The 69,055-nt window shown below is 54.1% G+C and overlaps 2 protein-coding genes and 2 long non-coding RNA genes across 5 annotated transcripts in view; 2 read left to right on the top strand and 2 right to left on the bottom strand.

The window, feature by feature from the left end:
• DLX3 (distal-less homeobox 3) overlaps positions 1 to 585 on the top strand; it is a 4,319-nt gene extending 3,734 nt beyond the window's left edge. Inside the window, exon 3 of the mRNA XM_080565573.1 lies at positions 1 to 585. This exon is cut by the window's left edge and continues 838 nt beyond it. The gene's annotated coding sequence lies outside the window, so the exon portion shown is untranslated.
• Positions 586 to 5,430: 4,845 nt separating this feature from the next.
• Positions 5,431 to 12,732, bottom strand: DLX4 (distal-less homeobox 4). Of its 2 annotated transcripts, none has more exons than XM_080565386.1 (3): positions 8,403 to 12,727; positions 7,029 to 7,222; positions 5,431 to 6,139 (listed from the first exon to the last, which is right to left on the bottom strand). In XM_080565386.1, the coding sequence occupies exons 1-3, from the start codon at positions 8,692 to 8,694 to the stop codon at positions 5,888 to 5,890; spliced, it is 738 nt and encodes a 245-aa protein (XP_080421512.1). In that variant the 5' UTR covers positions 8,695 to 12,727; the 3' UTR covers positions 5,431 to 5,887. The 2 variants fall into 2 exon arrangements, 1 of the variants encoding a protein (XP_080421512.1); XR_013941587.1 differs by having other exon boundaries at positions 6,004 to 6,139; positions 6,615 to 7,222; positions 8,403 to 12,732.
• Positions 12,733 to 13,682: 950 nt separating this feature from the next.
• LOC308181787 lies at positions 13,683 to 19,631 on the top strand. The gene is made up of 2 exons (XR_013941589.1): positions 13,683 to 15,336; positions 16,065 to 19,631. It is a non-coding gene; the product is annotated as an uncharacterized lncRNA (long non-coding RNA).
• A 12,977-nt stretch (positions 19,632 to 32,608) lies between these two features.
• On the bottom strand, positions 32,609 to 56,198 carry LOC308181796. The gene is made up of 2 exons (XR_013941592.1): positions 47,927 to 56,198; positions 32,609 to 41,455 (listed from the first exon to the last, which is right to left on the bottom strand). It is a non-coding gene; the product is annotated as an uncharacterized lncRNA (long non-coding RNA).
• Positions 56,199 to 69,055: the final 12,857 nt, after the last annotated feature.

Below are 69,055 nucleotides of genomic sequence, written 5' to 3'. Positions count from 1 at the left end.
CGGGACGCGTTTCGCCTTCGCAGCACCCAAAATCCAGCGCCGAGCGGGGACCGGCACCGGTCTGCGGGACCGTGGGTGTCCCATGGGTGCCAGCCGGCACCCCCAGCCCGGCTGGGGCTGCGGAGCCACGGCAGCTTCACGGGGATCACCCGGGACAATGCTCAGACAACGAGGTGGTTATTTAAAAATTAAAAAAAATAAAAATAAAAATGGGGGGGGGGGGGAATATTTTAATATTTAAACTGTTCAGGAATGGCTTAAGTTATTTTTTAAAGAGAAAATTGTGCTAGTGTCTGTTTTCTAACAGTGCCTCCATCTGTCATTTAAGCTAACGGCGAAGCAGAATGCCTATTTTTTAAATAAGTCGACAACACATTTAAAAAAAAAAAAACAAAAAAACTCTTTACTATTTTTTAAGAGAGTGATGCTATTTTTTTAAAAGCAGAAAGTGCAGTTTTAAGAAGTGTTCATATGTGTTGTACAGTCCCGAGGATCTTATTTATGTTGCCTTATATAAATAGGGGTGTATGGGGGAAAAAAGAGAGTGTACATAAGGTTCGTTTGTATAAAGTTGATCAAAACCAAGCTGTTTCGTTCTGTTTTTTTTTTTTTGTTTGTTTGTTTGCGTTTTTTTTAAGACCAACCTGGCTGGTGATTGCTCCCTCCGAGGACAGGGGCTTCCTCCGAGCCCCCTTTGCTGCTTTCTTAGCAAACAGGAGCTGATCTGCGAATGTTAATAAAAGTACTTTGAATTTTAAGGCTGTCCCAACGCTATTTTGGGGGTAGGTTTGCCAGCGAGCGGGGAGCACCCCGGCCGCAGAGGAGTTTTCTGGGATAGGGAATTTCGCATTCAGCCCCGTGTCCCCTGTTCTGGGGACAGCTGGGGACGGCTGGGGACCTGGCGTGACAGTGGCAAGGTGACGGGAATGTCCACTTCTGGCTCCCCCTGGCTCCCACCTCTTTGTGGGAAGGGAACCTTTTTTGGGAAAAAAAAATGTATTCCTGCTCTGCAGAGCCGCCTCCAAAATGCCGCGGAGCCGCGCCGCTTCCCTTCCACTGCGCTTACTGGGAACCAGTAGGCTCTGAGCCGTGCAAACTGGGAGGGCAGGTGGCCTGTCCCGGAGTCCCCTTTGGGGTCACTGCGTGAGCAGGGGCTGGCGGGGACCCCTGCCCGCTGCTGTGCCGCTGTGGGACAGCCGTGCCCGGTGCCGTGCCGGCACCACCAACCCCTTGAGCCTCCGTGCGCTTGCCCTGGTCCCCGGTGGCCATGGATGGGGTCCCCCAAAGCCCCCACCCAGCCCCCTTGGTCTGGTCCCTCTGCACCGCGGGCATGGCCGGGACGCAGCCAGCTTCCAGCGCACCCACAGCAGTCCCCACGTCCCCCTTGAAATGATCGAGGACACGCAGGGGCTGTCCCCGCACCTTGCACCAGCGGGGACTTCTCCAAGCAGGCTGCACCCGCGAGGTCCCCAACTCATCCCCATCACTTCATCCCCACCTTGTCCCCTCCGCCACCCCAGCCGTGGCTGCAGAGGGACCTCGGGTGTCCCCAAACGGGCGTCTGCGCGTCCAGGCTGGCTGCGAAGGGTTAAGGGGAGCTGCCAGCCCCTGGTCCCCGAGCGCTTGGGGTTGGGGTTGGGGTTGGAGGCTGCGTGCAAACCCGACCCACAGCCGGCAGGCGGGCAGACACGCTGGAGACACTGCGTTTTATTAGGGGTAGGCTGCCAGCAAGAGCAAGGAGGCGGCGGGCGGGTTGGGAGAGGAGGAAACCGAGCGGCGTTGCCTGGAGTGAGAAGCATGTCATGAGCTGGCCCTTTTTTTTTTTTTTTTTAATTTAGGGAAAAAAAAAAAAAAGAAAGAAGATTACATATTCGTGGATTATATAAAGGCTGGGCGCATCTCTGCCCGCGGACAGGCGCTAATCCTGCTCCCCTCCGGCGGCAGTGCCTGCAAACCGGGCTCCTCCAGCCAGCCCCGACACCCCGGGGATGGGTGCCTGGCAGGAATTTGGCTCACAGAGGCTGTGCTCACGCAGCCCCTCGTCCCTCCTGCCCTGCCCCGACACCCCAGCTGCAGAGCAGGTCCTGCATGGGGCCAGGGGTGCCCGTGCCGTGGGTGCCAGGAGCTGGAGCCCCCTTTGCACCTGCCCGACGGAGCCAGGCACGGCGCCTCCTGGCTGCTTTCCCCCCTTTTCCTCCCCACAGACAAGGGGGGGGCAACACCAGCATCAACTGCAGCTCCACCAGTCCTGAGCCCAGAGGTGGCCAAGACCCCCAGATCCCCCCAAAAGCAGCCACAGGACCTGGATGTCCCTCTCCAGGGACAAGCCCTCTCCTCCTGCCCCTGCATCCTCCCAAAAGCAGAAGAGCGTAGGCAGGTCATTGCCCCCTGCCCCCCCCCCCCCCCCCCCCCCCCACTCCTCCCAGCATTTGTCACCCAGTTTGGGAACAAAGTGACCCTCCTTTACCCCAGAAACCCCAATATTGCTTATCCCAGTTATCCCAGTTATCCTCCACCACCACCATAGGGGATGGAGAGCAGCACCAGATGGTACCGGGATGGGGATGCTGGGCAGCCCCAACCCCACAGAGGGCATTTTGCCATTGGCCATGGGCACAACGAAGGCTCAGAGCTGGTTCCCAGCCCCCGTGGGTCCAAGCTGTCGGGAGCAGGGCCGGGTGCCCGCCGGTGTCCCCACACAGCTCTGCCCCACGACCGCGCGCACAAGCCCCGGCGCGCAGCCCTCCCAGCGCGGCGCGCGTTTCCTGCCCCGTTGCAACACGCAGCTTCCAGCCGCTTGCGTCACGCCGCTGCCAGCACAAAGAGCGGGGGCAGCCACCCGCCCACGGCCCGGCCTGGCATCCGCGATGTCTTCATCGCCTCCCTGGCTCTTGGCTAACCCGGCACGCGGCAGCCGGAGCGCCGAGGAGGGACACGAGGCAACCGCGGCATCGTCGCTGGCTGGGGCTTGGCCACCGTCGTTGGACCTGGAAAATAGGAGAGAAATGGTCCCAGGTGGCTTCAAGGACATCTCGGTTCCCTTTGTACCCTGGGTGAAGCACCAGCAGAGCCAGCATCACCCTGCGCAGGTGGGGTTGGGGACAGAAAGGGGACACGAAGCTGCCCAAACATCCCCTGGCAATCTGAAGGGGGCAGGTTGGACACCCAGCCTGGGCTGGTGGAGGAAAGAGGGACCCAAACAAGCCCAGAGACGTCCCCATTCCCAGGGAAGGGAATCTGGAAGGGATTTCTCCCAGTCAATGGCTTGATCCCTTTCAGAGTGGGATGTTCTCGGGCTCTTGGCCTTTTCAGAGCCTTCCCAAGCCAAGGATGCTCCTGGCTGATGAGAGGAGCAAAGACCAGCTTTAGTGATGCTGTGCTGGAAACGCTGCCCCTCTCCTGGTGCGCAGCAGAAAGCAGGATTGTGGTCCTGCCCGAGTGCAGAGGAAAGGGCAGAAAAGCCCCCCAAGCCCCCCCTCCTTGGGTTGCAGACCCCATCCCTTTCTCTGCAGGAGCATCCCGTGCAGAACTGGGACACGAACAACTTTTTTGCACCTAAGGGGACAAACCGCCACTGTTTCACACATAACACAAGTCGCCTGCACCCATGGGTGCCCTGAGCGGGCTGTGACCCCCCAGGTGCCAGCGCAGAGGGGGGGTGACGGCGCTGCTATGAGCGAGGCTCGGTGCAGGGCAGCCGCGAGCACCGGGCGGGCAGGATCCCGGGAGCCAGCGCCTGCTGCAAGACGGGACCTGCGAGCGGCTCTGGCTGCAGGTCCTTGGCAGCACATCCGTCGGGAAAGCTGAGCGGGAGCCGTGGCCGCTGCCGCCCGCGTTCCCCCAGCCCGGGAACGGATATCAAAGAGGGGAAGCGGCAGCGCACGTCGTGGCACGGGGGCAGACCTCTCGGCCAGCCCGTACACGTCCCTGCGGGCCGGATCCTTCCCTTCCTGGGCACAGAAAGGTGCTGAGTTCCCTCCAACCCCACTGCCATCAGCGGGTTCCCCCCAAGTGCAAACGGCTGGTGCTCGGTGACCAGCACCCCGAGCTGCCGGTGCAGCCGGTGCCATGTTTCAGCCCCTTCCCATAGCCAGAAAATAACACTCAAAGGAAAGTCACAGAGCTCCTGCCCGGGGACAATCCCACCCTGCGAGGGGCTGGGTCTTCCCCAGTCTCTACGAGAAATTGTAACCCCCCTGGGGACACTGTCCCCCCGTGCAGGAGGCACCGTGCGTCGGGGCTTGGTCCCAGCCATGGGGCTGGTTGCACCGTGGGCTCCACATCCCCCCCAGTGCCACCCTTGCAGGGTGCTGGTGGCCATCCCAGGGCACAGCTTGGGGACAAGTACACCCACGCTGGGGTTTGGAGCCCTGCGTCCCCGCGGGGTCACCAGCACGTGGCTGCCAGCAGCCCAAATCCCCGGCACAGGAATCGATCTCGGTACCCGGTGCTGCCCCAGGAGCCTCGGGGCACGCTGTCCCCGTGCTCAGGTCCCATCCCGACCTGCCCATCTCCCAGCTATCGGCCGATCACTCGCAAACCCAGCTCCTCAGGTGGGAGCCAAGCGTTTTGGAAAAAAATCTGGCCCCAAGCACTGCTGAATGCATGGAGCAAACAGAGCCATGCACGGAATTGTGCCGTCCGCAACCTTGCCACCCCTGAACTGAAATGCTGCAGTGAAGGGAGCGGGACGAAGGGTCGGGAAGCACGGGTCCTCGAGGCAGGTAGCGGTGCTTTCAGCGGGGAAATAAAATGTGGGGGTATCAGGCACCCAGCCCATTTGTGCCATGCAGCAAACCCAGGTACAGGCGTGCCGCAGCCCCAAATCTCTGCTGGGCAGAGCCCCACTGCGGGTCCCGTCTCATCCACAGCCGACACAGGCGGGGATGCAGCAGGTGGTCCTGCAGCACAAGCACCAAGCAGGACTGGGGAAAGCAGAAAATAACCATAAAATGTTTTCTAGCCAGGTCCTGGCCTCTGAAAAGGATAAAGGGAGAGGTGAGTCTCCAGAAAACCTGCAGCTGAAAAAGATCCCCTGCTCCCAAAGTGTCGGGGCCAGGAGGAGCGGGGCAGTAACCCCAGGGTCCCCAACCTGCCCCGTGCCCCCCACCCTCCTTCTCCCACCCCTATTAAGGGAGACATCTTCAACAGCTGCAAATTGCCCGTAATTACCCCAAGGAGGCGGCGAGAAGCCCCTCACTTAGGGGCCCCCAATTACTATAATTGCGCCTCCATTTCGGAGGAGCAGGGCTGAAAACAGCGGCGGGTCCCGCGCAGATGTGGAGCTGGGCGGGAGGAGCCCCAGACCCCTGCTTGGGTGCCCCCACCCCGTGGGGCCACTTCACCTGCAGACGGGAGCCTCTGAGGACAGGGATCGAAGTGTCCCACCCCCCCCTTAAAGCAGGGAACCCCCCCAAATGTAGCAGCAGGTACTGAGGAGCAGTCTTTACTTTACAATTGTACAGCCCATTTATAACGGGGGGCACATACAGTAACGGACGGTGTTTATAAATAAAGCCAGGATTTGGTTTTTTTTTGGGGGGGGGTCTGGGGACTCCCCACCCTTCCAGCCCCTCTCAGGGTCCCCCGCCCCCCCTGGTGTCCATGAACAGAGGGACCCGGGGCTGTGGCCAAGTCCTGTCCCACCAGGACGGGCGCACCGGGGCTTTGTGCCGGAGCCGTCTCGCTTCAGACCGCGACGGGGCGGGCGGTCCTCAGTTCCCTGCAGACAGCGGTCACCTTCCTCCTCCTCCTCTTCTTCATCCTCCATTCGCTGGGGTCCCCCAGGGCATTGCTGGGCTCCCCGGCCCCTCGGGGAAGGGTGGCGGCACGTCCCCCCCCCATGCTGGCCCTCCTGGAGCCGGTGGGTGCTGGAGCCATGGCGGCATCACATCATGGGACCCCGGGGCATCGCGTCCTGCGGGTGCGGCTGGTACCAGGCTCCGAAGCTGCTGATGTAGTTGCTGGGGGCCAGGGGGGGCCCCTTGCCCGGCACGGGGATGTCCCAGAGCGGGGGGATGTTGGGGGAGCAGGGGGAGAGCGAGGAGGAGGTGTGGAGATGCTCCCCATCGGGCACGCTCGAGCCCTGCTTCATGATCTTCTTGTACTTGGAGCGCTTGTTCTGGAACCAGATCTTCACCTACGGGCGAGAGCAGGGTGAGCAAGGGATGCAGGGAGCACAGCGTCGTCCCCCCATAGACCCCTAGCGCCGATATTTTGCAGACCCCCTCTGCAGTCCTTGTCTCCCCCACCTAGGACACCACCTGCCCTTTCCCAGGCGCACAGCTGGCCCAGCACGGGGGTCTTATGGGCTGAGCCCAACCCTTTACAAGCCACTAGAGAATCCGCTACGGGGAGCCGGAGGAGAACGCGGCTATAAAACCAGGGTAGCGTGTGATAAACGGAGAGCAACCCACGAGTCTCCAGCCGTGCACGTTCGCCTGTGTCCCCACGTGTCCCCCCGGCTCGGGCTGTGCCCCCACCAAACCCAGCGCGGGTGCCGGGGCTGGGCCGGGGTGCGGCGCGGTGGGGCCCCGCCGCGCGGCGGCTGGGGTGGTGGCCCCGCTCATTCCTCCCCGCGGTCCCCCCCGCGCTGCCGGCAGGTTCCCACTTGCCTCCTCTTCCCCGGCTTTATGAGCTCGCTTCGCCCCTGGCTCCGGGCTGCACCGCTGCCGCCTGCCTGTCTCTCCCCATCGCCTTCAAAAACCCACTCGCCCCGTCCCGCGGCGCGGGGCCGCCCAGCGCCGGGCACGGCTGGGCCGGCAGCCAGGCTCCGGGGCTGGGAAAGTCCCGGTGCCTCTGGGAGGTGCGAGCAGGGGCGCCCCGGACCCGAGCCGCGGGGCCTGCCGGCGCCGGCTGCCCGCCGCGGCACGGCTCGGCTCGGCACGGCTCCAAGCGCGCAGCCTTAATCCGGAGTCGCTCCCGGAGCGGAGACGGGGGACGAGCCACGTGCGTGGCGCATCTCCCCCCTCCCCCCGCCGTGCCGTGGCAGTGCTGGCAGCAGGGTTTTGGGGACGCCGTGGCCGTACCTGGGTCTGGGTGAGCCCCAGCTGGGCGGCCAGCTCGGCGCGCTCGGGCAGCGCCAGGTACTGGGTCTGCTGGAAGCGCTGGTTGAGGGCCTGCAGCTGCAGGCTGGAGTAGATGGTGCGGGGCTTGCGGAGCTTCTTCCCCTTGCCGTTGATGCGCAGCTCCCCGTTGGCGATGGCTGGGGGCTTGTCGTGCTCTTGGGGGAGGAGAGGAGCAGAGGGTTACACCACCACGGGAGGACAACAGAGCACCCCTCCCGCCCTGACCCCGGGGGCTGCACTGGGTCTTGCTTTTTTGGATATATTTTTGGGGAGGGGGTGAGCAGCAGGAACTGCTTCTGCCCTGCTGCTTCAAGCCCCCACGTAACGCAAAGGGGAACCAGGAGGCACAGCGATGTCCGGTCAGGGCCCCAAAAGCGGGCAGGCCGCAGGGCCATGCACCCACCGGGGGGGGCCGGCAGGGCCCTGCAAGGTGATGGGGAGCAGAGGTGATGGGGGGCAGAAGCCGTGCTGTGGGTGTGCTGCTCCCCCCCCGGGCAGCCCCTGGCCACAAGGTCTGCGCTGCCCACCCCTGCTGTGGCTTTGAGCATCCCTGGGGCTTCTGGGGACGTGGGGCTCGGTGGGGACCAAAACATGCCAGGCATGGAGATGGGGGACACTGAGGTGACACCAGGGACCCCGTGGTCCCTGGGCTCAGTGGGACACCGGGCAAGCACGGGGCAACAGGTGTGTCTGCACAGCCCCGTACGCCCCATACACAGCCCCATTCCCACAGGGGAGGGCCGGGGGGGGGGGGGACAGGGCTGGGGTCCCCGGGGCTGAGCCATGCTCACGACCCCCCCACGGTGAACCCGGGGGCCACTTCTCTCCGGGGTGGCTCAGCGGGCAGCGTCCTGCAGCAGCTCTGGGGGAAACCGGACCAGAGCGGGGCTGCGATGGGGCAGGGGGCTGCAGAGGGGAGAAGCTGGAAGGGGGGGGGTGCAGAATCAGTGCAGCGGGGGGGGGGCTGAGACAGGACAGCACAGGACACGAGCAGCGGGGGCTCAGCGCCCACCCCCCGGGGGGTCCTGCAACTACCGAGGCGGGGCTAGCACCGGGGGGGCATCACCCCCAGCCCCCTTTGGGTCTCCCCCGGGGGGGTTTGGGGGGGGGATCCCCTCCCTCCTCTCCGAGCCCCCACACCCACGCTGCCCACTGGTGGCTGCGCGCTCCCGGCGCGCTTCCGACGGCGGCGGCTGCGCTCCCGGCGGCTCCGCGCTGGCTCGGCGGGGCCAGGACCGGGACGGGGACCGGGAGCGGGATAGGGAAGGGGGTCGGGACAGGGAGGGGGATGCCAGGACCGGGTGCGCAGCGCCGAGCACCCCGCGGCCGCCTTACCTGCGTCCTGCAGCCTGGCGCCGTGGGCCAGCCCGGCCGGGGGATGCTGGGCGCCGGCGGGCGGGTAGGGCAGGTAGGGGCCGCCGTGGGGCGGCGGGGGGGCCCCGCCGGTGTAAGGGTAGGACCCGGGCCGGCCGTAGGAAGCGAAGGGCGGCGGGTCGTGCTGGGGGTGGCCGGCGGGGTGGAGGCCGTGCAGCGGGTAGTGCGGCGGCGAGGGGTGGCCGAGCTCCAGGAAAGAAGCTTTGGAAGGGTCGGAGCCCAGCAAACTCTCGGCTACGGAGCTCATGGTCATGGTGAACCGAGCCGAGCCGAGCCGGGCCGAGCCGGGCCGGGCCGGGCCGGGCCGGGGAGCGGGCAGCCCCCGGAGCCCGCAGCACCGCTCCGAGCCCCGCGCCCCCCCCCGACGGGCTCCGCGCTGCCGCACCGCGGCCCCGCGCCCGGGGGATCCCCTGCCCGCCCCGCCCCGCCGAGCCCCGCCCCGTGACGTCACGGCCCCCCCCGGGGGGGGGGGCAGCCCCCTGGATGCCCCCTAACACATCCCCTCGGGGGTACCCCCTCGGAGCCCCCCCTGAACCCGGGGTCCCCCCAACCCGGCTGCGCGGCACCCAGTGAGGAGAGGGGAGCTGGGGGGGGGGGGGGGCGGAGGCACCGTGGTCCCCCCCCCAGCGTCCTGGCTGAGACCCCCGGGGGGGTCTTGTCATCAGCGTGCGACAGTCTGCAGTGGGGGACACTGATTTTTTTGGGGGAGCCCCCTCCTTTGAGGGCAGAGGAGGTGGATGGCAGCCCCCCCGGGGGGGCGCACAGTCCCTTGGTGGGGCAGCAGGGCAGCCCTGGGGCCACAGGGGACAAAGAGGAAAAGGAGCACCTGGGGACATGGGGACACAGCAGGGCACAAGAGAAGGATGGATGGACACGGGACAGCTGGAAGGACAGACACCGGGCCGAGGGACGGACACAAGGCCCTGCATCTCCGTGTCTGCCAGCTGCTGGGGAGGGCACCCAGGGTGGGGGCCCCCAGCCCTGGCAGATGGGGGCCCCTTCCCATGGCGCCGCAGCGCCCGGACCCCGCGGGGCTCCGCTCCCAGCTGCAGGCACCGACCTGCCCGGCCGCTCCCTGCCACTGCCCCCGGGGAGCCCTGACCCCAGCAGGGTGCACGGAGTCTCCACGGGGCCACCAGCCGAGGGGGAGCACAACCTCCAGCACCGTCACCTCCACCACTGGGGACACCCCCGGTGCTTGGCGGTGAGGGTTTGCACCTCCCGAAATCCCAGGTCTCACGTTAAGCCCTGGATGGGGGTCCGGGTCCCTCCCTGCCACCCCCGGCTGCACCGCGGTGATGGGTTTGGGGACACTGCGGGTGACGCAGCGGGAAGCTGGGTGGCCCACGCTGGCCACCAGTGTGCCAAATCTCAGCAGCTGCCCCATGCGGGGTTTGCCTGGGAGGGGCGGCCCCGGGGGAGCGGGGTGACAGCGGCCGGGGATGCTGGCAGGGAGGGTCCCCCATCCCCACCCTCCCATTAGACCATCTTCAAAACATGTTTCCATCTCGCCATCGTGCCGAGGCTGAGTCACTCAGTGCATGGGCCGGCAGCTCTGATATAAATAGCCGAGCTCCTCACTAACCCTCGGACACACTGGGACTGCTCTCCCATCCCAGACTCCAAATAAAACAACTCTGACCTGCGGCCGATCCTCTGATGGCCTCCTGCCATCCCTCCCCATCCCAAACATCTCCTTAAAGGCTCACAACCCCACAGGGATCGGGGCCAGCACGGATGGACCCACAGAGCAGCCCCTCAGTGCCGGGCAGGCTCTGGGGTCCCAGCACCTCTCCATCCCAGCGCGGAGCTGGACCAAGTGCCCAAGGGAGATCCTGGCTCAAAATCCCCCCAGAATCTCAATTTTGGCTCGGAGAGGGGCTGCTCTGACGTCTCTGCCCAGGCCACCAAACTCCGGGGGCAAACGTGGAAAATCCTCCAACCCCACCCAAGCAAAAGCGGGGGGAAAGCAGCATTAAAAAAAATAAAATAAAAAGGAGAAATCCAGATGTTCGCCAGCCCTGCCCGGCCGAGTCATCCCTGGGAGCCTGGCGTGGCCGGCACCGGGGGCAAAGTGTGGCGGCCGCGAGTATCAAAGCGAGCCTCCGCTGATCTGCGTCTGTCCCGGCTCCGCACTTTTCCTGCCGGGGTGACTCAGCTCTCCCGGGGACGGGTGCCGGCTTGCCGGGGTGCGCTACCGGCGGCTCCGCTCCCCGAGCACTCGCTCCCCCCCGGTGCTCCGCGCCCCGGTGCCGAGGACGGGAGGGAGATGGAGGTGGAGGCTGCGTCCTCCCCGCTGCGGAGGCTGTGCGTGGTGGCCGGGTGGCTCCCAGGGCTGGACGGGGGCATCAGGGGGTCTGAAGGCTCAGGGCACCTGGACCCCATCCCAGCCTTCTGCTTTGGTGTTTCCTAAGATGTTTTAGGGACAGGTTTGGTCCCCTGGCACTTCTAGGTGGCACGAGGGGACCACAAGAGCCTCGCACCCCAGTGTGGCTGCACCCTGGCAGGTCCTAGGGAGTTCTCCGCACTGGGTGCTGGTGTCCCCCTGTGTGTTTTGGGGCAATATATGGCTTCTGGTGGAAGGAGAGCCAAATCCCCACCTTGGGCAAATGCAAGTTTCACCGGCGATGCCACGAGGGATGCTGCGCTGGGGTCCCAAACCACTGTGCCTGGTGGAGAGCGCATGGATCCCCTCAGCCGGGGGGGACCATGGGGCAGCACCAAGGCTGAGGTGACCCCGGTGCAGCCCATCTCCTCCTCCCTGGCAGCACCCAGCCTCCACACCAGCCTCGCACAGGAAGAGTTTCGGGTTGCGCATCTGAGGGTGTCGATTGGAGCATCCCCGAGCCCCAGCTGCCAGCCCCACGGTCTCCACCTGGGGTGGGCGCACGGACAGCGCTTTCTGCACCACGATCCCCTGGGAGATGGGCTAAGCAACCAGCCCCAACCCTCCAGGCTGTGACAAACGTCCCCGCCACCCCGCAGCCGGGTCTGGCTCCCAGCAGCTCCCGCAGCTCGAGGGCAGGAGCTGGTGGCACCCAGGCACCTGCCCACGGGGCAGCGCCGGGCGCACGTCCCCGGGTTAGACCCAGCCCCGGCGCTGGGCTCCGCGCGGGCTGGAAGGCGCAGCACATGCTGTTTTAGCAGGGTTTGGGGTTTGAGGGTAACCCGCTGCCAAAACAAATACATCGAGTCAACTCGTATTAAATTAAAAAAATAAATCAAGGCCGTGCTCGGAGACAATTAAAAGTCTCGGTCTCGGGGCTGGAAGGTGCTGACACACACCGAGCCCCACGCGATGGGGGGGGGGGGTTGCGGCCACGTCCCCCTGCAGGTCCCTCTGCTGTTTCCCTGCCCGGTGAGGGGGCTTCGGTGTCCCCGCGGGACACGGGACGAGCCCAGCCTCGTCGTGGCTGCTGCTGCGAAGCTGAAACGTCGGAGGCTCCGGGATTTTACCTGCCGGCTCGCTGCCACTGGCTGATGAAAGCAGGAAGGATTAAAGGGGTGCAGGGAGGGAGAAGGGTGCGCGGGGAGCGGGGATGGGGGGGGGGGGGGCAGGAAAGCATGTGCCAGGTAACAAACCTCCAAGATCGCCCGAGATAAAGGGAGATCCCAACAGCTGTAATTACGCGCTGGAGAGATAGAGCGGCGCGGGGAAAGCCTGAAGCCAAGTACAGGAATTGTGGGTTAATGGCAGCCCAAGGAGAAGTTAATAACAAGCCGAACAAAGTGGGAGCAGACAGCCTGGCGTCTGCCCTCCCACACGCCACCGCTGCCGCGCTAACGAACAAGCGCGCTATCTCCAGCCCCGCGCCGAGCCCTCCGTAACCGAGGGGGAGCGCGGGGAGACAGGGGACGGGCTGCTCGCGCTGCCTTTCCTGGGGTTTTTCGTCTTTTTTTTTTTTAGGGGGAAATGCAACGGGCACCCTATGAGCGGGTGAGGGGGGTGAAGGGGGTTTGCGATGCAAGGTGTGGATGATGAGGGGGGAAGGATGATTCCCCAGGGCCTGATCCTGCCCCACAGGGCAGCACTGACACGAGTGGGAGCAGGATTTGGACCTGGGCAGTGTGAGACATCCCCAAAGCAGCCGTGAGCTGCTCCACGTGCAGGGAATCGTGGAGTGAGCGATGTGAGATGGGAATGCCTGGCAGGAGACGAGCCGAACACGTCCCCCTGGCCCCCGGAGGTGACAGTGAGGTGGCTGTCACACCGGGGCTGGGACCTGCTTCAACCGGGCAGCTTCAGAGGGACACGAGGGAAGAGAAAGTTCACATTCAACACTTCTGTTTCCCCTTTCTACCTTTGCAGGGAAATCTCCAAAGGGCGGAGGCTTTGAAGCAGCTTTTCTGCAAAGAAAGAAAGAAACAAAAAGATGCTGAGAAATTGCTTGTCCCAGATTTTGCAGCCCTCAGCCACTGGTCATGAAAACTTCCATTGCTCCTCCTAACCAGGACAGATCACACGCAGAAATGCTACAGAAATGCCCAGGATGCTGATAACAAGTCTTTTTTTTTTTTTTTTTTTTCCCTAAAATCTTCGTAAAGCCCTCCCCAGCCTCTCTCCAGGAACAGGAGATGATGGAAGCGCCCCAGCCCCAGCCTGGCTTTTCGGTGCTGGTTGAAATAACATTGCCCAGCATCGTGGCTGTGCTCGGTGCGAATAAGAAGAGCCGAGACCTCCGCTGCAGCCGGGATTTGTGCCCTGCTCCGTCACTGCTTAGAGCTGGGATGAAATCATATATATGTTAAAAACTCTGAAAACGAGTAATCCTCCCCTCCCTCCCACCCTTAATAAAGGCAATGTTTTGGGTTTGAACCGAAAATGTTTTCCAGGACCTGGCTCCGGTCTGGGTTTGATTTTCGTAGGGATCGCTGGCTGGAAATCAAAATTCAAAAAGGACCGGGCGATGTAAATCAGCAGCACTGCTCCGAGGGGCATGCTGTGCCACTGATTTACATCGCCTCAGCCCTTGGGCCCTCCCGAGACAGACAAACGAGGGAGCAAACACCCGGGGAAGTTTCCCTCCGTGGCACCCGGTCGGAGCAAGCAAAGCTGGCGCCGGCTTTGCTCCCCCATCAATGCACAAAGGGCTGAAAATCTCCACCGGCGTCGCGCCACGGGGTCACGGGAGCTGTTCCTGCCTGGCACCGAACCCAAAAGGGTCTCTCCCTGTTCCCGCTGTTCCTCGGTGAGTTTATGAAGTGCCTGGGATTAATTGTGGGAGCAATTTTCTGCTGTTGAAATTCCCCGTGTCACTGTTACCCCTCTTGCGCCCTGGCGTGTGAAGCCAGTTTGGGGGATAATTATGCCCCATCTGGAAACCTTTGGGGAAGGTGTGAACCTGCTAGGCAGAAATATGACATATTTAATCAATTATTCCATTCATTAGCCCCAGCCTCAGCGCCTTGCCCTGCTAATTTGACAAGAGCACCAGTTAAAGAGGCTTTTTAACCCTCATTCATTTCACATCACCCTACAAGCAGCGAGCTGCAGAGCGCCGGAGTCAGTGCATGGCTGGAAAGGGGACGGTGAAAATGATATTTTCATTGCAATGTGTTTCTTTTTTCCCCCCCTTTTTCCCCCAAACTGAAGAGTTAAAGGTTTGCTCACGCCGCGCTCCTAAAATCGCGCTGCTTGATGCTCTTCCCCATCCCTGCCTTTGCTGGAATGGTGCAGGATGCCTCTTTCTGGGTGGAGCAGATAAAAAAGGAGAACTGGAATTTATTGTGTTGCAAGCAGTGCATTTAAATGAGAAATATTGATTTAGATATATTATTTTTTAGGTGGCTGTTTGGAGGGGTAATTTCCCTCTAAGGTTGAGCCTAAAAGCAAGCCCAATTAAGATCTGGCCCAGCCTTTCTACAATATTTCCAGGGGACTCTTCCTTGCAGAAATGGACTTTTCCTTCCCCATCTCTGGCTCCTCGCTTGGGACGGTATCATTTTCCCCTTTGTGAGACCCATTAAGGGTTTGTAACTTTAACAGCCTAACGAGGCAGCTAGTAATGGCTCGATGCAGCCTTTAAACAAGGAGATAATCAAGTGCTGGCCTCTCCATGGAGAACTTGATCCAATAAACCCTGATTAATTTGTTTTAAAATAATCTCTTGCAGGCACAGGTCTCTAAAGCAGACACTTTATGAACGTTGCGTTTGGTGCTGCAAGGGGCAGCACCTCCTCTACCACCTCACCAGCATCTGGACTGGCACACTGGGATGCGGAGGGGGATTTAATGCGATGCTTTTGGAGACATGGGGATGCCCTGACATGTACTGCTTCTGCTCCCAGCCATGCCCGTGGGCACCCGACCATCCCCTCGCCTTCCTCTTGCGGAGGCCAGAGGTCCCGGTGTGGATGCGGATCCCATGGGGTGACACCATCCTGTTCCCCCTGGGAAATGCCCCGCACTGGGGCAAAGGAGCCCAAACCCTCGTGTCCCCCCCGAGCATCCCGCTCCAGCCCGCTGGCTGCAGCCTATGTTGACATGTTTCTCTGGAAAGGGACTTAGCCAAGGATGGAATTTAAAACCACAGATTTTGTTGTTGTTATTCATTTTCTTTCTTTCTTTCTTTTTCTTTTTTTTTTTTTTTGGTTTGTTTTTCTAATGTCCTCGCTGGAGATTTGAAAGCTGTGGCTGAGACGTCCTCTGGCAGCGCGGGGCTGGATCCCTGCGGGTGCCCCACAGCAGAGCCACCGCCGGTGTCACGCGCACCAGCACCACACAGACACCTAAAGGTGGCTCTGGGTGCTGGGTGCAGACCTGCTGGTGCTGGGACAGTCACAGGAGGATGCTCCGAGGATAAGTGGGAGGAAAAATCCGAGAGGTGAAGTGGGAGGGAGAGCTGAGTTTCTGGGAAGAAGAACTGCTGTGGACACTTATCTGCACTGAAAAGATGTGAGTTTTCACTTTGAAAGCAAGCTACAAGCAAAAAAAAATATCAATAAGTGGAATAAAACCCTTCCATTTTCTCAAAGCGAAGCATTTTGTTGGGGCAGAAGGGCTGGGGGCGGCACCCCACCTGTTGGGTGGTTTTGTCCTGGTTTTAAAAGCACCAGGCAGAAGCGGCAGCGCTTCCCCTGAAACCTGGCCCCTGCCCGGGACGCTTGGGAGCAATGCAGGAACCTGGGGGGGGCGGATCAGGTGCTGTGATGGAACCAAGACCCACAGAGGAGCCCGTGTCCTCGGGGTTTGGTGCCGGGAAATGGCACGAAATGATCTGATCTCAGGTCGGGGAAAGCTGGCAGCAAGCGGGGAGACTTGGGGCGGAGCACACACTGGGGTTGCCCCAGCTGCTGGGGCTGTTTTCCCCATTCAGATGCCACAGGGTGACAGCTAAAGCCCCCGTTTAGGAATCCCTGGGACCCTCCAGCCTTGAAGAAGCTGCGCTTGCAGGCGGACACATGCATGGGATGGCGAGAGCGTGGACGACCTTGCATCCTCTACGTCTGTTGCGCGGTGCTGGCTGTGCCATGGGACATGCCAAGGGCTTTGTGTTTTGGGGAAGAATTTGCTGAACATTTAAAGAGCCGACAGGAAGGGCTCAAGCTTGCGGCTGAGCGTGCTCGGTCCTCATCGGGGAGCACTTTGCAGGGCTGATGACAGAAAATTGCTTTGTTGCCCAGGTTGTGGGGACCAAGCAGCAGGAATCCTGCGGTGCTCACTCCAACTGCCAAAGAGGACACCTGGGGGGAGCCGAGCCCTCCCCCTGCACCTTCCCCCTCTGCCAAAAATAAACGAGCGATTTCCCGGTTCCCCTTCCCAGGATCTGGATTTATCAGAAAGTGCTTTCAGAGCAGCCGCGAGCCGGACCCGGATCCAGCCGTGGTTTGTGGCCACGGGGGATGCTCGCTGCTCGGCCAAGCCAGGAACCACGCCAGAGCCCCGCGGCTAAAAGGTCCACGAGCAGGTGAACAGAAGAAGGGGGAAGACCGCTGTGACGTTCTACTGATGGAACAGAAACTTTTCAGCAAACACTTGGAGAGAAAAATATATATTCTGCTGACATTTCCCATATTTGGCGAAAACCCAAGCCTTCCACCAAAACCCCAAGCACACGCACGCACCAAGTCCCTCGGTGCTTTAACTAAAAGCAGTGCTCCAAAGTGTCCTTTTCTTTTTGGTGGTTAAGGCTCTGAAAAAAAATTATTTCAGGAATTTTTAAGAGGGAAAAGAGCAATAAATCGGCAAAGCTTCAACATCTCCGGAGCAATGGGTGTTTTCCAAGCCATCCCAGCGACTTGATCCTGTGGGTTTGTTGCTGGAAGGTGCCAGAGACAGTGGCCGTGTGAGTCCTCGGGGGAATGAATGTCTCCAGCCCATCCCTCAGCGTGGAGCACAGTGTTAGGGAGAAGCTCCCAAGGTCAGACCCATTGCATCCTCCATATTCCAGCTCTGTATTTTAGCACTGATGAGAAACACCGCGTTAACAGCCTTCTCCTCCTTTGCTGCCCACAAGGAGCTTCATCGGGAGCAGACTTGGGCCAAGTCTCAGACAAAACCATCAGCAGCATCCTCCGCTTACCCCCGAAAGAGGCAGCAGCACAGCGGATCCCCGAGCCCAGAACCCAGGCAGGGTTTGGAGCCCATCCTTCCCTCTCTGCCCCGTGACACCGTGGCTCCGAAGGGGACCCGTGGAGGCTCCGCATTGTGTGGTCGCTCGTTGGCCCCAGCTGGGACGCGTGGGTTTGGAGAGGCATCGAGAGCATTATAATCAGCGACCCCACATTCTTGCTAATTAACAGAGAGAAAATTAGTGGTAAAAGAAATTGTTCCTCTCATATTGCTGTTTGCAGTTTGTTTGGGTTTTGGCTTGTTTTGGTGTGTTGTTTTTTTTTTGTCTTGTTGTTGTTGCTGTTCTCTGAGTGTACCATCTAGAAAGAATTATTTAAGCCTCCGGGGCCAAATTCCCAGGCTCGACTTCAGCAAAACTATCAGTGTGAGTTTTTGCCTGAAGAGGGGAGTTGGGGTCTTGCCCGGCAGCAGGAAAGGGCCCAATCCTCCCCCCTGGTTCACAGCAGGCTGAGCCCGCGGCGCTCGCTGGTGGAGCGGTGCCGAGAGATGCTCAGCTGAGCTGGGAAGCTCCAGCCTGCAGCAGAGGGCTTGGTTCCCGCAAAGGGCTGCAAGGGAAGGACATGTGGCTTTGGAAGGTGACCTGACAGTGCCACGGACATCAGACACCTTATGGGGCACGCGGAGTGGCTCTGGTAGGGATGGCTAGCTCACGCTTAGGGCTACCAGCCGCCTGGTAGCATCATCCTGCTGCACAGGACCAACCCTGCCTCTCAGTCGCCATGCAGCACCTGGGCTCTCCTCATCTGTCCCCCGACAGCCGTGTCCCCAGGGCCTGGAGGCACAGCCGCTCGTCCCAGGCTCACGGACACTGCTGCTGAGCCAGCTGGGGTGGTGTCACCTAGAGTGTCCCCACGCCACCGTCCTCCTCCCCAGCACACTCGCAGGTGGTCATTAGAGGAGCTGACAGTCCCCGCAGCACGCGCGGGGTATTTACGTCGCTGGGGAAGCTGAACTCAGGGGAGAGAGAGAGGGAGAAAAAAATGGAGATGGTAAATGTATAATTAAAGTCCTATTAAGAGGCGCCTAGGAGTCGCAGAGGGAGCAGGGTGGATGGGATCGCTGCCTCCCCGACGGCTCTCGGGTGCAAAAGTCCCCCTGGGCACAGCCAGGAGGGGCTGTGGGGAGCTGCCCCAGGGGGACGTGGCATTGCTGGGGTCTCTGCGGTGCTGAGTCAGGCTCCAGCGTGGGAAGACCATCCTGTCTCATGCCATGCCATGCCATGCCATCCCGTCCCATCCCCTGCAGCCTGGCTCTAGGTCCCGCAGGGACACCCTCTGGCACCCCAGCATCCAAACCCTCTGGGACCGGACTGGAGCAAGGGGCCACCGAGCTCGGATGAGCAGAGGAGCCAGGCTTTGGGGCAGTGCCTGGCTGGAGCTGGGCGGCTAGGAAGAGCCGTTGGAGCAGACGTGTGCTTTAATGGGCAAGAAGGGGGAGCTGCTGCTGCCTGATCTTTTAGCACTATCACGGGCTCCGGGTTTCACCATCTGCAATGCCCCGGCTGCTCCCTTGCCATCTCACAGCTCTTTCTGTCTCACACCCCCACCCTTCCTTCATCATCCTTGTCTTCCTCAGAGACCTGCCTGCATCCCTGCGCCAAATCTTCAGGTTCCCTCATTCCCTGTCCCCTCGCATGCCCAGGGCGCAGCCTGGTTTTGTGACCCCGCTCAGCAATTCACCTGCACCGCAGGATTATTTCCCCTCCTCTTCAAAGCATCCCCACCACGGGGGTGACACTATCTCCCCCCCACCCACCATAAACTCTCCCGACGCTGCCCAAAACTGCCACCATCACCCAGGGCTCTCCCTGGGTGCTCCTGTTCAAAGGCGAGAGCGAGCAGGTTTGCGGCCAGCACTTGGTCGAAAAACCTCCTTGCGCAGGTGGCTTTCCCGTCCCAAGCCGCCCACCTCGCCTGCCCTTGCTCTTTGCAGCTCCCCTATTAGTCGTGCTTCACCGGGCACTGAATGGGGACTGGAATTCCTTAATCCACCTGCGACCTGCCGAGGAGCTTTCCCACCCCAACCCTGTAACCCAATCCCCCCCAGCACAAAGACGGGGCGGCAGCGCCCGCTGAACCAGCAGCTGAAGTCTCACCAGCTGCCACATCACCTTGAGCTCAGCACTGAGCAGTAAAAGGCACAGAAAGAGGGTTTGGAAGTGTTTTTTTTTTTTTTGGTTCATCCCACCGCATCTGGGAGATGATGGAGCAGGGACCACACTCTGCATTCGGTCTTTGGCCGGTGCTGGATGTGGTCTCGTGGCCGGGTGGCCTCCATCCCACAGCTGATGGAGCTGACTTCACGTACACCTTGGGACAAGGGATGGGAGGAAGGGACGTGGGGCTGCCCTGCTGCCCGTGGGGACCCTGCCGTGAGGCAAGGAAGCCGAGAACCAGCCCCGCAGGCGGTGCTGGGCAGCCTGCGGGACAGGGAAGGATCAGCCGTGTGCAGGGCGATGCAGCTGGATTTACCCCCATGTGCAGAAAATGAGTCGGGAAATCCTTGATGGCTCCAGTCTTGCACCCCCTGAGCCAGCCCAAATCCTTCGTGTCGGAAGATTTTACATGAAATATGTATTTTCTGTAAAAATATACCAACGTATACCAAAAATAAAAATATGCCAAAATATACCAAAAAATATACAATTAACCTGCAAACAACAGCTAGCTTTCCTAGTTTTGCTCTGGTCCTTCCTGCCCGATCTGTTGCCATCCTCCTGGAACCTCTGGGAATAGGTAGGAAAATCTAGATTTACTAAAGGAGAAATTGTGAATCTTAACACTAGCATTGGGTGCTCCGAGTAGCATTTCAGGTGGGAAGCACCTCTTCCTCCAGCCCACAGGAGGAAATTGTGAAATCACGTGAAATTGTGGCACCATGACCTGAGTGTTCACTCGTCCAGCCCAGCCATTGCATTGCCACGGGGAAATCGGGATAATAGACCCGAATTTTGGTAATTTGGGGCAGGAAAGCATCACCCCCTCCACAGCAGAGGATGGGGATGCTGCATCCTGGGCAGGGGGTGCTTTGTAGGTGTGTGCACGCATGCACAGACGTGGGGATTTCTCCGGGGTGTGTGTGTCTGTGCACACAGGAGCCCGGTGGTGGCTTTGTGCTCCCCGTCCCCTCGATGTCCCTGTCCCAGCTGCGGACGGAGCTGCACGCCGGGGTGGCCGGGGCGGCCGGCTGAGCTCAGCTCCAGCTGCGGCGATGGGAAGACAAGGCCAGCGGCAAGCGCCCACTTTCCATTTACTCCGACTTTCCGCCCCTGCATCCCCCCGCATCATCCCCATGAGTAATAGGGAGCGGCCGTTCCCGTCTGGGCCAGCGGGGACGGGGCCACTCGGGGCCACCCTTGGCCTGGGAAGGCAGCTGGCAGGCAGTGAGAAGGAGGAGGAGGATGATGAGGAAGGAGACTCTGGGCTTTCCTGTTCCTCTTGGCTGCCCAGCTTTGTTTGGGGTCCCGTCCTGACATCCCTGGGAGCCGGCCAGCTCTGTTAGTCACGCAAGGAGGCGTGGAGGCTGGAAAGACCTGCAGCCCCGCTGCCAGAGAGGGCAGAGCGGGCAGGGCTGCTTGGCCAAGCGCAGTCACACTCTTCCCTGCAGAGGAGACGCGAGGAGGCACCCAGGACTCAAGACCTCCGGACCTCCAGGCACAAATTGGAGGCTCCATCCCTCGGCTCCCATCTCCTGGAAGGATCCTTGGTAGCCTCTGCTCCATCCTCTCGGGCCACGTCCTACCCTTCCTGTGGTGTGGCAGTGGCATCTCTCCTGGCACCGATCGGTGCGCGGCATCCCACCCTCGGGGCTCCTCTCGGTGGCTGCAGCCTTCAGGGCACACTGGGTGAAGGTTTGTGGCCGGCAGAGCGTGGGCACTTTTGTGACAAAGGCTGCTTTCCAAACACGCAGTTCTGAGAGTTCAAAAGGCTGTGGGTGGGGAGGAACAAAAGCCCTAAAACCAGGAAGAAAAATAATACCAAGGACCTGGAGGCAGCGGGGACTGGGGGACTTCAGGAGGGTGGGCAGAGCCATCGGCAGGCTCTGCTCCTGCCTCCCTCCCCAGCCCGGACCACCACGGTCCCCCTTTGCCAGGCTCTTGCCCCCTCTCACCGACCATCCTCCGGGGTTTATTTCACCTGCTGCATTTCTACAAGCTCCAGCTTAAGACTCCCATAAATCTTTCCCCATGTGCACAGCAAATCCCCTTGCTGCTCAGGGCCGCTCTTTCAAACCACGCCGTAGTTTCACTTCCTTGTGCACTGTGTCCTCAGTGTAAAGGCTGATTAATTAATCGGCACTCCCATTCAGGCCGGATGGCTGCCTTGGGGAGCCGTGCCATGATGTTCTTGCATCCTCCTCCTCTTCCTTATTTTAGGGGAGACAGAGAAGCCTCATCGCATGGGGAAATCGAGGCACAGAGGCGCAGGCTTGAGGTCAGTAACTTCTGCGCATGCAGGGCACCATGACGCGAAGCCCTGTGGGCTCTCAGCACCCTTTCTCCTGCCCTTCCAGGGGAACAAGCCCAAGCCTCAGGTGGGTTTCACACCTGGCATTCTCACCTGAGCACTTCTAAAGCCCTTCGTGTAACAGGGCTCAGCTAGGCGGGCAGCTGATATAACGCGGGCAGCGCTGGTAACGAAGGGAGCAAGGAATGGCACGGGTGTTCCCCGGCAGGTTACGCGCTGTCACGCATTCCTACGCCGGCTGGGTCAAAGCCAGCTTGACTTGGTCATGCCTACAGTCCCTCACCGCAGTGAGATCAGGGCTCCCAGACTCTGGGAGCAGCCCTGGTAAAGACTCACAGAAATTGGGATGGGCACTGGAGGGTCTCAGCTTCCCTCTGCACCTGCTGCATGGACCAGAGCATCCTCTTGGGATGCATCCCTTAAAATTCAACCCCACCAGGCTTGCAAGAGACAGTTTGGCCATTACCTGAGCAATTCTGTGGGTAAGCAGAGCCTTCAGGGACGGAAACACATGTAAGTGCAAGTGCTGTGCGTAAAGTACGTGTACCCTGGTGCTGTCACCTCTCTGCCGGTGGTGGGATGCTTCGTGGCGCTGCAGCCAGCGTGCTGCTGGAGGCAAAAGCAATGCCCTGGAATCGAGGCGATTTGCAGTATCTCGCTAGGGTCCCCCATGAGCTCCCCCCACCCGGGCAGCACCCCCAGCCCCGCTCGCATCCCCAGGAGAGGCGGCCAGACTGCAGGTAACGTTGCCATCTAGCGGCTTCCCCTCCCCGAGCCGAGGGAAGGCACTTTGGGGAAGATTTGGGAAGAGGATGACGGGGTGAAGCAGCAGCACGGATGCTCCGGTCCCAGCTGGTACCCGGTAAAACCGACACGGTGCCCACACCTGAGGGCAACATGCGGTACCCACACAGGCGAAGGGCGAGCTTCAGCCTCTCCGCTCCAGGCAGCAGCATCCTGCCCTGCTCCCCTGCGGCTCCCACCCACAGCCGGGTCCGTGCCCGGGCAGCCGGTCCCAGGGCGAGCAGCGGCAGCTCCGCCGGGCCGTGACAATGCTAAGGCCTAGGAATTAGGCAGGCGGAGGAGCAGGGAGCCCTGAGCCTCTGCACGCCACGGAAAGTAGCCTGCCTCCAGGCCCGGGGGCAGAAGGTGGAGGCTTGGCTCCAGCTTGGCAACACCTCAGCTCCTGGAGCTGTCAGGGCTTGGTCACGGCTGTGACATCGCAGCCGCCTATGGATGGTACTTGATGGGCGAGATTCCTGCCAAAGCATCTTTCTTGACAGAGCTGAAGATCAAAGGCGGACGGGCCAAGGACTTGTGCGGCTCGTCTCCTGCGTTTGAACCGAACGCAGGATGGTCCCGGGAGCTCCCCGGCCAGGAGTCGAGCAGGACAGCATGCACGGGGGCGTAAATCCTCACATAACACAGGGCTCGACCGAGTGCTCACTTCTGGTAAATACAGTGAAGTTTTCCAGTGTCCTCAGCTCCACTCGGAGGCCAGAAGCAGGGCACAAGGAGCCTTCTCTGCTTTGCCAGCACCGGAGGCACGGGGTCCTGCCGAGCTGCCACCGCTGCTCTGCTCCCGAAAGTGTCGGAGGGGAGAAGCAGGGCTGGGTTGGCACCCAGAGGGGAAAGCCCCCAGGTGGGAACGGGGCCATCTCCTGGAAGTGTCAGGCCCCCAGCCAGCATCACACACGGGCTCTGCAGGCTGGGGGCACCTGGGCTTTTTGCCCGGTTTCCAGAGAAAACAAAGCTCGTGTGCTGCCTCCGCAGTTGCTGGCCTGTTTCCTCGCAGGGCTTGCAGGCTCGTTGGCCAAACTCACCCCCAGCTGACAGCCGACATCCCGACAACAAACTCCCTACAAGTTTTGTACAAAAGCCTTTCCACCCTGCCCCAGAGAACCACGCTCTGCCACGTTGATACCAAGACCCTTTTCATCCCAGAGAAGCAGACAGATCCTTGCTCAGGCCGGGACAGTAATTCAATATTATCTCAGAAGAGTCTTACAGAGGAGGAAAGCTACTCCAGGATTAGAATCAGGATTCCTCCAGCTCCTTCTCTGGAAACCCTAAAGGAAGTGGTTTGGGGATTACCTGCCCCTGCAGTAAGCTCCTGCCTGTCCCTTCATCCTCTTGTGCTCCCAAGCATTAAGATGTTATCTGTACCCAACCCCTTTATCGTTTTACAACTTACTATTTTTAAACTCTTCCCATCCCAATACCTCTCTAAAAGCTTTATTAGTCCTGCTAAGCTGTCAGCAGCAGCAGTGTCCGGTGGCAATGAGTTTTGCAGATTAACCGGCACCACTTCCACGTTATTTCATCCCGGTTGGAGATGCTGAGACTGACCCTTCCTCTGGCCCTCTAGCTGCCAGTGTGGTGGCTGTGCTAGCAAAAGCTCGGAAGCAAAGGCATTTTGCAGTTGCCCTTCTATCTGCTCTCTGCATCTCACATGCACAGAGCCTGTGCCTGCATTCCTCACAACCTAGTCACCTTGTTTGGCTGGTGTCTGATCCCTCTTGGTTTCTCCCCTGCTCTGGAAAACACACCCACAGGAAGGCAGCCACCTCCCCTTTCCCCCTGTCATCTCCCTGTTCCCCATGGTGTACGCAGCGGGTGGCAACACTCGATGCCTTGTTTGATTGGGGAAGAGGACGCAACGGCAGGGTGTTCACCCCTGAGTGCCCAGGATCTTTATCTTTTCTAGGGAGAGGGGGAGGCGAGCGCAGAGGATTTCAATTGGGAGCTTAAAATTAGCTGAGGAACACGATTATCTCTGTGCAGCCTTGGGTATCAATCGCTTCATCTGCCCTAATCCTCCCTGCCTGCATCCTGCAGGGCTCTCCTGGTGGTATCCAGGCATCCTCCTGGGGATGCTGCGGGCTGTTCCCATCAGAGGTCCAGGCATCTCCTCTCCCCAAGCCCTGGGGCCCAAGGAGCTTTTCATGTGAAGGTACCACACATCCCTTGGGCTTTGCAAACCACCTGCTCCAGCTCCCTGCCACCAAAGGCACATAGAAAATAACCAACTCTCCCCCGACCCTGCTAACTTCTGCTTCTCCCCGCTCAGTCAGCCTTGAGCCGATGGAAATCACCACGTCTGCTCGGCCCCACGTCCATGGCATCTCCTTTTCCCGCTGCATGCCATATCCTTCGCAGCCTGGGGTGCTTTCAGCGCCCCTGCATGCAGAAGCAGCGTGGGGGAGCGCCGGGTGTGACATCCAGGAGGGCTCAGGGCCTCGTGTGTAGGCTGCTGGACGGGGCACGGGCAGGGTGCTGCAATCCCTGCCCTGCTCTGCCGTGTTTACTTCCCCTCCCAGCTTTTTTGCAAGCTCCTTGGGGCAGCGCCTGTTTCTCAACACAGAGCCTTGCTCTCTCCTGGGGCTTCTTTCTGCAACTGCCAGCTAATGCTTTTGCCAGAGATGATGCCCAAAATTAAAAAGTCTGGGCTCTAACCCCACTTGAGCCAGGATCCTGCTGATCTCTGAGAGCGCTTCTGCACGTGGATACTCCAGGAAACCCCTGACCGAATGGCATGCTCTGTGTGAAATCAAGCTTTCCCAACCCTGGAGCATCGCCGCTTCTGTCGCAGAAGGCTACGGAAAAGACCTCTCAGTACACACAGGAAGGCGGCGCAAGCCGAGCAGCCCAGCCCAGCCTCCCCGTTCCCTCCCCGAGCTCAGCTCAGCGCCAGCCCATACCCCAGCAGCAGCCGAAGCTCATGAAAGGAGCCTCGCTTCCATCCAGCCTGGGTTTTGGCTCCCGATCCTCATTCTCTGAGGGTACAAGCACAGCCCATGCGGATCTGTCACCAGCATACAAGCAATTCCCAAGTGTCATCTTCGGGTGCCAGCCCCCTCTGCAGAGCCTTCATCCTGCTGCCTAAAACCTTCCCGGGGTGGCCGGCGAGCCTCTGGAGCTGACAGCTCCTAATCTGGGGGTGGATGGGGACAGGCACCGATCACGCAACCACCGTCATTGTCCCATGGTTTCTTCAGACTCCCTAGGAGGTACCCACTCGTTTTTCTCATTTTCTACCAGGCTGCAAAACTCTAGGAGCAGAACTCGTTTCTTGCTGCTTGCACAGCACCTATAGCAGGATGCTGGCTCATACCAAGGACTCCCAGCCTCTGCAGCACCTCGAATAAATCCAGGATGTTTATTAGCTATACGTAATGGCACCTTCCGCTATGTCTCTATGGCACCTATAGCCAACCTCGGTTGTGGCTGGGAACCCAAAGAAATAAAAATGGAAATGGCACGTCCGTAAAGGCCGAGAGTTAAGGCAGTTTTGCTGTAAGATAACCAGAAGAGTCCGAGACAAACAACTGTGACACGGTCACGCTTTCCACGCAGGCCCGGCTGTGATTAATCCCCGAAGCCTGCCAGGGAAGCGCGCAGCTAAGCAAACGCGGCCTTTGATGTGCAGCTTGGGGATTGATGAAACCGGAGCACGTTTACGGCAGCGTAGCTCTAGGGTGGCCAGAGGAGAGCAGGGGGAGGAGCGGGCAGATAGTCAACCTGTCTATTCAGCGTGTTATACAACTCGCCCCGATGGACTCAGAGCAATGCCTAAGGTATAGAATAATAATAATAATAATAATAATAATAAAGATGCTACCTAAATTTAATTTAATTTAATTAAAAAAAAAAAAATCGGCCGACGAGAAGAAAGGGAAAAAAGGGCTGTCCCAGGAAACTTCCCCTTGCCCAAGGGAGGTAGCGTGGCCCTACAGGTGGCAAGCTTGCCCGGAGATTTGGGATTTACTCCAAGCAAGGTTGCTAGCCCCTGTGTGATCTTGGTCAAGTTCGCTTCTGCTGTCCCTCTGCCTCGGCGGACGTCAGCCTGCAGCAAAGGCTCGGCAGCTCGGAGCCTGCCGCATTGGGGGGGTGCTGGTCCCCACGGACCTGAGGCTTGCAGCAGGTAGAACGAGCAGCCGTCACAGGCTTAAGGTTTACAGGAACACTGTCTGCCCCACGGGGCAGAGGGAAGGCGGCGGAGGGATGGAGCTGGACAGGGAATGCAAGAGGTCGCCTTGCCCATCACGAGCCCTGAGGCAGGGACGACTCCGCCTGCATCATCCCTGACATTTTTTTCTAAAGCCTCATAGACTGCCAATGGTGGAGTCTTTATGCTCTCGCTACAAAACGGACCCTTTTCCATCCAAAGTCAAATGGCTCCGACTTCTAAACACAGTTCCTCAAGGGAGAAAGGTGGGACATGGAAACTCTTTCTGAAGCAATGCAAATCCGGACATTTTTCCACCCTGTCTTGCAATGCTCGAGGGGCAGGACTCAGCAGACAGAGCCAGCCCCCTGTGCTCTCATCCAAGCCTCCAGATTGGATCCTGCTGCTGGGCCCAATTCGCTTGTTTCTGGATTGATCCAAGCTCAGACGGGGGATCACAGACTGGTTAAAGGTGGGAAGGGACCTCTGGAGGGTCAGAACCTGAGCACAGAGGATGACCTGAGCTGAGGATTTCCTCTGACTTAACCTCACGCAAGGAATTGCAGCAACTCCATGATTAAGGCTTAGCAAAGATAAAACAGGGAAAGTAAACTATACCTGCACTTTGCAGGGAGCTGACGTTAAATCCAGGTGCAGCTCTGTGGTTTTGATCTTTCTCCTGATGTGCCCCAGCACTCTTCACCTGGCTGCCTCAGTTCTCCCAGTGTGATGCTCTTGAATCTTCAAAATAAAAAGAAAACCTAGACTGTGAGGACTCAAATCCCAAACAAAACACACAGAAAGTGGCTACTGGATCTTCACTGTCCCCAAACTAGAGGTTCAGCATGCACTTGATGGAATAAAATGTACGTTGTAGAATGTCTACAAGTGCAACAGTTCACCTCTCAGGGTGGCAGCAAGGCACCAGCATATTCTTAGTCTGTCCCTTCCCAGCCCAAAGCTGATTTCTCATGCTCGAGGCCTCAGCAGGGACAATGGCAGAGAAGGATCCTCCATGGGCTTTGGAGACCGAGGTGACCCGATCTGAAGGGTTTTCCCCTTGGCTGTTTTTCTGTGGTTTGCTTTTATTTGACTAAGGATGTCTGTTGCAACAAAAGTGATCCCCAGAAGGTGCAGGCAAACATCAACTTGCATTGGAAAAAAGCACATGTTTCCTGATGTAAATGGTCCGATTAAACCATTTTCAAGCCTCTTCCTCTTCCCAAAGTGAAATGCTTCCATGCAATCCCCTCCCCACAACCACACGATTTTCCAGCTGGTCTGCCCATGGCCCTTAGCCTCACACAGCCCCGTACCCTCTAGTAAAAGGGACCGACAAAACCTCCCTGGAAGCGCCGGTCTGCGTGAGAACGCAAAGGAGGACGTGCCCTCCGCAGCGATGTTATTCCATCCTCCCACCCACCTCTGACCCTCTGGGGGCTCCAGAATAATCCATTGCACAAAGCGACTCCATCCGAGCCTCCTGAAGCATCCCAAGACCGCTCTCATGGCAGGAGAGCACTTCAGAGCCATGACTCATCTCTCCGTAAGACAAAACCCAACTCTTCTCTTTTGGGGGGCATACTTACGAGCTGGGATGCTGCAAACTGGTTCAAGAAAAGACATTTGCTCACCCCATCAACACTCGAAGCCTATGCCTGTTTCCAAAACAGAGCCTTTGCGGTTCTACAAAGGCTAGATGTCCTCTTAATTTCAAACGTTCTTCCAGTTTTCTTCCAGGACCAACAGGAAATGTGCTGAAACACCGTGAGAAAGCTTGTTCTTGTGGTTATGTCTGGCCCTAACCAGAAACAGAAGCGCCAGGAGGTGGGATGAGAGTGCTTGAAATCCCTCCAACTTCCCGTTACAAACGCTAAAGGTCTGCATGCTTCAGATGAACTCTTGGATGCTCCCATCAAGCTTTTGATGTCTGCCCTTCCCTCACAAGTCGCTGAGAACAGCAAAGCATCGGCAAGTGAAACAGTCTTGAGCAGCGTTCCCCAAGGAGACCGCGAGGGACCCTTGTCCATGCGTGTGCTGCAGAGCCCGTTGATCCCCAGCAACATCTGCGGCTGCTCAGCTCAGCCTCCGACAGCCCCAGCTCACTTCCCTGCACGCTGGCCCAAGAGGCAATCTGCTGGAAGAGCTCCTAGGATTGCTACATCGTGCCTCAACCTGAGCATTTGCAGCAGCTGCATGTCTGATGGGAATCTCACCGTGCTCCAGCAGGGATGATGTTCAGATATCACTCATCTTTCCACCCCTAGGATCTAGAGTACCTCCCCTCCTTAGATCCAGTTCTCCAAGAGATTCAGACAAGAGATTCATCTTTAATCTGATGAGGAAGAAGGGGAAGAAAACCCAAGCAGAGAAGGGAACTGCAGATGTTGGAGAGCATCTCTTTAACACCTTCCCTGGTTCCCTTATCCAGCCCCCTGCATCACAAGATGCTGCAAGAGCCGCATGGCAAGGAGAGGCCAAGGGCCTCATGGGTGGCTCCAGAAGCCCAAGCCATGCAGGTATTTCGGCATCTCGCTCTTATGTAAGCACCAGGGCAAGATTTCATGCCAGATAATTCAAAGCACCATCAGCTCCCTCTATGGGCTGCAGAAAGAAAGAGAGGTGGCCTCGGCCAAGGAGGGTGGTTGAGAGCCTAAGTGCAATGAGTCATGTTTTGGAATGACTGCTCTCTCCATCTGCTCAAGAGGAAGGCTCTGGTGACCATCCTTCCCTTGGCACCTCCAGCACTCAAGCATGTAGGTTGAGCCCTGGCCCCAAATCCCATAGGGCTCCTGAGAGCAAGGAAGGTCAGCACCTTTGTGGATTTAACCCCAAAAACCTCAAGTAATGACGCTGTCCCTAGAGCAAAAGGACTATCAACGCTCTTGGAATTTCTCGTTCAAAACAATGCGTCACTGCCGGAGCGGGAGAAGGACCAGCTCTAAGTGACTCGTCACCTGCCCAACACCCCTGGGCAAAGGTGGAGTGGCTACCAGTGGTCCGTCCCTCGGCTTCCTGTTTGCTCTGCCCACAGCACGCTCCCGGAGCACCCGGAATGGCCGGCAGTGCCCTTTCCTGCGCACCCAGCTGTCTTGTTTGATTAGGAATGGGTTACCTGGATACGACGCTTCATCAAAGGGAATCCTGCGTTGATGGCATCCCAGAGATGCTTGGGTAATTGCAGGTTCCTGCCTGGTTGGAGCCAGTTCAACCCCTGCCTCGGCTCTGCTGGGAGTTGTTATGCCGGAGAGGAGCGCTGCATGCAAAGAGCAGGGGGAAGAGCAGCGAGCTTCCCTGAGCTTCCACCGAAGAGATGCTATCACTAAAATAGTGTAAATAGGTGGCCCCAAAACCCACTTTTCCTCTTGAATCCACACAGTCACCTAGCCAAGAGAATAGGGAACAGGGCAGAAAAGGCAGCATTATCCAGCTGATGGAGCCAGGAGACCTGAGGTCTCCTTCTGGCTTTTCCACTGCTCTGCCGCACAGCCCTGGCCAAACCACCCCCCCTTGCTGCTTGCACTGCTTCTGGCCTCCAAAGCGAGCAGGTCTCCGGCTTGTATGGCACCTTGCAGAACGGGGCTGCCAAGCATTTCGATAACCTGCCGGGTGGTTTGGCTTACTGGCTCTAATTCACCAGTCAGAGGCTTTCCCAGGTGACCCCTCCTCCTCCTGAATATTACTGGACACATTACAAGAAAAGAAAGTGAAATTAATCAGACTTCACAATTTGGAACAGCTCATACAGCCTCGTCTAATTTTACTTTTTCCCAGGCCAAACCTACCCTGCCGAAGTACTTATTTAATTACTGTATTTTCTATAATCATCCACTAGCAGCCCATAAATGCAAGTAAGACACCAGGCTCCAGTTAGCAGTCACCAGGGAATTATGATGTGCTTGAAATAAAGAATCACTTAAGACCAGGATGGCTGGCACCCTTGAGACATCAGCTATTATCTAATTTTCACCTCTTTGGTAATAACCTCAACCTTTTCTACGAATGCAGAGAAAGCCCTAATGCTTGAGGTGTGAGACACTAATAGCTTGATTCGCCTTCTTTTTACACCAGTATAAACGAGAAGCAGCTCCGTGGAAGTCCACAGGGACAAAAAACACGGGGTCAGAAGCAGCTCTGGTATCTGGCTCTGCCACGCTGCCCTGTGCGGTGCTGGGAACTGCAGATTTTTGCAGATGAGCCAGGGGAATGGGATGTTCTTTTTGGCAGGGACAGGTTTACCCGCTGACAGCGGGAGCGAGCCCTACTTAGGAAGAAGCTGCTGGAAGTGGCCCTTTCCAGCACCTGGGGATCAGCGCGATCCCGGCATGTCACACCCTCCGTGTAACTCATCGGGAGGGCGGAGGTAGGAACAGAAAGAGTTGAGCAATACCCAGCTGTTTCATTTTGGGAAGAGTTTCAGGATTTTGAAATTTCTAACTCTTTCAGAAAGGAAGGAAAACAAAAAATGATGTTGATGTTTCCCACAATCCAAGGCTGAATAAACAGCAAAAAAGAAATCTCTCTCCTAACCCCACATAGGAACCCAGATGCTCAAAGGCTGTCAGAATATTCCTTTTCTGCAGAGTCTGTCCAAATTCAATGCCTGCCTCCTTCTACCTTGTTATGTTTTCTTTTCTAGAACGATTTCTTCTCAAAGGTCATCTGGTTTTGAAAAAACATTTTATTTTCAGCTTCTCAGCACTTTTTGCATCGTGAGGTTCTTAAAGACCTAGAATTGGCTGAATCCTATTGATTTTCCTCAAGTTGTTGGGTAACTCTTGAGATAAGACTTTCCACCCGAAGAGAGAAGCTGTCCAGGCATATGGCTTAGGTCAGAAAGACCGAATGTTTCAGGCTGGGCTGGATAGCAATTGCCTCCAGCAGAGAGAAACATCTGAGTGCATTATTCAGCCCTAGGATGACCATGAGTTGCCAATGCGGTGCAGCAGCGTGCACGCACGTGCGTAATATAACCCTAGGATCATCACGCTCAACATTTCCACCAGGAGCATTCCCTTGTATTGGGTTTACGTGGCAAGGGTTGGGGGGGAGGGGGACTGCAGGGGTGGTCTGTGGGAGAAGAACCAGCTGCAGCCCATGGGGTATTGTGGCAGAGCAGACCTCCACACTGCAGCCCGTGGAGAAGAGCCCACGCAGGAACAGGGGGCCTGGGGGGACCCGCTGCCCGTGGGGGACCCGTGCTGGAGCAGTTTGCTCCTGATGGATGGACCCCATGGTATAGACCCATGTTGGAGCAGTTCACGAAGGGCTGCTGCCTGTGGGAAGCCCACATAGGATGGCTTTGGGAAGGATGGCATCCCGTGGGAGGGACCCCACGTGGAGCAATGACCACGGAGCTGCAGCTGACGATGTGTTGTGGGCTTACCGCAGCCCCCATTCCCCTCCGCCAGTCGTGGAGAGGAGGTGGATGGAGGGGAAGATGTTTTAAGCTTGCTTTTAGTTTCTCGCTGCTCTAGTCTGACCATAACAGGCAATAAATTATATTTACTCCCTTCATTAAGTCTGTTTTTCCCATGACGGTAACTGGTGAGCGACATCCCTGTCCTCATATCAACCTTCAAGCCCTTTTGCCTTGTATTTTCTCCCTCGTATTTGGGGGGGGATTGAGAGCTCAGTGTGGTGGAGTTAAGCTGGCCAGCAGGGTGAAACCATCCCATCCCTCAATAAGGCTTTGAGGGATCTCATTGGGAATACAGTATATTACTTTAATCAGCCCTGATCAAGAAACCAGGGGTGGAGAAGCAGCACTAGGCCAACCAGAGAAATGGAGAGCCCTTCTCACAAGGAAGAGGCCAGAAGACCTCGGCTTTCACAGAGATAAAAGGACATGGTCTTGTTCTGTCTGGAGGCACTGCCTAAATAGCCAGGGGGTGGAAAAGCGACGTGGAATTGAAGGACACTCTTGCTACAAGGACACATTTGTATAAATTGGACATTAATAAATTTAGGCTAGAAACTAGCAGGTTCCTTATCAGCCACTTTGCCTTTAATGTATGTGAGAAATGTGAAGGGTGGTGGTTGTTTCACCCAGCTTTAGATGTTCAGAGGAAGGACGTCTGCATCTGGGAGCGGAGCACCTGGGGCTCTGTCTACAGTCCAGAGAGAGAAATGGGCTCCGGTAATTCCTCCAGTCTAATGCAGGCGCCCTGCCTAGGGAGAGCTGAAACCCTGCAAATGCTGATCCCTCGCAGCTGCCTCCAAAGGCAGGCAGGGCAACTCGCTGGGACGCAGAGACGCGCAAAAGAAGGGAGGTGAATCCAGGCCTGGTGTCTCACAGCAGGTGATGGAGGAAAAGCCCAGTCCATTAATCTGCCCCATGCTTTTTTCTGCTAAGCCCAGCTCTCTTTAGCCATATGCCAAGCAGGCAAACCTGCTGTGGATGTAACAAATATAAAATAACAGCTGCCAAATGACTGAAAATTAAGTTGCTGGGGAAAGATGGAAGTTGTAGCACCCTCCTGCCAGCAGAGCTTCTTCACATCATATCTCCCTTTTTCAGGGCACGTTCCCACTGCCAGCATCCCCCTCTGGATCTCCAAGCAATGGTACACATGCACAAGGCGCAAGAAAACAGCAGCACAAGCTCCTCTGTGCCCAACGCCCACTGCTGAGGTGTCCCTGGGAGACACCCCTGGTCCAGGACAAACATCACTTTGGAGGGGTAAGGCCAGAAGGACAAACCGAGTCCAAACATGGCCTGGTGATGCTGAGCAGAAAGAGGCGACCTTCTGTTGGCTTTTTAAGGAGAAAAAGGAAGGGCTCAGAGTAAGGACATAAAACCCTGAAGCATGCAGGATGTTAGCTCAGCAGACCTGTCTTCTTCCTAGCCAGAGAACTGGAAAAATTGCAGATTATCTGAGATGGGAAGCTTTCTTCCAAACTCTTGCAGGTGAATGGAAAAATCCCCCAAAGCTTTGCAGAGACTGTCGGGAACCCCACTGGGTACTGCCTGGTGCCAGGATGTGGCATGAACCCTCGCCTCCCTTTTCCTGGGCCCACGGTGACCAGTCGTCCCCAGAGAAGTGCCACATTGCACACAAGCAGGTGTCACCGAGCCACTTCATCCTGTGCGGAACGAGTTTACGGGCTTGATGCAATCTCCAGCGGGCGATCCATCTGTGGCAGCATTCCTGGGCACGGAGTCACCGGGTGCTCACACGAGGCCATTGGAAGAGGGCACTTGGCGTGGGTGAGCGCGCGTGTGCTGGGGATTGGAGCCTCGCGCACCCGTACACGGGCAGAAGGCTGCCAGGGAGGGTGTGCATGTGCCTGTGCTTCGCTCACACCTGCGAGCGGATGCATAACATCCTCCCTCTTTAGAGAAAGGCACTGGTTAGGAAGCCTCTGGATGACTTAGGGACAGGGTGTCTGGTCCAGCTCCATCCCCAGATACTTGGGTGACTCCAGAAGCATCGCTCGTGCTGCCTAACACAAGCACCGCATATAGAGAATGAGACAGGAACACACTTTCTTGCACGCTTCCCCCAAAACCCTTCTGCAGTCAACAATAGGAAATCAGAGGAAACTCCCATTTCATGAACTGAACAGCAGCCAAGAGGATTTTAAAGAGGTGGAAGACATTAACGTGGTCCCAATTTCAGAGCCAGTCATATTGCCTCATTCCTAATAATCTGAATTTGGTCCCTAATTCACGCAGCTCAGGCAGGATTCCCGAGGATGTTAGTGAAGCTGTACCCCCAGATACCACCACAGAGCTGAATCCAATCCATAAACTGTTTTCCTAGTTAAGTATAACAATCTTACTAACTGGCTTTGTTAATAACAGCCCACTTGGTGACCCCTCTGCAGATGGACAAAGCTGCCTGCAGAAGTTAGTTTACTGAGAGCAACACAAAACATCGGGCTAGGGCAGCAAATTTAACACCAGCTTGTGAGGCCAGCACATTAATTTTATGCCCATGCACTTGCCACCGTTTCATTCTGCACGATCATCAGGTCCCCAGATTTTTAGGAAGCTTGGTTCCCACTAAGGTTTTGAAGAAGTCGCTGCAATTCATCAGGTGCATTTTGAAAAACATGATGGGAGTTGCCAGGACCCAAGCTCTTTGGAAAACCTGGTCCCACCTTGAAAAACCAGCTCTGATCTCCTGAAAATCTGGTCCACACAAAGCAGCGATGGCTCTTCCCCTTGCAAGGCGCTCCATGGTGAAGCAGACTGTCTGGCCCCCTGCGTCTCCCTGCCAGAATTAAGCCTTCAAAGTTGATCTAAAAAAGTAATTTCTAGGCTGACAGATAAGGAGTGTGAAAATGCCACAGGGAATGATTGGCATATGCCTGGTGTCTCCACTGGAGCAAGGTGAGCTTTAATTACAGGCTGGCCTGGTGGCAGTACCTGTCAGATGACTCACTTCCATCACATCCCGCGAGGTTTCTCCTTTTCTCTCTCCCCTTGCACCTCTCTCCACTGGGCTCTTTCATCAGATGCTGGCTTGCTGGCTTCCTTACAAGCCTTGAGGCATTGAGTCACCTGTCATCAGGCAGGAACCTGGCGAAAAGCAGCTCCTGGTCCACCTGACACCGGTGGCATGCACCCATTGGGCTCCGCCGGTGGAAGAGTCCCTGCTGGGGACCACGGAGGAAACAACAGAGACTCAGGGAGGAAAATGAAAAAAAGGGGAAGGAGCCTGCAATCTTTACCAAAACAACTAGAGGGGCTTCTTGCTTGAAACAATTCAATACACAGGTCAAAAGAGAAAAAAACATACTTGGGGTTGGTGGGAAATCTCCAGGAAGCATCCTCATGTTGCCAGTTCATGGCTTCCTCCTTCTCTTTCTGCCTAAGAAGCACTGAAAATCACTGAGGCTTTGTGCAAGACTTGGTAGAGAACCTAATACTACTGCTTTTTTAAAAATTATTAATATATATATATTATTTTTTTTGCTCAAATTCTTCCTATTACAGCCCCTGGCTATGGCAATACGAGTTGGTATTTTAGGAAGGAAGAGAAGTTCCTGTCTTGAAAACAATCGCTACTTGTGCTATAAAGGGATGAAGCTCTTATTTCCTCATGGGGAGTTGCATGAAAGTGCATAGGGAAAAGGCTTAGATCTGCTTGGATAATCCTGCCCAGCCACCTCAAAGAAGTGGTTTAGGAATAAGCAGGGACTTCTATACATGCACAAAGAGAACAGCTGGGAGGAAATTCTGCTTAGGAGGTTGGGAAGAACAGGGATTTTGAGAACTGCCAAGCAGGAAGCAGAGTTAGGCCTTGCAGAGAAAAAATAGCAAGGAGATTCTGCAGGTATATCATGGATTTAAAAAAAAAAGAAAGAAAAAGAAAAAACACTCCAAGAAAAGTGGAATCACAGCACAAAGAAGAACAGAAGAGAATTCAGGTCTTACGCCTAGTAGAAGTCATTAAGTTACATCAGGAAAACATTAAACAAATTAATACTGTGAAGAAAAAATGTGAATGGATATATGGATATAGAAGCAATATTCAGTTTGCGACTCTTATTTCAGGAGGAGTAAAATCCATTAATGGAGGCAAACACTAGCCTACTATCAGAAGAATAATCCAAGACAGCATAAGAAATGGAAATTGGAACAAAAAGCGACAGGGGAAGATGGTGCCAGATTTACCAGAAAGCTTTGATAAAAATCACAAACTCTAGGCAAAGGAAATGCAGACAAGCTCTCATAGACCACAGTGAGTAGGGCAATAATTGCCACATGGCTTTGCACCAGCTGAGTCAAAGACGGGGATTAGCACAAGAATCCTACCATGGACCTGGAAGTGGCCAGAAGTGAGACAACAGGGAGTGGTGGGGAAGGAGTCTCGGGCTGAGGACTGGGCAGTGAGCTCCTCAGGAAGACATCTTGGGAGAAATCCTCTCTAATCTATCGTTATTAATGGCAAGGTTAAGAAAAAAAAAGTTGATGGCACCATGGCACGTATGGGAAGAGACAACTTGCCATCAGAGATGGGAGTTCAGACCAGGACACGTAAAGAGAAGGAGCACGGAGACGTGGTCATACAGGACAAAGCCAGACCAGCTTGGTTTTCTAACCTGAGTAAAGCAAAAGTCAAAGGAGGACATGCTACAAGGCAGATCAAAGTTTCAAAGAGTGAAGATGCTCAGAGAGAGAATTGTTTGATTTTGACAAGCTACGAGGTTAGACCAAAGAAGGGTGCAAGTCAAGGGAGCTTCTCTTGGCATGGAAGTTTCTGAAAAGAAATGGGGAAAGTCTCCATAACCCAGGATATTTTCAAGGGAGACTGAAAATGATGCAAAGGATCAGCCAGTTAAGAATGGCCCCGGTGTAGGAGAGAATGGTTTTTTTCCTTTCAACAGTTTCTCATTTTGCTAGTTATTCCATTTCATACATCAAAAAGATCAGCCTCAGTTAAACATTTCAAATTTGTTGAACGAAGGTCGCTTTCACTGAGCCAAAATTTTCTTTTCTGCAATTTTTTTTTTACAAGAGATTTTAGACTTTTTTTTTTAATTATTTTTCTAGGAGTATTATTCAGACAGCAAATTCAATTCCCGTGGAGATCCTCTCCAGGACACCGTTTGTTGTGCTAACAGACATCCCAGGAGAATTTTCCACCTTCAGAAAGGGAGAGGATTTTATCCTATTATCCTATTACTATCCTATTTTCCAGTTATAGGTGGGACTAATCCAGCATCTCAATAAGCTGGGAATGCCATGGTTTCCAGTCCTACCAGTGCCCCAGACGGAGTCAGACTTTTTTTTCCCTGTTCCAGCTGAGAGGTCTTCTTTTCTAGGTCGAACCATGGTTCTGTTGAAGCTCGCGGAATGTTTGCCACGGACCTCAGCAGCACTAGTTTGGCCAGCTATTTCTTTTGTTTTTCTCCTTCTTCTGAAGGGTCAAGAGTCAATGGGAAACAGATCCCCTTGGCACACAGCAAGGAACAAAAATTAGAAGCACATGTTTCCCGCTCCCAAAGAGGTACACATGGCACTGCTCCCTTCGAAGAGTTCGCCTCCTCTGTTCCTCCCAATGAAGGAATGGCAAATTCCTTTGAGACTGACCCTCCTTCGCACACTCCCATTGCTGTCCCCAATCTCCCTTTCCATCTGTCTTCCCTCTTGTCCCCAGACTGGAGCTTAAGGGCAGCTCAGCTTCAATTTATGTCCCCTAAGTGGCTAGCTCTTCTAGAAAGCTCACTCTTGGAGTCCAAGCACTTTAGAAGAAGCTGGCATTCCTCCTCGACAGCTGGGTTTGCAGGCTCCTAAGTGGGAACCGAGCCCTGGAAAACTTCTTGGTTGCGACTGCTAACTACTGGCACTGCTACTCACCCCCTAACTCATCTCCTACACTGCCAAATTGCAGACCAGTTTGTGGGTTTCTCCTACATCCATTGCCATGGAATTAAACAACCGTGCAAGCCTATGCACTGCAAAGTCATCCAGTCCCTGCACAATCTCCTTCCCACTACAGTTGACAGCAAAACATCTACTGTCATGGAAGAAGCAGAGCCAAGGCCAAAGCATCAGATCTAAATTGAGATTAATTAACATCTCTCCAGTGGCTGCTTTGTCCAAGACTAGGGAGACCCTGTGTGGAGACATGGAGCAGCACAAGCTCTGCAGGTCCATGTGGGTGGAGAGGAGAACCACAAGACTCACCTGCAAGCAACTGCCTGCTGAAGGATGCACTAGGGTTTTGCACAGCTGAAAGGAGCTGGCTGGAATTTTTGGTTTAAAACCTCTGGTTAAAAAAAAAGAAAAAATCTAAAAGTGGTTTCGGTTGAAATTTCTGTTTAAAATGTGACAAAACCAGAATTCGAACTCCTTAACTTTGACTTTTTCTTCCTGTTTCAACTTTATCACTAAAATTGTAGCAGACATGGGAAATGGAGGAAAGGGGGAACAGTAAAGAGACACTAGCTGCTGGTATTAAAATATTTGGCTTCATTTAAAAAAAATGGGTAAATTGCATTTTACTTATATATTTCAAACATTCTACACTTCTTGTGGAGAAGTGTCATTTTCAATAGACAATCAAAGCTAGCTTTGAGTGCAAGAAACATATCAAAGGCATCAAAAGTAAAACAAATTTTTTTCTCCATTCCACCAAAACTAAAATTTATGAAGGGGGAAAAAAAAAGAGGAGATTCTCAGATAATGTTATGATTTTTATTACGCCAGGAGTCAGAGGACTTTCAGCAAAGCCACCAAACATTGCCAGGATCTCTGGCAGCCCAGCGAGACGTAAAACCATGGAGAACTGGAGCAAACTTTGGTGCCATTTTATCACTGCAGCCCTGGAGCAACCGCTACAGGATCCCCCGGGAGGCAAATGCTTCACAGGCAATACTTTTCAAAGGCGTTATGCTTTCATGCTGCCTCCTGCCTGTCCCTTCAGAAGCTGCCTAAATGATTAAACCAGATTCCTGAAAAGGTGAGTCAGGCTCACAGGACCGCAGATGAATGTTATGGGGGAAGCACCATCATTTTTTCTCCTTTCGTGCCTCCACGCTGAAGAGCTTCAGTGCTGCTTTGGAGGTGAAGAGCACAACGCATCCAAAGGGGAAGCCTGCAGAAGCAGCAGGCGATGGGTCAGCACTCTGGCATCTCCTCACAGATTGCATTTAGGAATGCTTTAAGCCAACACAGTGACACAGATCACAAAGTACCTGACCTATTTCCCCTTAGGGCCATTGTCAGAATCGCCTAAGGAACCAATGGAGATGTTTAACCTGAATAGCTTTGGCAATACCCACCAAACACCTGATCTTAAGTGGGTCGCATCCTCAGCAGAAGTGGGAATAGGTCTGTATTAGGACCTTCAACCCCATTGCCCAGATGCCAGCACAAAATTCGGATTCCCATCGCAATAAATAAATCCCACCTGACAAACCAGGACACAACCAAGGAGAGCATCTCACTCAAAGCACTGACCCTGCATGAACCAAGAGGGGCAGGCAGCAGTTCCCCCAGCCAGTCCAGCCCTTATCTATGTTCCCAGGAGCAGGATTCAGCTCTTGAACCAGATTCAGTAAGATAGTGAGGAGGGGATGGGAAGTAGACAAGTGAAAGAAGGAAAGAGGTAATGTTTTTCATTTCCACTCATGTTGCTGAAGTGATAATCCTCTTTTGCAACAAGCAAAGCAGCCCAGGCACCATTCAAGTCTGCCAGTCCTATGCAGGCAGAAGTGGAAATTTTGATCTTCTTCCCCCTCATGACGATTTGTTCGAATATTGTGAGATTCAAAAACAAGTTAAGAGCATGCAGTGCTTGTGCTGGAACACCACTTCTGGTGCCTTCAGAAGTGGTGATTTTCCTCTGCAGTTGTCAGGAGCAGGAGCCTTTAACAAAAGCTGAGATTTTGATGTGTTCACCCAATTCCAAGAACTAGGACCTTTTTTAAAAAAAGAAAACAAGTACAACACAGTACAAATGTGATGAGAGAGCTAAAATCATGAAAGTTCGCAACGCTGGTGTTGAAAGAGGAGCCCTTTGTATGTTAATGATCTTTCCCCTTCTGTGCCCAACTGCTAAAGGGCGATTCAAGTGCTTCCAGTGCTGAGAAGATGGGAAATTAAACATGTCCAAGGACAGCCACATATTCTGGCACGTTGTTAAAACCTGCCCCACCCCGGGAGGCCACCACGAGGGAGCTGCATTGCTCCAAGCCTCCTTCCTCTCCTCTGTCTCAGAAGGAGAGGAAACAGCTACTTTGCAGCAGTTTCTAGGCAGCTGTGGCACCAGAAAGGTTCCCAGATGCTTACGAAGGAAAGGGTTTGGATTTCACATGGGCTGGGTACAAGAAGGACCCCAAAGCAACATCATACATGGAGACAACTTGCATGGAGACAACCATCACTTGTCCTGGATCTCTCCTGTTCACCAGTTAGGAAGAGGCTACACACCCCCACACCCTACCCTAGTTAGTCCTTGGGATTCGGAATTAGTCGTTTATGCTCTGTTTTGCTGCTCCGAAGCACCACAGCAGCAAAGCCCAGAGCATTTTGCTCAGGGTCAGAGCAGGCTGACATTTGGTCCCCACTACCAGCCCTGCTGACGATCTCACATCCTTGGAAACGGGGACATATTCAGCCACAAGGTCTTCCTTCAAACCCAGGCAGTTTCCAAGACAAGGATTGTCCCCACGGAGCTTCTCACTGACAGATCACCTACTTTTTCTCCTCCTCCTGTGGATTTTAGTGTCAAGCAAGACCAGACTCCCTCCACAACACATGAGCAACCTGCCTCGAGGACAGCCGGGAAGCCAGCGACCTGCATGTTATTGCCAGCTCCTCCACGTTGTGCAATCTTGTGCAAGACACTTCTTATTCCTCAGTGTCCTTTTCTGCACAAATACAGACACGTGGGGCTCCTCCACCTGCTCAGCACAGCCCAAGGAGCGGCTTGGCATGGTGGTGGCACCTCGAGATGCCTGGAGCCGAGAGCTTACAACTGCAAGCCTGGCTGCAGTGCCATCATCTCCAGTGAGCTGCTCCTCCTTACTCCGGTGTCATAAAAATTGCAGTCGTGCCCCATGATAAAATAACTAGGACTCCACACCCATGGGAGTTCCAGCAAGGCAGCACCATGGAAGCGCGGGCTTTGGGGACACCAGTGGTGCATTCCTTCCCTTTTCCCACCGCAGTCGTCGCAGGAGTGAGCACAAACGGTAGCTCCAAGCCTGCTTTTAATTTGCGCAGCAAGCCCAAGAACGAACCCCTTTCCTCTGGGCTTGTTTGGCAGAGCCCGTGCAGATCGCTGGGTGGTTTCTCCCCACCTCTGTAATTTCAGTGGGGACCAAACAGTCAAAACGAGACTCCAGGCTTTTCAAACCACAAGCCCTACAGTAAATAAGGGTTAAAGGCATTTCCAGGCATGTCTATCAATTTTCTGGTGACTGTTCTATCCTTGATGTGTTTTTTCTTTTTTTTTTCTTCCGTCAGACAAGCTCTCTGCCCAGCTTCATATGCACAAATAGGTCCCTGTGCAAATTCTTCCCCAGGCTTTCAGCATGAAGCTTTGCACACTTGAAGCATTCTGTTCAACTGGGAATAGGAAAAAGAAGAGGTGCCACCAGGTTGATTTTGAAGCAATAAGTGAATTTTGGTTGTGTTTTACTATGTTAGATTATTATAAGGAAACACCAGAGAACTGATCCCTTTCAGGGAATTTTCACATGCATTATTAGAACAGTGGAGCCTTGTCCAAGCATTATTGCTTGTTACAATACTGCCAGTATAATTTTGGCTTATTTGATGGTAGAGAGCAAGACTCCTTCCCCCTAACATCAAGCTATGTGCAGAAGCCACATCTGTTAAGTGCCTCAGCCATACAGAAGATCAGTGGCAAATCTGGAAATAAAACCCAGCAGTCCTGAGCCCTTGGGCTGTATCTTATCCATAGTACTTAGCTTTCTAAATGTTTATGTTAAATAAACTCTTTCTGGAATTATTCAACATAATAATTATTGGTAGATAATTGCCTGTAATATTATACAAGTAATAATCATCATAGATACAAAATCAGTTTTAAATAATGTCAGGTCATGACACCACCCAAGGAAAAAGCTTTCCTAGTTTACAAAGCACACGCTCTTGTGTCGAAGGCAGTCAGAGCCAGACCTTAATTACCTGCAGAACGCAGGTTTCTCTGCAAAATGCCCCAATGACATTGCAATGCTACACGCCACTGAGGACCCATTTTGCACCCCAATTGCATTCCCTGTGGCCCCTCTTCACATACAAAGGGTCACCCTGCGATGACAGCAGGAGAAAAGAGACCCCATGTTCAGCTCCCGGGGAACACCAGGACAACAGAGACACTGCAACGAGCTCCCTGATGTAAGTCCATCTGCATTTGAGTTTCTCAGCCTCCTAAGAGGGATATCCTCGTTTGGCCCTTTGGTGTGAGCCCTAACACCGAGCCCACCTCTTGAGCTGGGTGTTGGAAAGCTTCGCTTGGTCCTCTGTAAACCCTGGCTTGATTTAGCCTACAGGTAAACTCGTCACCACAGGACGCAAAATGACCAAAAAAACATGTACCAGAGCCAGTTCTTGCTACACTGCCTGTGTAGATTGCCATTTCTGAAGGCAGAAGGGGAAGAGAGGGATGAGTGACAGGCAAGAAGGGGAGAAACGAGCCTCTAATTAGATGCAAGACAAGTCTACACCACACAATGAGCCCCAAGCTAGCTCCAAGCAGGCTGGTACATCCACACAGCCCACACATGGAGGCATAAAATCCTTGTATTCAAGGTCAAACACCCCTTTCCCCAAAAATACGCAAAAACGAAGGGCCACGAGTGAATGCAGTCACCAGGGCCCTGACAGCACCAGAGGACCAGGGCTGGCTGAGCAGCTAGGCATGCTGCGTGGCACAGCACCATGCCAAGGCAGACAAGGGCTTCCAGCCCTGGGGGGCTTGAGATCCCTGCAGAAGGTCTTGGTCCATGGGATGCCAGCACAAGGCAAGGCAGGATGAATAAAGAACCAGCTGAACCCTCTTCAGTGCACCACCATGAATAAAATCCGATAAAGCTTACTGGAAAAGAAGCACTGATGCCCCACTTAGTGCTCCTGACAACCCAGAGGTCTCCCAAGGCTGCAGCTGGCAGTCAGAGGAGAGGATGCCCAAGGTGCCATCACAGTGCCCTCGCCACCAGGGGAAGCAGGCTGATGAGACACGGTCACGCCTGCAGATGCTGGGTTTGTGGGTGGTCCAACATGACCTCCCCTGGGATGAATAGCCCACTTGTTCTCAGATAAAGAAAAGAAACAAAGCAAAAGAGTGCAGAGAGGAGAAAGGGCTCCTTGTGACTGCCCGAGCAGTTCAAGGACACCCCATGCCATGCAGTGGGAGTCGTAGGCACCAGGTAGCAGGGAGAGGAGACCCCCATACAACAGCTCCTGACAAGGATGCTGTACCAAGCCAAGGGACATAGCAGAAAGCCTGGCTGGGAACTGAGGAGAGGCTCTTTGTCACGAGGAGTCGCCAAGTCCTATCACCAGAGACATGCAGGGCTCTCTGGGGAACGCTTTGATGCGAGCCGATGACCCTTGAAGAGCTGTGCACCGCCAGTACTGCTTGATTCAGCATGATATTTAATAAAGAGAACAGGGATCCCCCGAGACAAGCCCTGGACTTGCAAGCCAGGAGCAGTGATAGGGTGGCTGGCATTGCATACAGAGGCAGAAACAGCAGCTCAGCACCGATGGGTGCTCTGCAACCACTGCTCGCAGAAGGTTCAGCCACGAGACACTTTCCACGATGGGACCACCGCCGGGTGAGCAATGCCAGAAGGCGGCAGGCGAGGAGTCACCCAGCCCGAGCACGACTCCTGCCTGCAGAACCACAGGCAAGGCAGAGAGCTGAACAAACTCAGCTGCCCTTGCCCCGTCCTCCAGCCAAACACCGGACTAAGCACTTGGAGGCTCCAGGTGGCGAGGACAGAGCAGAAACCCAACCTGCAGAGGCACAAACCGCCAGGCAGCTCTCAAACCGGTGTGTCAGCACCGAGTAGAGCTCAAAAGGTGCTGCTGGAGCAAAGGCAGGCTCTGCTGCCCTGGTAGCCTTGGCAGGGCCCCTGGCTGACATCATGCTTCCAGCAGCGGGCAGAGCACCCAGCCCCGCTGTGCCCAAGGAGCGCGGTGCCCACGTGGCGCCGAGCTGCGTCAGCAGGAGCGTGTTGTGGCGTGAGACGACATTGCCGTGTCCGCCGTGACATCACCCGGGCCCACGGAGCAGGTCGTGCCACGAGGAATTACAACATCCCCACCGAAACCGGCCCAGAGCCAGGGTCACCCCACCGTCAGGAGCAGGGCAGCTCAAAGCACCCATCAGGATGGAGCCAGCATCGCCGGCCGCCTCTTTCCTAGGGGAATTACGTGTCTGCAGACGGACAACAGAGGTCACTGGTTCACTCCCACTAACCCTTCCCACCCGCTCCCAGTCCAATATTTCTTGCTCTTCCTTAAAATAAGCAGGGGCTCCCAGGGGCATGGCAGTGCTAGCAGTGGAAGCCAGGATGGAAGGAGGTAAGAGGTCCCTCTAACAACCTCCCCATGGACTGGAACATCCCCAAGGGTGGTTTGTAATGGCCTGCTGTGTTGGTGATGGGTTTGATTTATTTTTTTCATTGAAATACACATCCTTGCAGATAAACAGGTTGATAACACTTGCTGAGCACACTAGGGATGGAGAAAGTCTCATCCACAAGCTCAATAAAGCTGCGTTTAAAAAGAAAATAAAAGGGGTGTGTTGGGGGGAATCTCTGCTCTGTGAGATTTTCCATTGGGTTCTGAGCAAGGCAATTCAGCACATGGGAAACACCCTCAGGACACCGCTGGAGAGGCAGGGGTTGACCAAAAGAGCAGGAGAACTGCTACCACATCTGAACTGAGACTCCAGCACCCATGCCAGCCCCAAGGAAACTGTTCCTGCCTGTCCTCTGGCAGTGGACACATGGATAAGTCCGACAGCTCTGAAGCCACCAAACATTACAAATCCCCCTTTTTCTGCTGGGGACTTCCTTGACCTGTAGATCTTGGCCTTCGGGCAATAGAGGTCAGCACAGCGGGCACAGGGCTGGGAGCACGCGCTGTGTACCTGCAGCAAGGGGCCCCTCACCCAGGGAATCTCTACAGACCACAATATTTGCAGGCACAAAGCAGGGGACATCAGTGCATGAAGATGAATTTTGTGAGTAGGATACAGGAATCCCTTACTTTGGCTGATGATTTGCCATGAGGACCGGAGAAAACCTCACCAAGGGCACTTTGGGATACAGCACCAGGCAAAGACACTGCAGCACCTGACAGCAACAAGCCTCAGACCCATGGCTTCAAGTCCCTGAACAACACCAATTGCCCTTTCTGCGTCACCTCGCTGCTGCAGGCTGGAAAATGCTCCACAAACACCAGCAGAAGCAACTTCACAACCTGGATGGAGACAAACTGGTGCATTACCCTCTCAGCATGGGAGGGAGCATCACCAGGCAATGGTGAACAAACCTGTAAACTCAGAACAGGTGAGAAGGGCGCAACAAGGAGAATCTGTACCCTTCCCTCAAACAAGCAGTGATGCGTTTTTAAGTGGATTTAATGTGCTTGGGAAGGGCTGACACAGCCACGGTCTAGACAAGACATCATCTCAGAGCACACTGGTGTATCAGGCAGCTTTAGGGACACACCACAACCCTCTAGCCACACTACAAAAATTTAGATATTGCAGCAACCTTAAGCAAATACATAAAGAGAACAACCAGGAAGACGAGCCAAAGTTTTGAACTGAGCCCTCCTAACACTCAGGATCTGCAGGAGGGAAGAACCAAGCAGGAAACCTGCCCTGTTCTTCTCCATGGAGGAGAGAGGAATGCTAAGTTTATCCTTCCACATTATTAAGCATATAGAAGCTACGTAACTGATAAAACACAACCGACGGGACATTGATGCCAGTAGAATTCCTAGGCCCCAGCTGAGGGCTCGTACTGGTATGACACTGGGTAGAACTTAGCATCTAAGTAGGGCAGAAAAAAGTCATTCCTGCTTTATAGATGGAGAGCCGAGGCTCTGAGACAGGAGCACGAGGCCACAACGCTTTCCCAAAACAAACCCTGGCATTGCAGAAATTCACTCTCAGCATCCAGGGCTGCGTGCTGGCAGCTGGGCTGCTGGTGCCAGCCCCAGCCTTGCCCACCACCAAGCTTTTGTCTGGGGCTGTGTGGGTACCTGGGGGCCAGGGGGGTGTTGCCATCACAAGGAAGGTGTAGCTGAAACTTGGGTTACTGAGCTAGGGAAATATTTACATGGTCAGACTTTCCAAAACTCCTAGGCCAGGACTGTCATCGAGGAAGAAGGTACGCATTGGGATTGCCCACTTTATGGGCAATTAATGCCAATAAAATACAGTACTTCTAGGTTAATAATCTGTTTTGACTCCTAGCCTTCCAAGGAGGCCTTGACAGAAAAATCAATATACAACCCCAGCATTAAAGAAAAATGAAGATATTCACTCATTATCACCCTACAGACTTCCAGCATAAAACAGCACAGGGATCTCCTCCCTGCAACATAAACCTCCAGCTGGGAAGTGTCCTTTAGACCCAGGAAGCAGAGGAAAGAGGACTGGGTCCCTACTTATCCCTGGCTTCCCATTAAAGATCCCCCACCCAACAGCTGCTCCCACACCAACCATCGCCCCAGCACGGGGCAAAAGCGAGACGCGAGCACCACCTGGATATTTGTGCAGCAGGAAAGGAGCAAACCAAAGGCAGGCAAGCAAGGAGTTAAGAAACAGATCAGTGCCTGTCATCAACAACCCTGGATGCGCCCCAAGTCTCCGGTGTTGGTACCTGGGCGCCTACCTCTGTCTCTGGGGTGGAGTCCTCCTAACCACAGGGCAGCCTCGCCTGCATTCCTGCTCCCTGAGTGACAGCTCGGGAGCAGCTCGCTCCAGCCTGAGCCTTGGCAGGAAAAAAAGATGCCTCCTGCAGGGCCAAGTCAGACTCGCCCTGGAAATCTCCTTACTTAGTAGAAACAGGTTAAGGAGCCAAGGGCTTGGCACTGGCGGGTGTTTTGCTGGAGATGTTTAGGAGCGCGTTGAAATTGCCAGCTTGCATCTCCTCAGATGTCTGAGCAATATCCTAGCACAGAATTAGGCAGGTAATAAGGGCTTGAAAGCTGGAACGACCGCAGCTGGATTAAGATATAGGCACTGTAGGCCTTTGCTCAGTTCCCTGGCTCACGGAGCCTTCGGATGACATCAGTCTTAGCTTTCGCTTAGCAAAAGCGTTTCTGGCACTGTTTGCCAAGAAAAGCTGGGAGGCAAATGGTGAGAGCCGCTGCTCCAGCGACACTTGCCCAAGTTCAAAGACAGGTCCAGCTGAGGGAACAGCAGCAGTCGCTACTGCTGGAGCCAGGAAAAAGACTCACGGGCACAGGTCCCCGATCCCCTTGTTATGAAAGTGGCTTGGCTGGCAAGGGCACCAGAACAGCTCCTGCCACCACGTGGAGGCACCACGCTGGTGGGTGGAAGCTCTGGGGCAACCACAGGCAGTCTCAAGGGTACCAGATGGTTTCCATCAGCCCTGGGAATGACCAGAGGTGAACAGGGCTGGACCCACCTGCTGGTACCCGTCCAGGTCTCTGCCCTCGCCTTTCATCTGCTCGTTCATCGAAACCATGAGGCTGGCTCTGAACCACCTCCCCAGCAAAGCCGGGAAGCCTCCCACCTCCAGCCCTCTCTGGTCCAGAGAAGAGGGAGGGCTCAGCTACTGGGTTTACAGCCTACAAACCAGTTGAGCACACGCAGACAGATTTTTAGACAACCTCTACAATCACACAACTGCCTGCTGCTCATCCCCATGGAGCTGAGCGAGGATGCTGGTGGTTCCCAGCCCCAGCCTGCCCGCTGGCACTTCCCCAGCAGTTCTAGCACTGCTCTGCTTGCTTTTTAATCAAATCTTGTCCAGCAAAACCCACTTTTCCACCCAAATAAGTCCAAGAGGAGCTTTATCTCACCTGTCTCAGCTGTCTGTTGTGCAGGTTCCATTCCCTGACAGAAGCCTGGCTTGAGCAGCATCATCGTGCCCAGATAAACCCAAGGAGTCAAGGTTCAGGTCATGCTCCCCGCAGAAAAGCTCCAAGTAAGCAGATCCCTGCAGCACCGTGCTCTGCCCTCAAGCACCAGCACCCCCCATCCATCCCAGCTGCCAGTCCATCAGGGCAGCTTGTTAATCCTCACCAGCCCATGTGAAGCTCGCAGATGACATTAAGGGGTCCCAATTGAAAAACCACTGGTTTAAGGGTATGGATGGATGCTGACACACGATCTTGTTAGTGCAGCTTAATGAGTTACTGATCATCAGCCAGGCCATGGTAGCTCAGTTCATTAAAATGCAAACTAGGAACAACTGCAGTAATTTGATCACTTGTGATCTTCCACACATTGCCTTAAACATGTTTTGATTCAGTTTCCTCCATAAGTAATGCAGTGAAACTGCTGCCAGTTTTCACAAAGTGCTTTGATTTATACATATGAGGAGCATAAGTTCAGAGCATATTTCCTCTTCCTGCCTTTTGACTTTCTTATCTATTTAAGCTTGTACAATATTCACAGTCAGAACTGAATGACAAAAGGAGCTCCTAATCTGGTTGGTCCTTCCAGCCTTATCTTTTTCATAACTGCTTCAGTCCCAAAAATTGTTTCTTCTTTGTCTCAGCACAACAGCAGCTGAAGAATCTCCAGAGAATGCAGACCTCATCCATGAAGCAGGAGTTTAATTCAAAACTTTCCACTCATCCCCATCAGAGCCACATACCTAGAGCACCAAGTTCTTTGACTGCGTGGCACTATAACTCTGCTAACTCCAGCAGCATCAGTCTTCCTTGACCACCATCCATCACAAAGGGGATGCTGGGGAGGAACAAGAGCATCCCAGGGGCTGAGGATGGGCACAGCAGGGTACTGGCAGCAGGGGTTATCAGCAGTACTGAGCAAGGCAAAGCAATCACTCGGGTCCCAGGTCTGCCCAGGAGAAGCAGGAAACAGAGACAAACCCACAAGGTAGCTTTAAGGAGTCCAACAAGGTAATGGGTTATTTCTGGCATAGGAAACAGAACTTGTTACACACACATCTACAGCACTAGCTCAGAGTCCAGGGCCTGAGCTTAAATAGATTTCCTGGGCCTGTGGGCAGATGGAGAGGGTGGAGACCCCAGCTGAAGCTGCCTGGGGTCATTAAGGTCTGCGTGTGCCCTGACAGCAGGCTTTCTAGATAAGGTGAACGTTTCTGCAGTTGAGCTCTTTCACGCTTGTTGGAGCCACTCGCTCACAGGAGTGAAGAGGATTCCGAGGCAATTCAGCTTCCCACCTCCTCGATTCTCTCTGACCAAATTCCCATTATCGTTCAAACAACACGCGCAAGAAACTCCAAAGGCCTGCTCACAACGTTCATAGAAGCGGTTCCTGGCATTTATAAGGCACAGCCCTGACGTACACCATGCAAACCCTCCATGTTCCCAAGGCAAGTTTGAAGATATTCTTAATCCAAGCAGCCTGAGTTGTGACTGGCAAGGACACCAATGTGCTTCAGTCCTGGTTCAAGCAACGTGGTCCTGGCCTTGGGGATGCTCAACCCTGGCCCTGTAGGTGGACAAGGACCCCATCAGACCTGTAAGGATGTGTCTGGTGCAGGAGCTTTCAGCAAACCATGCTCTCTCATCACATCAGGCTTGTTTGCTCTGCCTACATCCACCAAGAAATTAAGGAAGAAATAGCCCTTGAAAGTGCTAAAGACTGTCTGCAATCCGATGTGGCTTCGTGAGGATTTCCAAGAGATGAAAACAGTGAAACGTAGCCTCCTGGGATCCCAGGCAGGAAAGTGGCTCTGGGACTGCCCTGCTGGTTTGAGGTCCGGATCTCAGAGAAGACCTTCTCCCTCGGACTGTGATAAATGACCTCCCTGGTACGTTCTCTGCCATAGAAAAGTGCCACGGTCCTCTCTGGAAGGAGCTGCCCTTGGCTGGCAGCCACCTTCTGACCCCGCAGCGTCCTCTGCTCTAGCCCAGCACGGATGGGGAAATCTTCCGTTTGCCTTGGTCTTGCACAAAGCAGCACAAACGGCTTTCACCACCCTGCCCGAACAGCGTGACCCTCCCTCCAACAGCGGACCAAATTGCTGTCTTAATTTTATCTCAGTGCTGCACCCCTGACAGATGGAGAGAATCAGAGCTTAAATTGCTGGTTCCATCCTTTGCCAGCGAAGGCAGAGATGCGTATTCCCCTCTGGCTTCCCTTCACTTTTCAGACCTCAGTTCATTCATGTTTAGGGAAAACACTTTGCCAAAGGGACTCACAGGGGCTATAGAGTAGTTTTATCCAATTACTTTTTAACTACACCTGTGATTCCCAGTGAGGTCTGGACACTGTCAAGGAGAGCAAGGCTGGCTTTGTGTTCATAAATTAAATCATTTGCTGGGAAGCAACCCAAGGAGCACAGGCTTTTTCCTTTTATGCCTCTATCTCCCATTCCAGATCAATGTGGACATTACAAGAAAAATGGAAACATTCCAAAACAAAATTTCACCCCCAAATCTGTTTCTGTTGAATCATGTCAAGACCTGATGTTACAAGAAGAGTACAGCACAACCATATATATATATATTTTTCTGATTTAATGGAAAACAGTGATACTAAAAATGAATAAATAAATAGTCTTCCTAAGGGGAATGAAGGCAAGAAACCCTCAGAATTTCTAACAGAATGGAATAAAAAGGTAAACTGATTTTTCCCTAACAATGTGTTTTGTTCTGAAATAGTTTGAGGATGATATTGGGCTCTTCCGGGTACTCAGACACTGTACCAGTAATAAGGTCTCTAAGAGGTCTCTAGACTAGAGTAACAAAGCAATACATGTGGGAAAAAGCAATCTAAACCATGCCTACACAGTGCTGAAGTCAGAACTGGTAGATACAGATCAGGCAAGAGATCCTGGAGGCATCACTGGCAGGTCTCTGAAACCATTATTTCAGTGTCCGGTGGCAGCCAAGAGAGCTGACAGAACTGGGGATCTCCAGGCAGGGTACCGAGGGCAACACAGAGGGTGCTGTTTTGCTGCTGTATAAAACCATGATGTGCTCCTGTTTGTAGCGCCACGTGTCACTCTGGCCTCACGTCCCACGATGTGGAGTTACAGGAAGTCCAGAGAAGGGCAACCAGCACGACCAAGGGCATGGAAAACTGCCTTACATGAAGAGATTTCCTCGGAACCGAAACATTTTTCAAGCCATCAGTGGAAAAACATCTCTCATTTTTTGACCAAAAAGTAGTTCCAGTGGCAGCCTCTCTGGGTTGAGGCAATGTCACAGCAACTGGGACATTACCTGAGGAAGAAGGCGCTAATTTCACCTCATCTTCTTGTGCAACTGAGGGTGGCTGCTTGGGAGACGCCGGGCTGGAGCGACACGGGGAAGGCTGGGCTGCACACCCGTGATCGAAGTGCAGGTCAGATCCTCAGCTGGGAGCACGTTTTTATTTGCTTGGCTGGTTTCGCTTACTTTGCTTCTTTGTTGTGCACATCACCCTGGAAGGGCACAGCGAGTGCGTGATCTGCTGCTGAATCATAGCAGAGGCTTATGAGTCCAAGGGCTGATGAGTCTACGCTAAGGGAAAGGCTACTGCATCTTATGTCACTTCTGGCAGCAGGGAAAAAGAGGACACAAGGTGCCAAACATCAGTGCCCTGGTTAAGTCCATTTGCAAAGGGTGCCATGAGAACACAAGAGGGCAGGAGAAAAATCAGACCCGCGGATGAAATCTGGGCTCTTCTGAAGTAACTGGCAAAAACCTGGAGCCTCTGGTGTGGTGATACCTGACAAGTACCACCCAAAACCTGTGTATGAAAGAGCCAAATACACTAAAGGGTAAGACAGTGGCTGAGGCAAGAAGTTATTCAGTTACTCAGGTGATGTATGTAAAGACGCTGTCTGCACACAGCTCAGTGCAGCAGAAGATAGCAAATATCTAGAGCATACCTCCTTTTTTTTCCTTTTTCTTTTTTTTTTCTTTTCTTTTTTTTACCAACTGGAGGATCAGCATTAGTTGTGCCTCCTCTGAAAATTTCATAGCTTTGAAGCAAAAGGCAGACACGTGTTATGAGTCCCCCACATGTTCCACCCTCCCCAGAACTGCTGGTCCCTCTGCTCCCTGCTCTTGCAGTTCTCCAGCAGCATTACCCAAACCTTGACTTTAGAAATTCAGATGCTTCTCTGTCTCTGTAAGATCTTTTTGTCTTGCTGCAACCCACAGGGGTTTTTGTTTGTTTGTTTGTTTGTTTCAGGCTCTCCTAAAAAGAAAGAATTGCCTGACACTGTGCCACCAGGAAACAGAAGTGGACAGGAGGTCCTGGGGAGGCTAGCAGGCTCAGCGCAGTTTTACTGTGCTCTCCAATGCAATACAAAACAGTATTATTAATCAGACCAATAATAAGGAAAAGGATGACATCGCATCATGGATATTCGGTGGGCAAGACACAAATGTGTTGATGAAGTCTGCTAGGGAGATTAGCGAAGGCAGAAATGGCATTTCAGAGCCTAATTCCCATCTACAAGCCCTTAAATCCACTTGTGTATTTGAAAAACCTTTTTGAGTAGCTGCAGGCTGGACATGTCTAGATTTACGGCAGATTTAATCTCAAAGTGGTCACGAAATTCCAGCCTGAATTGCTGAAACTTACCAGTTTTGTAATTTGGGCAGAAACATCTGAGAGGGGATTTGGGGATGCTGGGGGTCAGCCTCCTTATATCCACTGAGATTATTGCTGTGCGAGATATTAAGCAGATGATGGACTTGGACCAGAATGAATGTCTCTTTTTTCCCTTGTTCCACCTCTATTTCTGTTTTTAAAACAACGCTGCGTGGTGGTTTGTAACGCTGCAAGCTCCAAGTTCATCTGTCCAGCGGGAAGGAGAGGCGCTGAGCCCTACACAAAGGGGGAGGCCAGTCCTACAGGTTGCCATCTGGCTCCAGTTCTCCCTACAAGCAAGACAGGTGAAGGCTGGTTATAACTGACCCCAATTCCTCAAATAGCCCCAATTGCCGAGGAGATGGCTAAATAGCAGTCTCCAAAACGGCTCAGAACGGACCCAGGTGTCCTGGTGCCCTATGGCCCGGGACAGAAACCTTTTAGCACCCCTGTCTCCCCTCCAAAGAGCTGCGACAGTGCCTTGCTTCAGAGAGTATCTGTCAGCCCAAGAAGTTTAAAAGCTCTGGATCAAATTCTTAATTACCCTGGACGGACACAATAGAGGCTGTCAGCACACAGCAACTCATAGGCTGGCATTGTCAAAGGGACCGGAGTGTTAAAATACCGCTCAGCTTTGCCAGAGAAAGTTGACTACTGGGGAGGGGGATAGTATTGGTCTGTTTTTTTCCTTTATAGAAAGGTTAAAACCAGGTCAAACTTCATAAGTGCCATTTCAAAGGGGACCTGGGCATTGGTAGGAGGCAAAAAGTTTCATCTAAAATGCTTTTTTCCTCTTTTTTTTTTTTCCACAAATAATTGCAAATTCCAGTCAATCACAAGGTTTTATGGTAATTCTAGGTGATCACTTTGGTCAGAACAATAATTTAAGAATGAAAATATTTCATTTATGATACTAGAGCTTTTTTTTCCCATCCCAACTCAGGTGTGATTAAAGGATTGATTTTGAAATTGGAAATGAGGTACTCCTCAAAATCTTCATTTTTGACAGAGAAGTCTCACTTGGTACCATTTTATTTATTTATTTTTTATTTTAGTCTCTCTGAAATTTCACTTTGGGTCAACCCAAATCAATCAAAAGAAAAGTCCTTGATCTGCCAAAGAGTGAAAATATCAGTCGTGTGCAAAGCCCTAATTACGGGCAGTGTCTCCACACTGGCTCATCCTTCTCCGCATCACATATTCTGTGTCTCTAAACCCAAACCTTTAAAATGCCCCTGTACCTAACCTGGAACTGGATTCGTCTCTCAGCCCTGTTGACAGTTCCGAGCTGTGCCACCTGTGTCAGTTACAGGGTATGAATTTTTCACCTGTATAGTCATGTGCGTTTAATCACTAGCATGGTTATCATTACACCAGTGTAAACACACCTTAACCAACCTGGCCTATTCACCTCCCTTTGCCAGAATAATTAAGGCAGCAGAAAGCATCTTTTCGTGACTAGGAGTGTACCCGCAGTCACCTGGTTCCACTGTTTGACTCCAGTGACAGTGAAATATGTTTCAAGGGCACTCCTTAGCATGCTCTTTACTTTTTTTATCTCTTTTTTTTTTTTTTTTCCACGTTTTGCTGGAGCTGCAGGGAACGTGGAGGAGCGTGCCTGTGACAAGCTTGCTTGCTTTGATTTTTACCCAGCAGAGCATCCATCAACCCTCAAGGCCCACAGGCTTCCATATTGTCTTCTTATCCAAGTCTCCTGCTTGACGCCCATATGCATTAGGGCGCATACAGCACCGGGGAAGCGGGGCAGTCTGTCCCTGTAACCCCAGGTCTCATCCGCTGCATGGCTGCGTGCTGCCACTGGCACCCAACTGCAACCCCAAGTGGCAACTCCTCCTCTTCCTTGGCAATTCCCCTTCAAATGGCAATTTCTCATCTTCCTCGGCAATTCCCCTTCAAATGGCAATTCCTCCTCAAATGGCAATTCCTCCTCTTCCTTGACAATTCCTCCTCAAATGGCAATTCTTTCTCAGATGGCAATTCCTCCTCTTCCTTGGCGATTCCTCCTCAAACGGCAATTCCTCCTCTTCCTTGGCGATTCCTCCTCAAACGGCAATTCCTCCTCTTCCTTGGCAATTCCTCCTCAAACGGCAATTCCTCCTCTTCCCCTTCCTTGGTCAGGCCCCCCAGCCCTGCCTGGCACGGCTCCGTGGGACATCCATCAGCTGGTGTCAGCCTCGATGTGTGTCTCAGCCTTGCCCTCTTACCCCTCAGCTGATGTCAGGGAGAGGTTGGCCCGTTGGGCAGCCAAAGATCTGTCACCGGCCGTGCCAGAACTAACAACAAAGACAAATGGGCCCATCACAGTAAATGGCTCTTAATGGGCTGCAGGAGGCAATTGGTCCGCGGTGCTGGCTGGGCACCATATGTGAATTCTTCACTAATCACTCCAAATTGGTCCAATTTGTTCGAGAGCTGTGTAGGGACTTGTGCACTAGCAGCCATAGAGTTTTAGCATGAGCAGAGGATGGAAATAATTTTACACTTGTGTGGATGCTTCCTGGGGCTCCAGCAAAAATGGGAAGGGGGGGAAAGCAGCAGCAAAGAGGAAGCAGGAGCTTTCGGTTGTATGGCTGGGGCTTTTCATCATTTTTTACTTAATGCTCCTTGTCTGGGGGAGGGAAACGAGACAAGGATCTAAAGAGATTGGAAGTGAATGAATGAGACAGTGAGGTTCCAGGTGATGGCTAATAATAGCCGTGATCTAGCATTGGAAACGCAGCATGCTTTGCTGCTCAGAGACACTGCCCATGAAAGCTCTGCGTCAAATGGAGCTGGGACAACTGTGAAGGGGGAGCTGTAACCGGGAATACTGGGAGAAATGAACTTTTAGGTAAAACTCTTGGGCACAAGGATATCTGTGAGAAATCGGTGCTAGGACAGCGACGCACAGGGCAGATTTTTGTGACTTCTTGAAATCGTACCACGAATCTCATGCTGTCTCTGAAAGCCCCAGCTCCTGGAGACACTTGCTGAAAAAATTTCTGTTCCTGGCATCTCCAAAGCTTGGAGATGAGACTTATGCATGCTGAGAAGACAAAAAGAACCCCAAAAAGTGGATTTGCAAAAGATTCTGTCCCTGTGGAAAGAAAGAAAGGATTTATAGGTTTCTGAATGCCTGATACTGAGACAGTAGCACGAGAAATTTGGGTTGAAATTCCCATCTGTGTCAGGGTGGTGCAGTGAGCCCGGGACAAACGCAGAGGCCCCATCTGTGTTAGCATCCCCTTCTGCAAGACATGGAAATCAAAATCCCCCAGTTTGGATGGAAAGGAGATGTTGTTCACCTGCGGGGGTCTCCTGCACGCCTCAGGACCACGGCTGCTCCCCAACGCACCCATCTGCCCCAGCCGGGAGATTAAGTCACACCTGCAGTCTGAATGGCACTAGGAAGATAACAACCAGCTTCCTGCACCCTTTATTCTAAAATAAGCTACTTAACCCCCCTTGTAAAGCCTGCACTCCTGCCCCCTTCCCCAGCCCCTCTGTGACCATCGCAGCGGTCACACCCGCTATAGAAAAGGAGCATTGTTCTGCCCCTACCTTGGCTTCACCTCTCTCCTGTGATCAGCCGTTATGGCTCTAATTATCTTGCTCCCTGCCTTCTGGACTATCAAGACTTTCAATCAAAGGTCACCTGGGTCATCTTTCATTGGGAAGAAGAGACGTCACCAGGAAGGTAAAATTTCGGAGCATCCTTTGATGCTAAGCTAGCAGGAATTACAGTCCAGCTCTCCTGGGATATTCACCCTTGTGGCTGCTGTAAGGCGCAGAAAGGTTCCTCTTTTGGACTTTTTTTTTTAAACTTTCTTGTTAACCATCAAATAGTTGAAGACTCTGCAAGTCGCACTGCAAACAAGACCAGTGTGAGAGCTTAGGAAGCCACTGGGCTTCCTGGAAAACCAGCTGTCATCCTTCTGGGGCAAGCACTGGGCAGGTGTACCATACCATTGCAGTCCTGGCTAATGCCTTGTGCTCTGGTGCTGAGTTTCCTGCTGCTTTATCACCCTGTGCTTTTAAACTCCAGCCATGGCTGGCTCGGGGTTTTTCAGTTTGGTGGGATCTGCTGATCTTTCTCCCTGGAGGAGATTACGGATCGTGTGCTCCAGAGTCATTCTGCAAAAACCATCACAGGCAACTGGGAGGGAGGTCTTGAAGATTGCATGGGAGAATCTCCCACTTTGTCTTTTTTTTTTCTCATAGTCCCCTGATTAAACAGGGAACAGCAGAACACACTTTTACAAGCGTGGTTCCACAGAAAACCTCCAGGACCTTTGGGAGAGAAAGCTCAGGGCTTAGACCCCTCTGGTCTGAGCTTATGAGCGAAAAAAGTGCTCAAGAGCACCCGAATTGGGAAGCAGATTCTCATAAGAATTCAGTGCAATGGGAGCTGAAGACTTTGAAAAGCACAGTGCTCTTTTACTGGCTCTACAGTCTGAGAAGCCTCTTGCTGGGTGCCCACAGTGGATCTCTCTGAGCACTCTGCAGTGAGGGTCTCTGCCTCTCTCCTGCCCAACCGTCCTCATCCCAGAAACCTGAAATGTGTTAAGAAAGCAGCCAGTGTTTTGGCTCTAACCAGCTGAGGAGGAGATATGGTTTCTCCTTGTTTTCATGCTGATGACACTGAGACCCACAACAGAGGCACCCTCAATACTGATATCTCCTGTGTCATTGCATGGAGAAAGATGTAGGAGATTTCAGCCTGGCTCCAGCCTGGAGGGCCTTGCAATTTGAAAGGAAGGACAGTCTGACTGTGCTGCATCATCCTTCCCTAGGGCTCCAGGGACTGCAGTTTGAAGAGCTTCTCTGGCCACGTGGAGTTTGAAGCTGAGGTTCATGACCAGGAGAGAAATTGCCATGAAATTGCCAGCTTTGCTGTGCCCTGTCTGGGTTCAGGCTTGCACCTTGCACTCTCTGGGATGAAGCCTTTCCTATTTGGCTCCTTACTCTTTGCCAGTTTATCTTCCTTTCCTTCCACCCTCATCTTCCTCCTCTTCTGAAATTCACAGCTTTTAGGTGCCAAGGCTTGGCACACTCTTTACAATGCTTCCCTATATTGTCTCCTTGTCTCTCACATAAGCACCTACTACATTGAGTAGAAGAAGAAAAGAAAGAGCCAAGAGAAAGAAAAAACCCTCTGGAGAGACTTGCTTATGACCCCACTAATCTTGCAGAAAAAAAAAAAATGCTCAGACATTAAAGTAACAGCAAATTGGAAAAAGCTAGACAACATTTTTTACTGGTAAAGCTTCTCCAGATGACGTGTTTACCTCAATACCGGTATTTTTCCCAGCAAACACTGATTTCAAGAGAATGTCTGAATTCTCAAAATGGGAAACACTTACTTAAATCTCATCGCATCCGCTTCTGGGCACTGCAATTTAAGAGCCTGTATAAGTGAATCCAAAAAGACAACACAAACAATAAAGAGGATTAAGAAAACACAATATACGAGGAAAGATTTTGTGTGTCCTCATGCCAAAAACTGCCACTTAGCCTTGGGCAAAGAGGCTGAAAAGTGCTATTGTTGCAGAGGTGCAAGAAAGCGAAGAATCGTGTCCAGCCTGTGCAAAATGCAGCGGACTGACGTGGCCCAGCCTCGCCAAGAGGGTGCAGAAACGCTGGCACAGAAAGCAGCCCCGGGAACCCCCCAGGAGGACTGGAGGAGGTCAAGATCTGTCCCACCTGAGATGCCTAGAGAGAAGTGGTGCCATCGCTTCCTCTAGTACCTGGTGGAGAGGGTATAAAGCGGGCTGACCCACCCTCTGAAGGTGCTTTTTTCCATCTGTGGCTGCTACAAAGAGTTGACAGAGACTCGGTCACCTGCGTGAATAAAATCGAGCGGCAATGAGCCCAGCCTGCAGTGCAAAACAGGATGCCTTGTGAGGGTATTTCCCCTGCTCTCTCCCAATTCCTTGGCTCAGGGAGAGGTCTCCACCTGGTTTACAAAAGGGATGTGAGCCCACTGGTCCTGCACCGCTGGCTAGCGGGGCTCAGCTGAGCATCTGTGCAGACACAGCGGTGCTACGACGTCCCAGCGCTGCAGCTGAGACGTGTGCAGGTGCTCCACAGCAGGCGTGCACCCTGAGGAGGGTCCCGCTGGAAATCTCTGCTGACAAGAGGGGACACGAGCTCACCCATGTCCCCTTGCCAGTGCCGACAATACCGGAAAAATTCAAGGGAAAGAAAGAGATACTTAAAAATATAATAATAATAATCTCCACATTAATAAGTCTGGAAAGGGAGAAGAGACAGGATTAATCTCATCGTGTGGGAGAGCACAATCTTAAGGGACTCGGTGCTGGACAATCGATACCAACCGTGGCTGCAGGGTCCAGGATTTTGGTGCAGGCTGGAAAAGTTGTTAATTCGCTCAGTTTCTGTCAACTTTGGGGAAAGGGGGAGCAAAGGGAGGATGGGACGGGTCACAGTGGGGACGGGGGGGGGAGGAAAGGCTGCCTGTGCCTTTAATTTCTGCAGCCCAGGTTTTAGAAATGCAGCTTTGCTTGGAATGCTGCTGAGTGTGTAGCCCTGGGACAACTGCGATCCCTTTGATTTGGCAGACTGGAGCCTCTGCAGGTTGCTTTGTGGGTGTATTTCATAAGAAAACAGAGGAGGCAGCAGTCCTGCCCTGTAACAGCCTCCAGACATTCTGGCCGGGTGCTGCCAAAGCAACAGCCAAGAAAGGCACCGCCTGGAAGAGTGGAGTTTCAAGAAAGCCTTCTCTGGTCGGGATGTTTGCCCAGCTTGCAGAAACCTTGGCTGTGTTCTGGTTTCTCCATTCAACGCAGAGGCAGAAAGGTTCCTGCAGGTAATTACATAAATTCTGCCTCCCTGCCCCCTCTCCTCCACCTTCCTCTGCTGCTCAGCAGTGCTGGGACGGAGCAGGAACATGCACGTTATGGGAACTGCAGTTGCAATTCGGATCGCCAGGATGGAACCTCAGCTCCACCACGAGGAGCGATGGCCGCGTAATTCACAGCACGCAGGGCTCGAGCCCTGGCGTCCACCTCAACCTGAGAACCTGGGCAGTAGGTCTCCAAAAGTGTTTTGACACAAACAACTGAGAGAACCTTAAACCAAGGCCCTGAGACGGGTAAATAAAGGAACTGTGGGATTTTCAGATTGCGTCTGGGATTCCGAGCAGGATCTTACAGACTCATCTGGGGATGCACAGAGCCCAGCGTAACACCAGGGAGGGATTCTGGGGGTCTCCTGCCACTTCCTTTGGTCTAGGTCAGGGATTTAGGAAGAAAGCACAGTCGGTAGCACACCACTCGCCGTACCGTGTCACATGAGGATGTAAGTTCACGTGTTGCGAACTGGTGCCAGGCAAATTCCCCACACGGCTCCCTCACTGGTAAGGAGTAGCAGCATGCCCTTGGGGTGACTCAGCTTTTCCTCTGAGCCCTTAATCATTGTTGTTCAGCAGCACCACTCAACTCATGCGCATCCTCAATAACCGAAGGAGGCGAGTCTGTGCGTAAGTGTGTGTCCCAACACGCCCGTGATTCCCTTTTTCACTAGAAAATGTTCGGTGCCGGACACCACGAGGTGGATGGGGCGAGAAGGGACGTGGTGGATGGTGTTACTCTTAGGATGCTGAACGTGATGGACCGCGCCATGCCACACGTGCTTGCTGGAGCGGATGAAAGTCTGAGCTCAGCACAGCGCAGACGTAGGTGTCTGTCTCCAGCCAACTGCTACCCAAGTGAATCAGGCTGGAAGTGGAGCTGAAACAAAATACCATCCGCGAACACCTGAAAAAGCTGGAAAAGTTTGAGGCTAGCTCCAGAATCAAAGGCCTGGCCCCAAATGCATCGACGCTCATGGAAAGACTCCCATAGAGTGCCCTGGATTTTCCATTAGGTCTGCACAGCTCAGGCCTTGCTCGGCGTCGCTCCGGCTGTCTCACAACCCCAGCAGGCTTCTTGGCTCCACGTCCTTGCTCGTCCCCCTCCTGGCTGTGCCCCTGCTTGGCAGCCCGTGGGCTGGGATGTGCTGCGCTGAGCACCTGCTGCACGAGGCGGGCGTCACCCCCAGGGCCTGATCCTGCAAGGTCCTGAGTTGGGGCGGCCAGCTGAGGAGGTCAGCACGAGCCTCAGGCACCTCTGCCATCTGGAGAAAGTCCTGAGCAGATTCAGTGGGGTCAGAATTGTTGCTGGGTGGGAGGCACGGCAGCCAGAGACATGAGCACTGGTCACCGACTTCATTGAGGCATCGAAAAGGGCCAAGGAAAGTTGGGCTGAAATGTGGCCGAAGGGCAGAGAGCCGGGTTAGGCCTCGTGCTGCGATCTGTCCCAGCTCTGCTCGAACGGGAAAAGGCTTTGTGGGGCTTCTCCTCCTGGGCTGGGGTCTCCTGCAGGCTCCAAGCTGGCGCTGCTCCTGCTTGGTCCTCTACCAGAAGTGCGTGGTGCTGGAGTGGCACGGGTCCCGAAGGAGATCAGGGAAACCTACAGCAGCTACTGCTGCTTGTGCAGAGCGCTCCGCTTCAAAACCTGGCGTAGCCATCTCTCGGTAAGGCCGTGTCGGAGGGAGAAGCTCGGAGCAGCAGCGGCCAAGGCCGTTCTGTAGGTGTTGGTGTCCTCCAAGCAGGCAGGCTGACAAGATAAGCCTGGTCCTCCAGCTCTATGGGACATTTCCACATCGCACAATGCAATTCCTCATCGACCTGTTTTCCTGTTTTTGTATTTTTTTTTCCAGTAAAACAGCAAAGTTTAAACCCGGAGCTGTCACAGGACTGGCAGAAACACTGCGGCTGCAGCAGCAGCGCCGGTGCTGTGCAGAAGGAATGGGAACGGCGGCGGGGTGGGTGAAGGAGGAGTCAGGGAACGTGTTTTACAAGGGAGTTACACAACCCTGCGCCAGGTGCAGAGGCTTCTGAGCCTCCGATGGGCCCCCCAAGATTTTAATATGGGGGGGGGGAATGTGTACGTTGGTGCCATTGTGAATCTCACCTTTCCTGGGTAAAATGATCTGGAATTTAGATCGAAGGGGAAAACATCAAGACCGAGATGGAGGCAGGTGTCCCATGAGGATAAGAGCAACCTGCAGGGTAGGAGGGCACGTGAGGAGGGAGCTTCTGGGCCACCAAGCACAGTGAGCAGCTACAGCAGGCACCGTGCTGTGCGATCCTTTCCCTAAATGCCAGCGCGGTGCCATGGGGTTTTGCCCCCTCCTGTCGTGACTTGGATGCTGTTCCCGACACCAGCGCTTGGCGGGTCAGAAACCTCACTGCCAGCCACGATTTTCTCCAGCCAGCTCATCCGCTGTGCCTTGTACGAGCCCAGGAAAGGGATAATGAAAAAAAAAAGGAATGTATTTCACACCCTTGGCCATGGCACTGCAGGTCCCTGTGCAATAAAACCTCGCGGCACCACGCCGAGATGGAGGGACGGCTCCCCTGGCTGCAGCACACCAGGCAGTGCCTGGGCAGCCGGCGGAGTCGCAGCAGCTCTGGTACAACCAGTTTTCCATCGGAGCCGAGCATTTCCTGCACACCTTGTTCTTCTGGTACCTTCAGCGTTTTCTGCCAGGCGGCTTTGGTCATACGAAACTCTCGGCTCCGGGTTTTGTGCACCCGAAAAATCCAGTCAGCCCCTCGCAGTCTGCTGCTGGCCACCACCAGCAAGCCCCTGGGTTACTGGGGAGGCAGGGACCGTGCTGCCAGCACAGGGAGGGCTCAGGGCTTGGCTGTCGGTCACCCGGCAGCTGGCGACGAGCATCTCGGGACGGCGCACGTGGTGCTGCACCGAAGGGGCTGGAGCTGGAGCCCGGCCGAGGTGGGCGCTGCGTGGGCTCCTGCAGGCAGCGTGGGTGCTGCCACGTTGCCTCGGGCTCCCCTGGCTGCCTGTCATCGCCCGCTGCCCGTCGCCTTGTGCTTTGATTGGATTCTCTCGGGGATATCTGCGTCGGATGTGCACGGCGCGGAGAGCAACGTGACCCCGCTCCGCGACTGAGGCTTCCCGGTGCTGCCACAATACAAACAATAAATAATAATTATGCTGGGCTCAGAGCAGCTGACGTGGGAGTGGCTTGGCTGGGATCGCCGTCCTATCCAGCCCTGCACGGGCCTCACTTATCCCCACGAACTGGGACAGGAGGGAGGAGGACAGAAGAGGAAATCCACTGCAAACATTACCCTTCTTCCTCCTGTGTAGGAGGGAGCACGCAGAGTGAGAGTCTACGCACCAGCTAATTTTTCTTCTGATACAACGCCAATTGCTGCACTGGAGCTGCTCCTGGGATGAATTTGGCCCAGTGTTTACATGAATTATTATTATTCATTAAGATTATCTTGTGGTTAAAACACGGGAGCGGGAAGTGAGAGATATGTTCCTGGCTCTGCCACCGACTCAGAGCATGGCCCTGGGCAACTCACTTTCCCCCATTACTTTCCGGAAATATATTTTCAGGCGAACAAACACTAGCATTGAAATGAGGGAAAATGACACAGATTATGAACATCTGCATAAATACCTGATCAACATCCAAATCCGACCGAGAAACAACAAAACAATGATCTCAAAGTTCAGCGAGAGCTGCTTTTGTTTCTTTTATTTGCTAATATATTTGTGAATAGGGTTTGGTTTAAATGCTGCAGCAATTGCTGGGGGCCTAAATTTTCAGCTCATTCATATTCCGTTGGGGAGACTGTGGAAAGGGAACAGGCATGGATACTCCCAAGCTTGAAATTTTCCCATCAAAAAGTCAGGGAAATAAGGCTAAAAATACTGAACAGGTGAAAAAGAAGAAGCATTGCAATGAAAAGAGAAGACGCAAAGAAAATATGAGATTCTTTATCGTAGCCCGGCTATTTCTCACCGTTCGGGTGGCCCAGAGAGCTCTTGCAGGAGAATCCCGTTCTGGGGGGACCTTTCCCAGTGCTGAAGCTGGTGGGGGGACCCCAGCCCCACGCACCCCCATCCTCCCTGCTTTGGCCTCTAACACCTGATGTGACAAAAATCAGAGCAACCCTGTGGCCACGTGCCAGCCTGGGCAAGATAAAGGGGATTACAGCTGGCTCTTGGCCGGGGTTCCCTGCGTGAGCAGGGCTCAGGCTCAGGGGAACTGGTCTCTCGTTGATGAAAGGAGCTCGTTTCTGCCGTTCCAAATCTGACAACTTTTACATCAAATAAAGGGCACGGGTTGCCTTTCAAAGAAGAAGAAGAAGGAGAAAAAAAAAAATCAAACCCAACTATTTTAATTGACTCTCCCTTAGGGGAGGGAGGAGAAATGATGCAATTATATGAGGGAGGTGGGGAGAGGGATAGGATCATGAACTGGATCCAGTTTTGTGAACCTAATGGCAGAGAATGTCCTCAGACCTCCTACTCCATGGATTTAACACAGCTCTGGGAGAAGGGTGCACCCAGTGCAACTTCCCTTTCCCCTCCATGATTTATGGTGATCCCTCCAAAAGCCCTGCACTGCTTTCAGCGTATTTTCCTGCTCAGCCAGGGCATCCTTTAATTATCTTGTTTGTAAATTTGCAATTAATTAATTAGCCTGTGTCTGAAAGGGCTTAGAAAATGTAAGTGTGGCTGAGTATTGTTACTGTCTAGTTCAATTATTATCATTAAATATTTATCTAGCATTATAACTAGTGGCTGGCATTTTAGAGAGATTAAGGAAGATACTGTTCCTGCCTGGAAGGCCTTGTCATCCAAATTAGACAAAGAGAGAACATGGAGATTGACAAAAGAAAAGGACCGAGATGGAACGGATTGAGACACCATAAATAACGATAGTTGTGAGTCATATTGTAAGCAAATACCTCTAAGCAGAAAGACGAAGAGGAGCACGAGGCAGAGGACGGATGCCAGTTAGATTCGACCTGGCAGGATTCTGCTTTTCGGTGCACAAAGCAGCGGCGCGAGGACTTCCCCGCGGATGCTGCGATGCCTGCCTGCCTCTTTGCAGGACGTTCTTAAATTTAGGGCCATGCTCAGGGCTGGGCATCCTGCCCCTAAGTCCCTGCAGGTAAATGCAGCCCCCCAGAGCCTCTCCTGGATCCCTTTGCTGCAGACCCAGCTGGACACGGAGCAGTGATACCCCCACCAGTTGCCTCCTGGAGCGAGGGAGGGGGCACTGAAGCTTTGCAGTGGGTGAGATGCAGAAGGACCCAAGGACTTTTGCTGTTCGGTGCTTTCAGGGAAGGGTATATTTGTCCCTGCGGAGCCAGATTAAAACGCCAGCCCTTCCCTCTCCTCCACACGACTCACCATTGCCTTCCCTCACGGCTGGCCTGGCTCCAACCACAGCTGGGATCTCTGAGCAGGAGGAAGGAGTTTTTTAACCCCCAGCGAGCCAGCCAGACCCTGCGAGCCTGGGGAGCTTAGGCAATGCCCACCGAGGGTGGGGTGCGTCCTTCCCCTCGCCCACCTGGTTCTTCCAGCCAGGAGGGTGCTGAGCGCCCGCCGCTGCGCGTGGGGAACACTCCCTGGGTGACACGCCGCCTCTGGGACATCCTTGCCCAATGATGCTGCGGTGAATGAAAAACAAACAAGAGTCCCGTGCCCTTTATTGCACGTTACGAGGTGACATGGTTATAAAAATACAGGCGAGCAGATTTGCCAAGAAGGGAACGGGAGGGAGCAAGAGAGGAGCCGGTTTCCTCCACGTGTTTGCTCTTTGGCCTCATGCAAATGTTGGTAAAAGCCATTTCTCTGTCTTTAAAATCTGAAATTAACAGCACTGCTTCTCTGAATGCTGGCTGCTTCTCAGTCACATGAGGCCATCCTGTGCTGTGTGTACACACACTCACAAATTCTGTAATCGATCCAAACGGGGCCCTAGTGACTAATTTCCAAGAGTAAGGGATTTTCCCAGCCTACGTTTTTCTGTCTTAGGAGTTTCTATCTATTTGGGACAAAGAGAAGTGGCTGGAAAGCAGCCTTTGATTTTCTGGTCTTTGCTCCAGTTGTCAGGACTAAATCCTACCTGGAGCACCGAGAAATCGCCCTGAGTGATAAGCAACACGAAAGGTAAATTGGGTTATCATAATCCTTCACGCTTATCTGGTTATTTTATAATTCCGAAGAACTAATCAAACATCAATTAATCCTCATAATGGCCAGCTAAATGTTATCTTCTCTTTGGAGGTGGGGAAGCTGAAGTGTGCCTTGCCCAGGGCTGCAGGGGCAGCGCGAGAGCCCCCGGCCCCCTGCCTCCACGGCCCCGTATCCCCGTCTTGGTCCCTGCCCGTGCCCACAACGCCGTGACCTGGATTTCGGAGGCACCTCGGGCTGGAGGCAGGGGCATGTCGAAATGCAGTGGAAGGGCTGTTTACTGGAAGCCAGCCTCCCCACGCATGCCACGCGGTGACATGTGGCAGCCCGGTCAGACGTGACATAGCCGGGTCGCTACAAGCCCAGCCTTGGACCAGCTCAGGCAGCCATCAGATGGAAGGAATGCGGGAGGCATCCGGGGCTGAGCAGCGACCGACGGCATCCCCAGTAGTGGGACAACCCCTCCGGATTTCGGGACAAAGGGAATTAAAGACAAAACAAAACAACAAAAAAATAACAACGTGGGCAAAACAGGCTGAAAAAAATCTGCTGCAGAAAGCTCTCGCAGGGCTTCTCCTGCCCCACCGCTGCCCACAGGAGGATGAGAGGACGGCGTTTCCTTAAATACTTTCTGCGTTCTGGGGGGGATCCAAATCCCAGCAAACCAGTGCCTGGCAAAGCTCTGTGTGTTTGCGTATCGCTGGCCTAGGACTCCGGCGGGCCAAGAGATGCTCCAGCTGGCTCCTGGTCTCCAGCCACCTCCAAACCCCTTCAGGTACCTCTCCAGCACGCTGCCGTCCCAGCAGAGACTACAATAGACGTTCCCGCAGATAGCAAATGGGATTACACAGGGCCCCGCTGTGTCTCTGTGGTTTTCTCTTGCTACCAGGCTTGTCGACATGGAGCCACTCCGGAAAATTAATTCAAATTAATTAAAAGTATGAATTTAAAGTTGATCAGTTAAAGCCCGTTAAACTCATGATTCAGATTTCGGAATTAAAATGGTTTTAATTTAATCTAGTTCAACACACTCTCAAAGTAAATTAAACCAAACCACATTAAAGCTATTTTAATTCTCAATAAGCATGTTTAATGTGGTTTAATTTATCCACTTTCAAAGTGAATGCAGATTAACCTTCCCGAATGTCCCCAGGTAGACAAACTTTGCTATAGGAAGCAAAGACGCAATTTAAGTCCACCAACAAAACTGATCAAGAGTTTTGATCTGGACTGGGACCAAGCCCTAATTTAGCGCTCTCTCCCAGCAGAGCCAGATGTGTCCACGCTGCAATTTCAGCTCCGGTGGCGGCACCGCACGGTGCCTCTCTAACTGGAATCCAGCTGGCGGGGCTAACCAAGGCTGCAGGCTTCAGCTGGGGCTGCCCGAGCTGCCAGGGACGGTGTCCCCGGCTGGTTTTGTGCCTGGGGCAGTGCAGGTAGCGGTGGGACTCAGCCCCTGAGCCCTCGCTGGTGCTGGGGCTGGAAGCATCCCTGCAGGGGCAGCCGAGATGCTGTGATGCCATCTACAGGGGATAGCTCAGCTCAGCACAAGGTCCATGGGGCCAGCCGTCCTGCTCGCTCCCAGCAGCGGGGCCAAGCTCTCCCAAGGATCCCAGAGCCTGGCACTTCGCTGCTGAGCTCACTTGAGAGCTCTGTGGAGCTGCCTAAGAAAGGAGCTCTTTGAAAAGGCAAAGCCTGGGGGTGGCGGATGCTGAGCAGTCCTAGAAATCCAGCTCTCTTGTTCAGAGGGATCAGACAGGCAGCCCCGAACACTTGCAAGCACTGGGCCACAGCAGAAAAGTCTTCTCCTAGGGCGTTTTTCCAGCATGCTCCAGTCCTTCTGAAATCCATCCTTCGCTTATCCCGAACGACCCACGGCAGCTCTGCGGAGCCAGGAGCCACGTGAGTGCCAGCTCCATTTCTGATGCAAAACCTCTTCCGTGCTTTGCTCTCAGCTGACTCATGAGGACTCAGCTCCCGATCCTTGTGAGCAAGGCATGGGACCGAAAGGGCACCGATCCCCCCGGTTTCTGCTCCCCCCCAGGCCACCTCGTACGGTGCTGCTGGCACCGCGGGGCTCTGCGATGGGAAGCTGAGAGCTTGGAAAGCCAAATCTGGGGCTTGGTCCCTTCTTATTCTCAGGCTGGGCTTAGTGCCAAGGTGCTTTCTATGCACACGAGATTCACGGCGATTTGGTGCCAATGTATACTTAACCCCAGAAATAAATAATAGCTCTGCAGTCGGTAAGCAATGCCATTAATTGCCCTCACATTACCTTTCCCTTTCAGGCTGCGCAGAAGGAATCCCGGGAGGGGAACGGCAGCCCGGTGTCAGTAGTGGATTGGAGCTGCCCCCACCCCGAGCTGCATGGTTTCTGACCTGAGCAGGAGCTCTGACGAGGTTGTGATTTCTCAGCTGCCATCCAGCCATGGGCTGCTCACCCTGAGCTGGTTTTCCCAGCGCCCAGCTGCTAATTTGAACATTGCCCCCGAGCAGGTCCCTCCCCGCATAAACCCTCCTTGTGGGGGGCGCACCGAGCCCACGAAGTTCTCTGCACACAATTCTGCTAATATTATACACTTCATGTGCATATTACACGATTTCTGCTCTACGGAAGCCCCCAGCCAGACAAGCAGCTTGGACTTCGCATGACTTTAGGCACATAGCCCTTCTCTCCCAAGCCTCTCCTTCTCCCCTGTCCATCCCACAAAGAACAGGGCAATTTTCACTCTGTGGTCTTTCCCCTTGGCTTCACCCTGGGCTCACCATAGTCCCACAGCCACCCCATACCTATGGTGTTTGGGAAACGGCTTACAGCCCCCAGAGCACTGCCCCAGTAAGCCCCAGCAGCTGCAGGTTTGCCCACCAGAGCGAGGACCAGAAGGACGGAGGGCAGGGAGAAGAGGTAGCCCAGGGTATTTACTTCTCAGGGGCTTAACTGAGGCTGGATTTGTGGTCTGATGAGTAATTAGGTGAGAAGATCTTTATCGGCTAGGATCTGGGGCTGGCTGGTGGTTCCTGCTGTTGATATTGTGGCAAAGCGGTTAAGGGTGGGTGAGAGGAGAGAGAAAAACAAGTCTGGTTCCTGTAGACGCTGCCGCTGCTGGAGGGTCCCGATGCCTTCCTGCCGGTCCCCTTGGCCGGTTACAAGCCTAAGGGATCCAGCACCTGGCCAAGGCTCAGCCCTCACGCTCCGAGCTTGCAGCGCCAGAGAAGTGCCCCCTCGTGTCCCCCAGGAGCACACAGCCCTGGGTCCTCCTCCTCCAGACCCGGGGAGCAGCATAGCACCGGGATGTGTCACGGAGCCGGAGAGATACGCCGACGCAGAGGTGTCAAGCGAGACACACCGACCAGGACACACACGTGGAGACGTGCACA

This window comes from Anser brachyrhynchus (genome assembly GCF_964034855.1).
Source record: "Anser brachyrhynchus genome assembly, chromosome: 22".
NCBI lineage: Eukaryota > Metazoa > Chordata > Aves > Anseriformes > Anatidae > Anser > Anser brachyrhynchus.
Note: the sequence above shows the minus strand (reverse complement) of the source record. Positions and strands in the feature narration are given on the sequence as shown.

Excerpts from the sequence above, each read along its gene's own strand:
- DLX4 (XM_080565386.1), bottom strand. The coding sequence starts at position 8,694 with ATGACCATGAGCTCCGTAGCCGAGAGTTTGCTGGGCTCCGACCCTTCC. Across the intron at positions 7,223-8,402 it reads CGCCAGGCTGCAGGACGCAG|AGCACGACAAGCCCCCAGCC; the intron begins GTAAGGCGGCCG and ends TCCTCCCCCAAG. Across the intron at positions 6,140-7,028 it reads TGGGGCTCACCCAGACCCAG|GTGAAGATCTGGTTCCAGAA; the intron begins GTACGGCCACGG and ends TCTCGCCCGTAG.